The sequence below is a fragment of the Labeo rohita genome, chromosome 21, assembly GCF_022985175.1.
Source record: "Labeo rohita strain BAU-BD-2019 chromosome 21, IGBB_LRoh.1.0, whole genome shotgun sequence".
NCBI classification, from domain to species: Eukaryota; Metazoa; Chordata; class Actinopteri; order Cypriniformes; family Cyprinidae; genus Labeo; species Labeo rohita.
The window spans coordinates 29,078,728-29,143,554 of record NC_066889.1 but is presented as its reverse complement, the minus strand read 5'-3'; the positions used below and the strand labels follow the sequence as shown (position 1 = coordinate 29,143,554).

The 64,827-nt window shown below is 34.4% G+C and overlaps 3 protein-coding genes across 7 annotated transcripts; 1 reads left to right on the top strand and 2 right to left on the bottom strand.

Annotated features, from left to right (window-relative positions):
• Positions 1-11,774: 11,774 nt before the first annotated feature.
• LOC127152028 (GTPase IMAP family member 4) lies at positions 11,775-17,334 on the bottom strand. 4 transcript variants are annotated; one of them, XM_051092421.1, is made up of 10 exons: positions 17,175-17,334; positions 16,964-16,987; positions 16,506-16,526; positions 15,707-15,805; positions 14,358-15,221; positions 13,530-13,646; positions 13,122-13,253; positions 12,713-12,844; positions 12,477-12,524; positions 11,775-12,257 (listed from the first exon to the last, which is right to left on the bottom strand). In XM_051092421.1, the coding sequence occupies exons 1-9, from the start codon at positions 17,188-17,190 to the stop codon at positions 12,487-12,489; spliced, it is 1,443 nt and encodes a 480-aa protein (XP_050948378.1). In that variant the 5' UTR covers positions 17,191-17,334; the 3' UTR covers positions 11,775-12,257; positions 12,477-12,486. The 4 variants fall into 4 exon arrangements, with proteins under 4 accessions (XP_050948378.1, XP_050948380.1, XP_050948379.1 ...); XM_051092423.1 differs by lacking the exon at positions 12,713-12,844; XM_051092422.1 differs by lacking the exon at positions 13,122-13,253.
• A 354-nt stretch (positions 17,335-17,688) lies between these two features.
• hmgcrb (3-hydroxy-3-methylglutaryl-CoA reductase b) lies at positions 17,689-26,531 on the top strand. The gene is made up of 19 exons (XM_051093626.1): positions 17,689-17,772; positions 18,550-18,736; positions 18,939-19,050; positions 19,367-19,454; positions 19,538-19,622; positions 20,210-20,315; positions 20,507-20,613; positions 20,710-20,829; positions 21,107-21,231; positions 21,319-21,652; positions 21,926-22,120; positions 22,217-22,375; positions 22,507-22,664; positions 22,775-22,880; positions 24,018-24,188; positions 24,305-24,445; positions 24,560-24,718; positions 24,816-24,970; positions 25,588-26,531. The coding sequence occupies exons 2-19, from the start codon at positions 18,566-18,568 to the stop codon at positions 25,637-25,639; spliced, it is 2,544 nt and encodes an 847-aa protein (XP_050949583.1). The 5' UTR covers positions 17,689-17,772; positions 18,550-18,565; the 3' UTR covers positions 25,640-26,531.
• A 752-nt stretch (positions 26,532-27,283) lies between these two features.
• LOC127152402 (ceramide transfer protein) lies at positions 27,284-61,414 on the bottom strand. 2 transcript variants are annotated; one of them, XM_051093039.1, is made up of 18 exons: positions 60,794-61,414; positions 59,798-59,932; positions 46,974-47,090; positions 41,262-41,369; positions 41,038-41,176; positions 40,608-40,691; positions 38,975-39,132; positions 36,850-36,942; positions 36,671-36,757; positions 35,303-35,395; positions 35,077-35,157; positions 33,388-33,483; positions 33,154-33,286; positions 31,941-32,011; positions 31,722-31,850; positions 31,142-31,271; positions 30,878-31,012; positions 27,284-29,815 (listed from the first exon to the last, which is right to left on the bottom strand). In XM_051093039.1, the coding sequence occupies exons 1-17, from the start codon at positions 60,935-60,937 to the stop codon at positions 30,885-30,887; spliced, it is 1,926 nt and encodes a 641-aa protein (XP_050948996.1). In that variant the 5' UTR covers positions 60,938-61,414; the 3' UTR covers positions 27,284-29,815; positions 30,878-30,884. The 2 variants fall into 2 exon arrangements, with proteins under 2 accessions (XP_050948996.1, XP_050948997.1); XM_051093040.1 differs by lacking the exon at positions 35,077-35,157 and having other exon boundaries at positions 60,794-61,413.
• Positions 61,415-64,827: the final 3,413 nt, after the last annotated feature.

The following is a 64,827-nucleotide window of genomic DNA, read 5'->3' as shown; positions in this document are numbered from 1 at the left end:
ACATGTATGTATATATGTATTTGTGTGTGTGTGTGTGTGTGTGTGTGTGTGTGTACACACACCTATGTATATATACACACACACAGACGTACACACACATGTACAGTATACACACAGACAGACAGAGACACACACAGTGCACAGATTCTTACGTTCTTACAACGACATAAAATTAATGTTGAATGAACGTGCAGTTCCCCAAAACACAAACACACAACACTCATCTAACCCACGCACGCACACATATAACGTTAATATATATAAATATATATATATATATATATATATATATATATATATATATATATATGAAAATTTGTTGTTAGCTAAGTAATAAGGTGTCTGTGTGAAGTTTAAAACACATACTAAGCATGCCGAACTGTTGTTTATGCACATGAACACACGGACACATTCTTAAAAGCTGTCAATGTTTTTAAGTTATGGTAAAGACCAAAGATATGTTTTTTACTTACCCACACGGCAAACAACTACTTCTTTTTAGCGGTTAGCAAACAATACGAATTATCTTCTTATCGACGCTTCTTCCTGTTTCACAATAAATGAATGAATGTGACGTATTTGGACACGGGCGTGGTTTGTGACGTCGCACTTGGATGTGGGCGGGGTTGGATGTCCACCGCAGGCTGCAGCGAGGCGCTCCTCGATCCACACGCAGCTGAGCCTATAAGAAAATCAGCGACCACTAGATGGCGCTATAGCCACAGTCACACGTGCGCATTCCATTGTGTACGCTTTTATGAATGTTACAGTTTTATTTGTTTCTCTTTGGTTTGGCAATTCTCCTCTGCCCGTAGAAATATAGTAAACAAGTTTTACTGAACTTGTATAGCTTATATTATTTTTTGCCAGACAAGAACTTCGTCATGGTACCTTTTTTTTTCTGTACTTCAACAGCACGTAGTTATTCCTTATTATTATTATTATTGTTATTATTTTTTATACTATTAAAGTGCTATTATAGTCGCTTGTTTAAGCCGTTAGTAGGCTAGTCGCACGTTTGTATTAAAGTGTGATGCGATCAAGGAAAGCCCAACATATGGTGAAATTTAATCTTTTATTTGATACCATATGAAAGCTGGGTTCAAGCCCTTTTCAAAACTGTTTTTATTTCCAATTTTTTATCTATTTCCATAGCTTGAACGTAACAATATGGCTATCTTAAGTTGGCTGATATAGATATGATTTTCAGGAATGGAATTTTGAGAAAAACGGGTTTAAAGTGAGATGGCTTTCACTTTCACTTCACAGGTTTAACAAGGGCTGTCTATCAAATCAGGAGCGCTATACTGCATCATTACACAAATAGACTAACGTTTGTTTTCCGTTTTTTTTATCATGGCCATAGTCTCCAAACTTTTGATCATCCCCTGTATGTTTAGATAGCACGATGTAGCCTACCTTGATGTTTACATTTAGAAAAATGCGCGCAGCCCAACTGTTCACTGTGCATAAAAGTTCACTGGAGTCTTCCTCTTTAGTAACTTACTTCATCCTTCATTTCTGGATGTGAAATATTCAATTATAATAAGACAAGTAAGATTAAGTGAGCAGCTAAGTTACAGTACTTAAGACTGCGTTGTTGTGCTCCGCCATCTCACGATATGAAAAATAGATAAAAACCTTGCGCGCGACCTACTTTTCGAATTTCCTGAAATCGTCCCAGCACTTTCCCAGGTCGCATCACAATTGATTATATTAAACCAATCTATTGTTTATTATGTAAATCTATTATTTATTATGTAAACCAGGCTTTGTACTTAACGCGCTTTCCGACAAAAAAAAAAAAAAACGTGCGATTACTAATGGCTCAAACGAGTGACTACAATAGCACTTATAATAATAATAATTATTATAATAGGAAGGAATAACTAACAACGTGACTGTGGCTATAGCGCCATCTAGTGGTCGCTGATTTTCTTATAGGCTCAGCTGCGTGTGGATCGCGAGCTGTGTGTGTGTGGATTGGGCAAGACTAAAAGGGCGGAACGAAAGTCTCAAAATTCAAATGAATCAAATAGAATCGATTCAGAAGAGATGTGAATGAATGCACGCATGTCGTCTGATCCACAAATGAACATTTTAATCGCCACATGCACAAACCGTGATACTTTAATACAAACTATAACATTTGTATTCACAAATATGTCTCTGTTAGAACAAAATGCTGCACATTAATGTAATTCTTAACTTTGCAGACACCGGTGGAGATGCATTTGTTTCAGTGTAGTGACGCAAATTTGCGATTTTTTCGAATCGCATACACGTTAATGAATTGCACTGGGCCTTGTTCATTGATAGTTGTGTGTGTGGACGTCGTGAAATGATGTAAACTGCGAAAATGAAGTCTCAAAATCCAAATGAACTGAACAAGATTGACTCGAGCAAGACCTCAATAAATGCACGCGTGTCACCTGATCCACAAATGCACAAATCCACAGACTCCTTTTTGCATGAGCAATTTATGATATATTAATGCAGAACATTTTTATGTGCAAACATGTCTGTATTTGTACAAATTGTACAAATAAATCATTTAATCCCGAATTCCACAGACTCAAATTGAAAGGCATTTGTGTGTGGATTGTAAAATATATGGATAAAATTGATCCAGTACATGGATAATTGTGCGTGCATCTATTAATCGTTTTGAGTCTAATATCATCCCATACATTACAGGACTGCAGCGCAGCAAGTGTGTGTGTGTGTGTGTGAGGAATAACCCAGTGGGTTTGTGTTTATCAGTCACCACAGAGAATCTCATTATATAGATTATGTGTGTACTGGAGTGTGTTCATAGACCAGTGAGTGTACAGACACACACCAGCACAAGACGAGCGTCTCACACACACACACACACACACACACACACACACACACACACAGTGAATAACACACTAGCACCAGCTTCCATTACAAACTAATATAGATCAGCTAAACTAGTGCTTAACAACTGAACATGAACTTATAATGCTGGTTAAAAATATAAATATAAAATATTATTCTAATCTAACATAATCTGATAATGCATTAGTTTAGACAAATAAAATTTAAATAAAGTAATAAAAGAAAATATAAAATTAAATTAATTTAAAATAACCATAATAAGCAAACATAATAAAATAAAATAAACATTAATTAAAACATAAATTTTATACATCTAAAATATAAAATATTATTATAATTTATAACATAATCTGATAATGCATTATTAGTTTAAACAAATAAAATTCAAATAAAGTAATAAAATAAAATCACCATAGTAAACAACCATAATAAAATAAAACAGTTTCAGCAATTTTTTTTTCAGTTTCCACAGAAGAAATACAGAAATAAATATCTTAATATTTAATAAATCTAAATTAAAAATATAAATATTATACATCTGAAAATCTGAAAATATAAAATATTATTCTGATCTAACAATCTGATAATGCATTATTAGTTGAAACAAATAAAATTCAAATAAAGTAATAAAATAAAATAAAAATAAAAATAAGATAACCATAATAAACAACCATAATAAAATAAAACAGTTTAAGTAAATTTTTCATTTTTTTCAATTTCCTCAGAAGAAATACAGAAATAAATATCTTAATATTTAATAAACATAAATTAAAAATATAAATATTGTACATGTGAAAATCTGACAATAAAAAAAAATTCTAATCTAACAATCTGATAATGCATTATTAGTTTAAACAAATAAAATTCAAATACAGTAATAAAAAGAAACTAAAATAACCATAATAAACAAACAACCATAATAAAATCAAATCAAATCAAATATAAATATTTTACATGTGAAAATCTGAAAATATAAAATAGTATTCTAATCTATCTGATAATGCATTATTAGTTCAAACAAATAAAATAAAATAAAACATTTGCAAATATTTTTCAAGTCATAGAAAAAGAAATGTATAAATAAACACACTTTTAAAAATAAAGGTGCTTCTTATATGACATTGCTGTTCAATTATCATCTTAACCAGCTAACAAAATACTAAAATTGCCTGTATTAAACCAAATATAAGTTTGTCTAAACTGGTCTAAGCAGATGAAATTGTAATATTATGAAATATATTTTGACATAACCTGATAAGACACATCAGTTTGAACATTAATACTGAGGTCATGTTGTTGCAGTGAGTCTTCCAGCTAAAGCTTCCACACACTAGCTTGTAGTTACAACAGCCACTTTTTATCAAATCAAGACGTCCTGACAGCGTTCATTTCTACTTGAGAACAAAAGTTGGAGGCTGTGTCTGAAATTTTAACTAACTTTGTATTTGCCAAGTGCAGAACACACACACACACACACACACTCTTAAACGGTTTCACGGGCACTAAAGTCCTTCACCTGCCTCTCGCCGCGCTCCTGCAGTGATGGAGTCATTGCGGCAGAACCGTTTGGCCACACGCCGCTGCCTCCTGACCACAAAAAACGCTGCTAAAACAAGAGACGCTAATCAATTGACCTCAATTACAGCACAGTATCTCGCAGAAAAGCAGCAGCGTCGTTATTTCTGCTCCTGTTTACACTCTCTCACGGAAAATCACACATCACCCGCGTGTAATGAGACGACGAAGGACACAGAGGTTTCCCGTTAAACAGAAGAGCACGAAACGCCTCCCGCAGGGTCACTTATGTGAAATCAGCACAAACATTTGTCTCATTCTGCACAAACTGCATTTTGTTTGGTGTAAATGGGTAATATTATCTGCTAGCAGGATACCAGAATCTTGTGCATTATTAAAAATATATACAATATGTGACCTTACAAAAGTATATAAACTATATTATTTTTCTATGAAAATAACCAATCGTTTCGCTAGATAAGACCCTTCTTTCTCGGCTGCGATCGTCTGAAGCCGCATTTAAACTACATTTTGGACATTCAAACTCAGGGCACCATATCAGTCCATTATATGGAGAAAAATGCTGAAAGATTTTCTTCAAAAAACATAATTTCTTTACAACTGAAGAAAGAAAGACATGAACATCTTGGATGACAAGGGGGTGAGTACATTATATGTGAATCTTTGTTTTGGAAGTGGACTTCTCCTTTAATGTTTGTGATGTCCTTACATTTTCATTACATTGTATTTATTTTTTTGCATTCCTGTGTGGGTATATACAGCACAGTCAACTGAAGTCATACGACTTGAGAGTGAATGAATGATGACAGAATATTTACTATATTAATACATTACTACACAGCAATTGTTTTGCAATTAGACAAATATTAAAAAAAAAAAAAAGTTTTAGAATTCTTAAAGAACAAGATCAAAAAAGAAGACATTTTTATGTAAACAAGCTAACGAGCTAAATAAATGAAGAAATTAGAAAATATACATAAATATTTGTAATTCTTCGTTCCTTGTCATCTCAACACAATATTGCTATTCATTAATGCTGTTAAACATCTAAAATGCTTTAATCTAAAGAACAACATTATACATAAAAATAAATATCATACATTTGACAGAATCAACAGAATTCATGTGTTCAAAATATTTTGTTTCTAAAACTTTGATATTGATCTAAATACTCTTTCTTCCTTTTCACCCAGATGAAACTAGTTTTAACCAGTATAACCAGTAAGTGTTTATGAAAAACGTTGCCTACTGTCATGTACAAACACAGGCTGAAACGACCAGAAACAAGGTCAACTTACACAGGTTGGTTTATTAGATGTTTTAACAGGAACACATTTGATAAACAGGTAAATGACAAATATTGAAATCATAGATGTTGAGAATAAACATTTATGGATACATTTGAGTCTAACAGATCTGATTGAGCACACACACAAGGAAAACAAGCTAAGGCAGGGGATACTTAGAAGACAACTTGGAGTACTTGCAGGCTTTAAGACAACTGAGAAGAAGTAACTGAAGCAGCAAAATTTGAGATAACCAGGAACATCAAGGAGGAAAGTAGCACGTGAGAGGTCTGGCACATCAAACAAGGCCATACAATGACTGGGTTGCTGCACTTATAGCGCTGGTGTTGAAGTTTGATCAGCTTTAGCTGTGTGTTATTACGTGCCAGGGAGAATGATGGGAAATGTGGTCTGTGATCAGTCTGGTGAGCATAACCATCCGATGAGTCAGGAAGAGAATGGCGTCACAGCTACCCTAATTTTAGTTGATATAGTTTGGTGGCTACTTAGTTGTGAATTGATCATGGTAGTTGAATCATCTCTGTTGTGTGATGCAATTTGAATGAAGCAGCAACCGCAACCTGTCACACAACATTAAAGAGCATCAAAACAAAACTCATTGTTTGAACTGCATGATAAATTTGCATGATAAATTTGTGTTCAGGACATATGTTCTATTTTTTCACCTTTTAACACCGGGAAATTACAGTGCGTTATTTTAGAAATTGCCTAATTTCTGCTTGTTTTTTCTTTTTATTTATTTTAATGTAATTTGATCATTCTTAATTTACATTTTAATAAATTTATTTATTTTTCCCCACAAATATTAAGTGTGACACTATTGTTGTACAAAAAGTTAATTAGACTCTGGGTTGTTTGGGAATTGTTTGTCCTTTACGTTTCTTCATTTGTTTTATATGGAAATATCTGTCTATGATTCAGTTTGCTACTCTGCTAGCTATCTTATGAATGTATAATTATTTTATGACCCTCTGTCATCATATGCATCAATCAAAATGTGAATCAATAACATAATTCTTACAGTTAGGAGCTCTTGTCTGTTCCATCTGTCTTCTATCCAGTTCCATTGCTCTCCTGTCGAGTTCCATTGCTCTTCTATCCAGCTCCATCGCTCTCTGACTTGACTGTTTGATGTGAGATTGCATTAAACTTGGTTTCTCATGGACACTTTTACATTTACATTAATTCATTTAGAAAAGCATGCTTTTATCCCTGTATCACTTTGCATCAGATGATTAAGATAGCTTTGCTGAAACACTTTTGCCTTTATGTGTCATTGCATCAGTTTTCTAAGTAATTTGTCAGTGATCTCTTACATTCTTTAAAAACATTTTTTAACGTAGCATCTGCTAAATGAACAAATGTAAATGAATATATTAAAACAACAATGGAATGAATGTAAATTACTTATTAAGTTTATAAGTCGCATTAGCTGTGTTAAATGTGTAAATTAAAAAATATATATGACTTACACCTCCTCCCCCCATTTTCTGCTGGACGTTTTTCAGCCCAATCTGTAAATGTGCAGTCAAATTATCAATGACAATCATAAGCGTAGCTGTAAAACGCATTTGAAGAAACATTAACATGAACCTTCGAGAATCACAGTATAAGTCCTTTATGCTTTAGTGAAACACTTGTTTCTCTTGTTGTTACATAACTGGTCATATCATATTACATATTATATTACATATATATATATATATATATATATATATATATATATAAGCGATAGGGTTGTATCGGTTAAATACTGATTTTTAGTGATTTCATTTCTGCATTTCTTTATTGATTCTGATTCTTAACAAGTCGCTTCCATTAAGGTTTAAAAAAAAAGTTAAACATAAGTCTATCAAAAATATTTATTCTGTGACTTTCTGCAAAACATTTCAATACTGTGAACAAAAATCAGCAGCCTGTCTACGCAATGAACTTTTGCCTGCTGTCACTTTAGAATAAAATGTACTTTCTATCTCAGCTGTTTATGTTCACAAAAAAACCCCAAATAATTCAGCTTACCTGCTTAACTGTGTGTGTGAAGAACAAAAATGGTTATTTAAAAAAAAAAACAATCAAACGATCGACTGCCCTTGTGTACCTTCTTTTCGTTATGTGCCCCTCACAGACGTACCTAGGCAAAAAAAATAAATATCTAGATCTTAAATCTAGATCAGTACACATCCTCGCACGCACATTGTATTTGTTGTTACATTTATGGTTTGTTTTTGAACGGATGCCAAAGACATCCTGCGTGTTGTTGTATGAACCTGTGGTAGGACCCATCTTCTAATCAAATAAATATTAGTATAATATTTAACAGTATTATCAGAAACTTTCAAATAAATACTGTCACACATCTTGAATTGGACAGTCTAGAAAATATATTATTATATAATACATATTAGAGTGAATTATAATATACGTTTAAATTCTAAATACTTTATTTTGCATTATTTCACATAGCTGGATCCTTTAAAACTTTACATGCACAGAAATGTACTAAAATCACTTAAACATATTAAAAGTAATATTAAAATAAACTATGTAAACATTCAGAGTATTTTGAGGTTCAAATAATAATAAAAAAATAGATATTTTAAGCATAACTTAAATATGCCTCATAAACGTGATCATATCCTACATAAACAGTTGAATGTGGCATATATCTACAAGTTGATACTTGATACAGCAGGGGTGCCCAACCCTGTTCCTGGAGATCAACCTTCCTGCAAAGTTTAGTTTCAACCCTAATCAAACACACCTATCTGTAATTATCAAATGCTCCTTCAGATCCTAATTAGCCGGTTCAGGTGTGTTTGGTCAGGGTTGGAGGTGCACTCTGCAGGAAGGTAGACCTGCAGGACCAGGGTTGAGCTCCCCTGGTTTAGAGTATGAGTTGCTCTTGATTTACCATTAATGTAATTTATATTTGATATTTTGATATTATACTTAATGTTATATATAGGCAACTCTCATAAAAATAAATAAATAAATAAATAAACAATGCAAAGTTTCTTATCTCAAAGATAAAATATTAACTTTCAGTTTTCTGCTGTCCAATTCTAGGATGTGAGATATATTAAGCTATATCTAAGCACACTCTGTGCTGTTTTTATTACCTCTGTTTTTGGTTTAGGTTTATTATAAAATAATAGAAAATTTTAGATGCTATACAGATCAGATGACATTATATGAATACTCAAAATTTAAAACCCTCATGAGAATATTTGAGACAAGGCTTCCTACTTTACAAAGAGAAAAAAGCAACAGCACACACACACAAAAAAAACACACAAAGGCATTAGTCATGTGCACAGGGTCACATGATATGATTAATCACTAAGGTTTTTAAAATATTGCTTCTGCTTTGCTGGCCTTAGTTTTGTCTAGTCTCACTTTACATTGAATGTAAAAAGAGAAAAAAACAACATAAAACATAACATAACTTTATAATCCTTAATTCTCGGCTGATAAAGCACCGGTTTATCAGCTTAGAATTAAATACACTTTACAATCAGTCAACACTTAACTTAAGCGTAAGGTTCTGACAGTTACATAGCTCTATTCTTTCATCAGTAACATAATGCAGAGTAGAGCGTGCATGTGTTTGTAGGATGTTCTACACAGCATTCATCATGTCGACTAATCAGCAAGCTGCATATATTGTGACAACTGGGTGCTGATACTTGACATTTATTATTTTGGTTCTTACTGATTTATTTTTGTTCATAATGTACGCTTTCTTAAACTTGAAATGGAAACTTCATAGGGAACCTGAAAAATTCAAAACTTTTTTTTTGTTGTTGTTGTTGTTTTTTTTTTTAAATAATTATAATAATAATTATGATAGATTTCCTGCACACACACTTTTAAAACTCCAAGGAAATGTCCTATTGATTGATCACCTCTTGTGAAATGATGAGTAGCAATGCTTAAAAGTCTCACATTAAATTTATTCAAATTTAACTTTCTAGCTTCACCTTATGAACCCAAGAATTCTTACCATCAGGTGCATCTGTTCTTGCTGTATTGTCTCACAAGTTTCAGTCCTTCAAACGCAAGTGTCTTCTTGAGGTCTGAGTTTGTCTTCAGACACTACATTTAAAAAGAACATCATAATATAGCAATAATAACATTTAAAATAAACTCATTTAATCAGGAACGAGGGGAGGTTTGAGGATCAAGAAGAGGACGACAATAATAATTTGTCATCTTCCTCACCCTCCAACTACCCACTCATTTACAATGAATTGAGTTTATTATCATTATGGCTTCTACTATTTCTATTATGATTACTATCCACACCCTCCATTCTCCATTTTTTGTCACTATTAATACTATTGTTATCACCATTATTATTATTATTGTTTTCTATTTATTGTTATGTATGTTGTAATTTTCTACACATGTTCCTTTGTTTATATACTTACAACCTCGACACCCAGTTACACCACTTACACACACATACACACACCCACACAAATCATGTTGGCTGTCATGTATGCTTTGTTGACCTTTTGTATTTGATTTATCACCTAAAAATAAATAAATAAATAAATAAATAAAAAGAACATCATATTCAAACCCAAAAAACTTATTTTATGAGAACAGAAGCATTTTGACACTTGAGCCAGACTTAAAATGTCTGAATGTAATTATATTGGATACAGAATCTGAAAGCAAATGTCAGTTAGTGTAAAGAAGGATGCGCAAACACACTTTACAAGCAAAAAAGTTTTCTTGGGTTGAAATGACATTTACTAGAAGACACTAGAAGAGCAGTTCTAGAGTGGGAGCTCTCCATGTTGCTGAAGGCCTTGTCTCAACAGCCTTTTGAGCCACTTTTGAAAGCTTCTGTCTTTCAAGACAGATCTGCTCCTGGCCTTGGCGTCAGCCAAATGTGTCAGTAATTTGCACACACTCTCTGTTCATCCCTTGTGCACTAAATTCTCTCTCAGTGAAGATAAGGTGGTTTCCTTGCAGGACATTTGTGCCGCTGCAAGCTGGGCCTTTCCACATACATTTGTTTTTTTCCACGTACACAATAGGTTACTGACTGGTTTCTCTGAAACATCTACTGGAGAGATCCACCAAGTTTGCCGTTAAGAGACGGTCCCTTACCTGCCACTGGACACGCACACCTCTCTGTCAAGCCAGAACTTCTGCAGGGGTCAGTTACGGATGACCTTACCATAGGTGGATCTCTCCACTTAATGTTTCAGAGAACCATGGTTACGAACTGTAAACTGTTGGTTTAGTTGTTTAACTTGAAGCAGTGCTTTGCAGATGGATTGGTGTATGACATCAATACTTCATCAATACGCATATGCTTTTGAATCCTTCTTGCAGTACCTTTATCAGTTGAATGCATCCTTCATTAATAAAACTTTTTTTTTGTTTTTCTTACTTTAAAATGGTAGTGTTTCCACAAAAATATTGGGCAGCACAACTGTGTTCAACATTGCTAAAAATCAGAAATGTTTATTGAGCAGCAAGTCAGCATATTAGAATGATTTCTGCAGGATCATTTTAATTGTGTAATATTTCACAATTTTTACTGTAGTTTTAATCCAATAAATGCAGCCTTGGTAAACAGATATTTGATAACATAAAAAATCTTATCAATCCCAAACTTTCGATCTGTAGTATATTTGTGAGATTTTGCTTACATGGATTTCCCCAGAATGATTTACAGGTTGCAGCTACCAGTTAGAGATGGCCTATGGTGATAAAATGTCTATGAATCATAAACCCATCAACTTGGTTTAGGATTCAAAGACCTCCAGACTAATCCCTAATTCTAACCATTGCTCAGAAAAAGCATTGTTGTTTCAATTGTCTTAACAGAAAAATTTATTACTCTATCTAGTTTAAGTATAATGAGATTTTATTGTCAGAAATATATTTATAGTAAAACTAATACTGGCTCTGTGATTTGATTATTGGGGTTTCATCACAGGTAGCCTAACAGAAATCATTCAGAAAAAAAGATGAATAAAAATAGAAAATAAGGGAAGAGAGATAGATCAAACAAATGAATCTGACAACTGTTTAAAATCTGTTAAAATCAGTTAACTTGTTTATTTTTCAAATGTAAAAAGTTCATTTCTAACATGCTTTACTGTAAAGCACAATATCATAATCCACGTCATTGTTAACATGTCATATTCACATAAAACGTAAATAAAAAGTGTTGAGAAATTGTTATAAATAACAAGATACAAATAATACACAAACAGTTCATTTCTATGTATCTTAGCCAAGAAAATACTGAATTAACTTAGCTATACAAACATCATGGCTGACATTTAGTAGTTTAACTGTCACAATCCCTGTTCTCTGTCCTGTGTTTTGTAAGGACTCTTATGTTGAAATGTATTTCATTGTTTGGTGTTGTCAGTGCTCTTGTTTCGATCGAGGATCTCTGATATTCTTGTTCTTGTTCTTTTTGCTCTAGTGGATTTTTTTGCGTGGTCTATCTGGTCTAGACTTCTGACTGCTGCCTGTGTTGTTTAAGGCAGAGAATTTCATCATTTTTAAAGATGCAGCCTGAATAGGAGGGGAAAAAAATCACATTATTTTTCACTATCAAAAGGATAACAATGAAAATGGTAACTTCACTGTGGATGTTAACATGCATCATGTAACATAATAAATATTCACCATGGACAACAAAAGTGAAGTGTGTGTCTGAGAGCTGTGTGCAAAGCTGTTTCCAGCTAAGATATGATGAATTTAACAGAAACCTTTTTGATCCTCAAAACTCACCTCAGCCTGTTCAGAGAACAAATAGATGTCCAGGTTTACTTTCAGACACTAAAAACAAAAATGTGCATTTATGTGTCAGCTCTTTTCAAATATTTTATGTTTCTATTCAGGGAATTTCTGTTTGTTTAACTAGCTTTACTGATACGTAGTTTAAACAAGCATCTTTTTGAAACATTAAATTACTTACATTGACCTTTTTTTAATGACAAAAACATTGATAATGATAGAACTCTTACTGTTGGGTGGATCCATTTCCTTGCTGCCCCGTCTTAGTGTTTTCAATCCTTCTAACATCTTTGATCCACTAATTTGTGAGTTTTCCTTTCTGGTCTCAGTCTCTCCTTCTCTTTCATCTCTGCTTTCAGACACTTAAAAAAAGAAGATATTAACCATAGTTTTGAGTGGTGAGTGCATAAAATCAACAAGCATTTAGTGGTCCGTGTTCACAATTTTTCAGTAACAATTTGCTGCTGAAATTGTTTGCTTAATCAGCTTTATTTGTTAAATAAATTGTATGAACAAACTGCTAGCCTCTTGAAACATATTTAAGCTATGATACCATAATATATTACTATAATGATCTAAAATACTGCTAAAGCAGTACACACATTTACATTAAAGTTTTCTTTAAATGTTAATTCTAACTGTTGGGTGGATCCATTTCCTTGCTGCCCCGTCTTAGTGTTTTCAATCCTTCTAACGTCTTTGATCCACTAATTTGTGAGTCTTCCTTTCTTGTCTCAATCTCTCTTTCGCTTTCATCTCTGCTTTCAGACACTTAAAAAAGAAGAATTTAACCATAGTTTTGAGTGGTGAGTGCATAAAATCAACAAGCATTTAGTGGTCCGTGTTCACAATTTTTCAATAACAATTTGCTGCTGAAATTGTTTGCTTAATTACTTTTATTAGTGATATAAAGAGTTTGAACAAACTGCTAGCCTCTTAAAACATATTTAAGCTATCATACCATAATATATTACTATAATGATCTAAAATACTGCTAAAGCAGTACACACATTTACATTAAAGTTTTCTTTAAATGTTAATTCTTACTGTTGGGTGGATCCATTTCCTTGCTGCCCCTTCTCACTCTCACAAACATCTGTGATCCACTGGCTTGTGATTCTTCTTCTCTGGACTCAACCTCTTGTTCATCTTTGTGTTCAGGCACTTAAAAGATAAAAGATATGATAGTTTTCTTCTCTGTTTAAGTCATTTTTTCTGTTAATATCAAAGGTTGTGTGTCCAGTCAAAGTGCACAAATTTTTTTATCACAAATTAATTTGACACTTGGTAGAAGACGGGCAACATGTTCAGGTTGTGTGAGATGCCCTTATCCTCAGAAACCATCAACTAATGTGACCCAGTACAAGTTAACAATGGTGATTAATTTGTTTTGTGTGATAAATGCATAAAACCATTGAACTTCAACAGGGATTTAGAGGTTGATGTGCACGATTTTAGACACTAAGAATAGAACATTTTCAGCTGAAGTTGTTAAATTAGCTTTATGATAAAAAATATTCATAGTTTTGGACAAATATTCAAAACTCCTTAGTCTTACTCACTTACTTTATAGGTATAACATATTGCATAACACTGCACTTAAAGCAGAACTGACAGTTTTTTTCAGATATTCTTAAAGGTGTCATTGAATGGCCATATTCCACAAGTTGATATGATTCTTTAATGTCTGCAAGATACTTTGATTAAAATTCCTCAATAGTGGTGTAAAACAACACCCTTTTTTGCCTTGTTTAAAACAGTTATGTTAAATGATAATAAACTACTGCTAACCCCGCCCTCTCTTAAATGGTGTGTCAACATTTCATCCGATGTCCCCTTCAAATAGTATAAATGATTATGTTGAAACCCATTTACCTTCCAGTCTTTGTACTGTGCTTGGTTGTCCTCTTATTAGCAGGGCCTGTTCAAATCCTGATTTAGCCAGTTTCTGTTCTAGTGCTTTGCACTTCTGCCTCTCTTCAAGCAGCATTGCATTTTTTAGGTCAACTTCTGTTTTAAGGTCCTTTAATTCCTTCTGTAGATTTTGCACTGACTTATTCATCTCTGTTAATTTTCTCAATAGTTTACTCTCCTTTTCCTCATATTCAGTTTTGAATTCCATGTGAATAAGAGCTGAAACTTTTGTAAAGAACTCAAAATTATTTATAAAACATTTACTTTTTCTTCCCCGTGTCATTCTCTCCACTTCTACAAATAGATCTGCTACACTTTGGTTTGTGCTGTTTAATATATGGTACCTGTTTTGACATGCCTTAACACAATGATTAGCTTTCTGCTGATTTTGATGACATTGTTTGATGAACAGCACCATACTGTAGTCTAAAGCCTCCCGACCAAACACTTCTCTGATGGCATCTAAAAGGCGAAGCTCTTCATTACTCCTGTCATCAATGACTAAAAGAAAGGCATGCGGGCCAGGAAAGACCAGTGATTCACAAAACTCCATTTCATTTTTCAGTGATTTGACTGCATTTTTGAAAAACCAGAATGATTTCAAGCGTTCCAACCAGTTAGCTGGAGTTATCACTATGGACACGTGACGATCATGAACGTGACCCTCCATTAACTTGCATTTTCCAGGACGGGACCCTGACTGCCTTTCCCCTAATATGAATGCAGGAACGTCATTCATTAGACTATTATCACTTCCAAGCACTACAAATCTCATGTTTTCAACGGAGCCAGTGGAACGTCCTGCTGCCTGTGTGAATGTTCCATCTGTTAATAAGGATAAAAATGAGTAAGATCACAAATGGAAAAGTACACTTTTTAAAACAATTATAAAACTGAATATTGTAATCTTGGATGCTGATAAATTCACAATAAAATAGTGTTCCAGTTGTGGTAAAATACACAGTATAACAGCTATATGACACAAAATATCTATTTACCACATCACTGCTTATAACACAGATCTCTGGAATACTTAACTTAGATCAAATATTGTGATTGAACAAATATTTCGGTGACTAATATGCTAGTAATATGCATGCTAATAAGCAACTACAGTAGTTAATAGTGAGAACTAGACGTTAAAATAAAGTGTTACCAATATTTCTAAATAATGTCTGTTGTCCTGAGCAATGTTGTATTACTGACCATCTGGGCAATCTATGTTTTCTGCATAACTAATTCATTTGTGATTGGTTTCTTTTAAGTAATGCCACAAATTGTAGTTTATTATACAATAAATAAATACATACATTGTATTTCATTAGTTTTTGAAGGGTTTTCCTGGTTTTCCTCCACTGTCGAAGGCACTCTGTACCCTCTAGGTTGAAAATCTGCATCATCATTTTCTCCTGTGAGTGAAAATGCTTGAAGTTAAGACACATTCATGTTGGCCTGCCATTTCAAAAGTTTAGAATTTAAAGAAGTTATTCTTGGTGACTTGTCAGTGTGCTTAAAAGTGCTAAGGATGCTTCAAGCATGTCAGTCAATGCATCAAAACAAGATGGATAAATTAAAATAATACTTTAATGATTTGACCACATATAGGGATGAATCTAAAATTCATAATATGGCAGCTTATTCCAGTGTTTCCCAACCCTGTTCCTGGAGGCACACCAACAGTGCACATTTTGGATGTCTCCCTTATATTTCTGTTCCTCGAGTCTCTACTAACGAGATGATGAGTTGATTCAGGTGTGTTTGATCAGGAAAAGTTGGAAAATGTGTAGTGTTGGTGTGCCTCCAGGAACAGGGTTGGGAAACACTGGCTTATTCTATGTCTGAAGTGTCTTATTTACAGTGATTTAAATACAGGGGAGTGGACTGAAGTACTAGTAATGACGTAATACCAGTACTATACATTTTTTGGAAGTTGTACTGAAGTGCTGCCGAGACTTTTTACATTTACAAAATATCTTGGGGGATCTGGTTAGGGGGACCCCCCCAAGAGCTTTGACACAATTCGAACACTGGCCAATACTACTCTAAAATGCTACTTGGAAAAAAAAATGTATTTCTTAAACCAACTTTCAAAATGTACCTCCAACTTACCATCATCATTCAAGAGATGACCTGTAATAAGAAAAGAAGACAGTGTGTCAACATACGTGATTTTTACATTTATTCCTAAGATTAGTGAGTTTTCTCCTTAAAGTTTCACATTAAGTATCATTTAACATTTCAGGAATTCCTCAGTTAAGTTTGATCATGTGTAGGCTATACATTTTTACATTCAGCTGTTTTTTTTTAAAAAAAAAAAAAAAAACAAGCTGTTTATTCAGCTGTCTGACCTTTTTTGAATAGAATTTATGAAATGATACATATTAAATGACACATAAGTGTTCTTACAAATATGTCTTATTTGTATCTCCTTTCTTGTGCACATGCATGTCTTTTTTATGGCATTTTGTAAACACTAAAAATGTTCTAGATAAATAAATACATTACATACATGCAAAGGCTATGGTAAAGTAACTTTGTTTGCCATTATTATTTGAAGGATAACTTACGCATTTCAGTCTCCTCTCTGCGACCTGTCAAATACAAACAAGCAAGCTTTGTTATTTACTATCAAACTTGCATTTGTCGTTTTATAGGCCATAAACATCTCAGATTATTATGACTGACAAACGTTAATTCACTATCAGAATTCACTGCAGGACACATTTACTCATTCTCAAAGCAAGATCAAAAATAGTGTAGAAAGTTGATTTTACTGACCTCTTCTCCTCGCCATACTGCAGAGAATAAATGAAGTATTAAATAAAGTGACAAAACATCAACTGTTAGAAAAATAAACCCATTTTGGGCCTAAAACGATCTTCCGCAAACAAGCCTGTTTCGAAAGTGAAAGAGATTAAAGCTTGTTCTCTGTTACCGCACCTACTTGTCCCGCTACATAATAAAGGTTTTCTTAAGCTTTTGTTTTTAATTGTACTGTAGTACTGTAGTACTGTAGTATTGTACTGTACTTTAGAACTTTTCTTAGGTTACTATTTTTGCTCATAATGTTACGTTTAATTGCAGTTTAATTTCATCAATGAATTATATGTATTTTCCAGTGTTTCCCCCTATCCATTATTAACAACACTAGGTACACGAGGGAAAACAACTTTATGATCTTCTTAAGTTTTCAGTGCTCCATGTCAAACTCGATTAAATAAATTAAAATCACAATTATTAGTACTATTATTAGCACCACTGTAGCGGGCGGTGCGTGCTCGTTCCGGGCGTGTCATGCGCGAGCCCGTTGAAGGCGGATTACGTCAGTTACAGTCACCGTGTAACACAGACACAGATCGGGGGAGAACAGATGAGGGTATGTTAAAAATATTACCCAAATGATCAGTTATATTTTTAAAGACAATCTTAGAAATCTTACTTCAGTCGATATAATGAGTTATATTGCTATTAGTCGGTGTTGTTGTTGAATTTAAGACTCAATGACAGCTGTGACTCCTTTAGCTTATGCTAAATTAGCTTAGCATGTTGTCATCTCATCCCTATTTGACTTAATTTACTGAGGCACGATATTAAAAGCTTTTCGTTTTCATTTAATGTTTTACAATGGCATTATGATAATGTTGAAATGTTGATGGTCTTCCATCACTATTATAGCTCAAAGATTATAAATGTGGTCATGCTAATGCTAGTGAACCAGCCTCAGAGTTTGTCATTTCTCTTTTCAAAGATGTTTTATGTATTTCTTTTAATGGCAGTTAGCTTTTATTACTGAACTCATGTATGAAAAGTTTTAATTAGTTTAAGTAAAATCAAGATAAAACATTAACTGTTAAAAATAAGATGATGAGAAAAAGAGCATAATGATAAAAGAGCAATGAATGCATGTAAAAAAGTAGTTTTAAAAAAATGATTTACTGAACAATATTAGTTTTAATAATATTAAAAACTATCTATTATACTTTATATTAAAATTGTCATATCTTTTTCAGGATTTTTATTGGTTTCCACAAAAAAAAAAAAAAAAAAAGTAAATTTGCTAAATTTGATTCGAACTTTAATTCAAAACTCTTGTCAGTAACAAATGTGGATTAGCAGCTGAGTTTTTTGATCAGTTTGTGTGCTCTGTTAACAGGTGACCCACTGAAGCAATGATGATGCTGTCGCGTCTCTTCAGGCTCCACGGCCTGTTCGTTGCCTCCCATCCGTGGGAGGTGATTGTGGGAACAGTTGCTGTGACAATGTGTCTGATGTCCATGAACGCTTTTGCTACCAGTGACCAGATCTGTGGCTGGAACCATCAGTGTCCCAAAGTACAGGAGGTACAGAGATTAAATCAGAAAACAATTTTCAGACTGTTAAAATATTTAAAAAGTTTTATGGCTTCTCTTTGTTAATTTTTTACAAAAGGGTGAATGGCTCAGGTTGCAGTTTGTTTGAACTGTTTTATTATTTACTGAATTCCAGCTCAGGTTGCAGTAAGAACAAAAATTAACATGCACATATTGTGTTGCTCATTTTTAGAAAATTCCAAGTGGTGACATGATCATTTTAACCATCACAAGATGTGTAGCCATCATTTACATCTACGTTCAGTTCAAAAACCTTCGTCAGCTTGGCTCTAAATACATACTGGGTGAGTTTTTTTCTCTGAAACACATTTTCTTTTGTAATGTGATGTATTTCTAAATTAAACAGGATATTTAAGGAGAAAATAGTTTTAAGTTAAATTTGAGAACTTAATTAAATGGTGAAATGTTTTTATATGACAAATCTTTGAAAAATACAATACTTGATGAAATATGATAAACAAAACATTTAACAGATAAGGAACATAAATTTTGACGTTGTGTTTGAATTTAAATGTATAACTTTGTCTCTCATATTTATGATTGTTTATATTATAAATTATAACAGGTATTTATTGTTTAATTTGTGTGTCTTGTATCCAGGTATCGCTGGTTTGTTCACCGTCTTCTCCAGCTTTGTGTTCAGCACTGTGGTTGTTCACTTTCTGGGCAAAGAGCTCACAGGACTGAAGTATGAATTTCATCTGTGTCTTATATTTGTGTCCTCTGTGTCTTGAGTTTGTCTCTAAAGTTTGTTTTCTCATGTTCCTCCAGTGAGGCGCTGCCGTTCTTCCTGTTGTTGATCGATCTGTCTAAAGCTTGCACGCTGGCCAAGTTTGCTCTCAGCTCAAACTCACAGGTACAAAATATGGTTTTGCTTCAATATATATTAAACAGCATCATGAATATTGCATTTTGTTTTTCATGGGCTTTTATTTGAGTCCTACAATCCTTCTTGAGTGTTTAAATTTTGTTAAAAATAAAAAAATGATAATTTTAGTGAATTTAAATGATTTCTATGAATTTGTAATCATTTAAATGAGAGGTGGTCCATTTAAATAAATGATTTCAATATTTATCATGCAAATCATTGGTTTTTTTCCATCATCACTGAAGTGAATGTTATACAAAATGAATAAAAATACACATTTAAAAAAAGGATTCAAATGGATCATGTGTTGTGATCAGTGTTATTATAGTTTAAAACTAAAACAAAAAAATAAAAAAGAAGAAATCAGATATTAAAAAATATATATTTCCTAACTTTATTTAGTTTAACTTGATGTAATCAAATAATTAATTTTTTTATTATTAATATATGGACATAAATTTTTTTTTACAAAAAAACAGCAAAAAATATTAGTAAAAACACTAACAGTATACTGATACTAAAATAACACTGGTTGTAATATAAATGTAAATATTGATGGGTCATGTGACTTACAGGAGGAGGTCAGAGAGAATATTGCTAAAGGCATGGCCATCCTGGGACCCACATTCACCCTGGACGCAGTGGTGGAGTGTCTGGTCATCGGTGTGGGCACCATGTCCGGTAAGTTAAAGTCTCATTATCTCTTGATTTCTCTCTTTCCTTTATATTTTTTTCTCTAAAGTATTTGATAAACATAAGGAAGGTTATCAGAGTCTAGATACAAGGGGGATTTTGTGACTAAATTGTGATCCAAATCTTGCTTTAAATGTCAATTTAATCAACTCTCATAATAACTTCCTGTCTGATTGCAGGTGTGCGTCAGCTGGAGATCATGTGCTGTTTCGGATGCATGTCTGTTCTGGCCAATTACTTTGTGTTCATGACCTTCTTCCCTGCCTGTGTGTCGCTGGTGTTAGAGGTCAGTGTTTATTTGTTGTTTAAGATGTTCTGTATGACATATAAACCCAGATGTGAGTAAGCATTGACCTGAGTCACTGTCCCGTGTCTTGTCTAGCTGTCTCGTGAGAGTCGTGAGGGTCGGCCCATCTGGCAGCTCAGCCATTTCGCTCGTGTTCTGGAGGAAGAGGAGGGAAACAAACCAAACCCTGTCACTCAGAAAGTCAAAATGATCATGGTGAGTTTAGGAAACATCAGTTTGGCAACACAACTGTTTTTAACATTGCTAATAATCAGAAATGTTTGTTGAGCAGCAAATCAGCATATTAGAATGATTTCTGAAGGATCACTGGAGTAATGATTTAGCTTTGCATCACAGGAATAAATTGTATTTTAACAGATATTCACATAGAAAGCAGCTATTTTGCCAAAATGCCAAAACTATTCACAATGTATTTTTAGTAAAATAAATGCAGCCTTATGGACACCTTTTTGACTGTTCTGGTTTGCTTCAGTCTTTGGGTTTAGCACTGGTTCATGCTCACACTCGACTCGTGACCGAATCTCCAACACACAACATGAGCAGTTCAGACGTAGTTCTGCCCACACCAAACATGGAGTCCGACAGAACCATGTCCAGGTACAAACTAAAAAACATGGCACTTTTATGAATAAAAACTACTCTGTTTATTCAATCATTTATAATAATCTCCTTTGTTTCTCTCAGTGTGGATCTGGAGCAAGTCATCACCCTCTCTCTCGCTCTGTTACTGGCGGCCAAGTATGTGTTTTTCGAGCAGGCCGAAACTGAATCCTCCCTGTCAATCAAACCTCCAGTGGCCACACCCAACTGCTCCCTGACCAATAGGAGAGGAGAAGAGGAGTGCTGTCAGAGGGAATCAGCTCCGCCCAAAGCCCTGATGGGGGCCCATACGAATAAAAGTGAAGGAGAGCCACCTGATCCGTCAGGTGGAAACTGTGGAGAGGAAAAAAACGATGAGCTTCAGTCTCACCAGCGCCGCCCTGTGGACGAATGTCTGATGATATTGAAAGACCCAAAAGTAATCAATCAATCAGTCACATACATGTTAACAGATCTTAAAATAAAAAATCATTAGGATATTAAGTAAAGATCAATATTTAAATTTTTTTGCACCCTCAGATTCCAGATTTTCAAATAGTTGTATCTCAGACAAGATATTATCCTGTCATAACAAACCATACATCAATGGAAAGCTTATTTATTCATGACGTATAGACTGGTTTTGTTGTCCTGGGTCATATATGTTAACCAAACTTCACTTGATTTACATGATCTCTTTCTCTTCTTTTAGAGGGGAGCTCGTTGCCTGTCTAACACTGAGGTGATGGCATTAGTGGAGTGCAGGGGCATTCTGGGATACCGTTTGGAAGCAGTAATGGAGAGTCCAGAGAGAGGCGTGGCCATACGCAGAGAAATGCTCTCTGCCAAACTCCCGGATGCATCAGCGCTGGAGAACCTGCCCTACAGACACTACGACTACTCTAAGGTACATCTTACGATTGGCTGCTCTGGAAATCCAGGGTCACGTGTGTGACAACGTCATAGCTGATTGGATGTTTAAATATAATTTCATTGTTCTCAGGTGATTGGCACCAACTGTGAGAATGTGATTGGCTATGTTCCTGTGCCAGTGGGTGTGGCTGGACCACTCCTATTGGATGGGAAAGAATTCCATGTGCCCATGGCAACAACAGAGGGATGTTTAGTGGCCAGCACTAATCGAGGATGCCGAGCCGTCACGGTGAGTCATGTGGTTATTTTTTTTTATAAACAAAAGAAATAAATTGAAGCAAAATATTATAAAATATAAGAAAAATAATATATTAAAAATAATCATGTAAAAATATAATTTTTTTTCTCTCATGTCTGTAGTTGTCAGGTGGCGTGAACAGTCGTGTTCTGGCGGACGGAATGACTCGAGGGCCGGTGGTGCAGATGCCGTCGGCGTGTCGGGCAGCGGAGGTCAAAGGCTGGTTGGAGAGTCCAGAGGGGTTCAGTGCCATCAAACAGGCCTTCGATCACACCAGCAGGTCAGAGGGCAAACGTCACATATAGAACACACCTCAAATAGCACTGGAATATGATCGTTTCCAGCACTCGGGTTAAATTTGGCTCTGAAATAACAGTGTGTGTGTTTCAGGTTTGCTCGTCTGGACCGGCTGCAGGTCAGTTTGGCCGGGAGGAACCTGTACATCCGCTTCCAATCTCAGACTGGAGACGCCATGGGCATGAACATGCTTTCAAAGGTGTGTGAGAGCACGAATGTCTCTCATATTACAGCAGATTTATGGGTCAGAGTGCAGCTGACCTTCATGCCTGAACTCTTTACTTCAGTACTGACTTTAATAGATGTTCCTGCTCTATTTTAAATGCGTTTATATTAGCGCTGTCAAACAATTAATCACGATTAATTGCATCTAAAATAAGTTTTGGTTTACATAATATATGCATGTGTGCTGTGTATATTTATTATGCATACATAACTACAAACACATGCATGCAATTATTTAAAAAAAAATGTTATTTGTATATTAAATATATTTATATATAATATAAATTGTATGAATGTAAATATATACATGTAAATACATGTAAATATAAATACTGCATGTGCATACTGCATGTGTTTATATATACATAATACATATACATAGTGAACACATAAATAAACATATTTTGGATGCAATTAATCATGATTAATTGTTTGACAGCAGTAATTTATATTTAAATACATACCTTTAACTTATTTTATAAATGCAAATAATGACTTTAAATCAATTTTTATATTCTACCATCTACATTTCTTTCTTTTTATTTAATAATCAGTTTTTATTTGAAACAAGATGATAATATTCATAATACAGATATTATTAGCTAATCATAAGTGTTTATATATAGTATAGGTATTAATAATTGTATAAAATTATATTATTAAATAATTATATAAAATATATTTTTATTGGCAATTTCTTTTTTTTTTTTTTTTAATTTAATAAAATTAATAATTTTACAAATTATTCAATTGTTCATTTTATCATTCCATTATTATATTGAAACAAGATAATAATTAATAATAATAATTTTTAAATTCAATTTATTTAATAGTCAATCAAATTATTGTACATATTTAATATAAACAATATTTTAAAATATACAAAATATATATTGTTTAATTAATGGGGATCCAGCTCTACATGATTTCCCTCTGATTATTTTTAACATAAAATACAGTGAACAAAAATCCAAATCCAAATTGAATGTGATTTATTTATTTTTTTTTTTTTTTTTCCTTCTTGGGAATATTTTGAGATCTTTCATACTGTTTGATCGTGTGACAAAGGTTTACAGTTATAATGGTTGTATTTGTTGGTTTGTGTCTGTAGGGAACAGAACAGGCTCTCAGCAGACTCCAGGAGCGTTATCCTGACATGCGTTTGTTAGCAGTAAGTGGGAACTACTGCACAGATAAAAAACCCGCCGCTGTCAACTGGATCCACGGCAGAGGAAAATCCACCGTGTGTGAAGCTGTGATACCGGCACGAGTCGTCAAAGAGGTCAGACTGGTTTAAAAATCATAGTTTGCTAAGGGTCACATAAATGTTCTTCCTCTAGGGGGCGTCAGAAAGCCACATACTCAATCTCAGACTGGGTTTTTGCTTTATGTTTGCAGGTGTTGAAGAGCAGTACAGCGGCTCTGGTGGAGCTGAACATCAATAAGAATCTGGTCGGTTCAGCAATGGCTGGAAGCATCGGGGGTTTTAATGCTCATGCGGCAAACATCGTAACGGCTATTTACATCGCCTGCGGACAGGTGCGTGACATCTACACCCATCAAACACTGCTTTATTAACATGCAGATAACTGATCATATTGTGCAAGATTCAAAAGTGCATTAAAAATTGATTGATTATTCACTGGTGTGTAGGATCCAGCTCAGACGGTGGGCAGCAGTAACTGTATTACTCTAATGGAGTGTGTGGGGACGGATGGAGAGGATCTGTACGTGTCCTGCACCATGCCGTCATTAGAGCTGGGAACTGTGGGAGGAGGAACCGGTCTGCCCGCACAACATGCGTGTTTACAGGTAATGCACACACACACACACACACACACACACACACACATTTGAACAACATGAGGCCTCTAGATGTGCTAAACGCTGTGCTGTGTGTGTTGAGCAGATGTTGGGTGTTCACGGCGCCAGCGATCAGTGTCCCGGTGAGAACTCACGAACGCTGGCGCGGATTGTCTGTGCAACAGTTCTGGCCGGAGAGCTCTCTCTGATGGCCGCTCTCGCTGCTGGACACCTTGTCAAGAGTCACATGACTCACAACAGGTACGACACATATATACACATATTCTATATATTTTAAATGTTTTATTTTTAATTTGCAATTAGTCTTCTTGGAAATTAATTATTTTTAAATAATGTAAATATTATGTATTATTATATTATATTATATTATATTATCATTATATTATTTTAAAAAATTACATTATTTGTTTTGTCTAATATTACAAATATTACTTTGTAGTATTCATATATTTATATTACAATATGAATATATTAATATATATAATTTAAAAATTAAATTAAAATAATGTAAACATAATTTAAAAATGTAAATATATTTTTTAATAATCTTTGCATATTTAATACCATCATGAATATAAATCTTTTATTTTTAATTAGCAGTCACTCATTTCAAAAACTAATCATTCCCATCATTTTTAAATAACAAAAATATACATCAAATATTGCATGCGTGCACACACACACACACATTTTTTATATATATATATATATATATATATATATACTTAACATTGTTTCTTTCCAAATTGTGTAGTAATATTAAATAAATTGCATTTATAATTTAATATGTTTGTTCATATTTTTATTACAGTGTGATTTTAAAATTTATTTATTTTTTTTTTTTTATTCTCAAACAGGTCAAAAGTCAATCTTAGAGAAACTGAACCACAGCCAAATGAAGCTTCCTGAAGCACAAAGAACTCTGGGAAACGGAGTCTGTGTGGTTTCGCATATTTATTCTCAGGGGGCGTCTGAAAACACGGCCTGCAGGAACGACGGATGTCTGGAGTTGTTCTCTTCTGTGAAGCAGCTAGAAAATACTAATGCTTGACGTTTGCGTCATGCCTCGTTTTTGTAAGGCGGCTACATGAGTAAATGAGTGAGATGCTGCTGCGTTTGTGACTCGATCGCTGCTCATTTCACTCAGTCTGTGTGTGTTTAGTCTTGCACTAAAAGCCAAAACGTTACTTGCTCAAATCCTGATAGGAGTTGAATCCAAAAGAAGGCTACGTTTGTATTTTGTGATGGTGAAAATGCTGAAAACTCCAGAAAATAGGACGTGAAAAGACGTTTTTTGCACTTTAGCAAAAAGTTTCTAGACTTAATCATGATCTCCGATCAGAGTTTGTTGGATGATTTTGGATCTTCAGATGAATGAATGTGTTTAATATATGTATTTAATTACTCACGCCAAACTCACTGTGACAAACTCCACTGACGGACCTTATCAACGAGGTGCTCCTGTACTTTAACAATAATCATTTGAGTTTATGAATCTGAGTGTGAATGTGGACGTTTGCACTATTTGTATTATGTGTGTGTGACTAAGTAAATGTGTCTGATGTTTCTGTTGCCACTGTATGAATTCATGACTGTAAAGTGCTTCTTGACAAAAGCAAATCCTTTCACTTTCTCATAATAGAAAGTGCTGATGAAGCCATATCTTTTAAACTTGCCTTTTCTTGCTTATTTCCTGCTAAACCACTGATCAAGTGAGCATATTTTTAAAATTGTCACAGTATTTTTGTTAACTATTTTAAATGCATCAGATTGGACAAATAAACATGAACAGAGTATTATATTCGGTGTGCAATTTATTTATTTATATACAAGAATTGCCTTTAATATATTTAGTCTATTAAAAAAAACTATATAGGTTATTTGACAAAATTATTTTCAACGCTCATTCTGAAATAATCCGTTTTTATTGAGCGGCTCCTTTAAGGGTTGTAGGTAAACGCCCACTGTTATGATTGGTTAACATCATTGCATAAACAAAATATCAACGCCCCTCGCTGTTGCACATAAGTGTTTTAAAAGCATACAGAATCATATCAATTTACGGACAGAGCTTTGGTGTTTTGAGCGCTTCGAAACAGTGAATCGTTTTGCGAAGCAATTGGTTTAATTGATTTGAAGCTTCAAAAAGATTTGTTTCTCATAACTACCATGAACCATTGTCTGTTTTTTTAAAAACGAATCCCACTACATCCAAAGAGTTTTTTTTTTTTTTTTGGAATATGTCATGAAAATGTGATTTTTCATGTCATGACCCATTTAAAATCTGTAGTTTTATACACATACGTCTGGTTGCAGCCTATAGAACAGGGCGTGGCTACACGTGTCGCTCCGCCCTCAACACATCTCATTGGTTCGTGGTAGTCAATAATGAGACTCCATTTACATGTCAACAACAAATGTCACAAATAAGCAAAATGATAAATCAATAATGGACTTCAAAATCAAATGTGTCAAATATTGTAAGTTTATGTGACAAATTGTAAGTTTTTAAAATGGATCCAAACAAATGAAATGAAAGACAGGAGTCAGTGGTGCAGAAAGATGTCAATCATTTTATTCCTCTCTACACAGGGCCGTGGTGCCGCCCTCTATTCACAGTACATGTTCATCCTGACACCTTTAGTGTGACACGTTATTATGTACATGAAACATCTGAACCCCAATGACATTACATTCAGTGCAAATGCAACTACTAACACACTAGACTGTTTTAGACGGACGCGTGTCTCGGGCCAAACACACGAGCAGAACGCCTCTCCTGATTGGCTGTTTCCACCCCCTCCAATCAGCAAACAGTCACCTCGGTGGGGAAATCAGGTGTACGTTTGATAAAGTAACACATTCAGATTTATGGTTTCACCCCGGTGGATTCGTACATTCGGGTTCAGCGGGAGTCTGGAATGTTTAAGTTGTAACGTTTTATAAATCGTATCTGGTGGAAACGTTACCGTAAATACATACGTTGGCGTGCGCCTGCTCTACTCGTCGTCCTCGACAACATCTTTAACAGTCTATTATGGAAACAGTTTGACCAATGAACATTTAGCAAAAGATGAAAAAGCTCTTGTCGTTTTGCAAAAAAATTATTTTCCTGTTCAGTATTTTTTTTGTTTTCCAGTATAAACATAAAAAACATATTTAAATCAGGATACATTAATTGAAGATGCAAATTATCAAAATGAAGTGATTTTACAAGAAAAATATGTCAGGGAAAAAAAAAAAAAAATTATATATATATATATATATTTTTTTTTTTTTACTTCACTGACAGATTTTTTCTTGTTTTAAGCATAAGCTTAGTTTTTATCAAGTCATTTTATTTACTGCAGATACAAAATTAATGCAAATATTTTCCAAAAATGTTATTTTATAAATTTTATTATTTTTACAATTTTACCTATATATATTTTTAACCCATTAACAGACTTATTTATTCTTGTTTTAAGTACAAACTCAACTAATTTTTTCTTTTTCTTTTAGAAAACAAGACTTAATATCTTATGTCATTTTATTTATTTTATACTGTAGAAGCAAAATTACTGCAAACCTTTTCTGAAAAATAGATCAAAATTAAGGGAAATTATGCTTAAACAATATATATATATATATATGTGTGTGTGTGTGTGTGTGGGCTAAAAACATGTAATTCAAAGGGAAAACAAAATTATTTTTTACTCCACTGACAGATGTTTTTCTTTGTATTTTAAGCAAAAAATAATTTTTATCAGTCATTTTATGTACTCTAGAAACAAAAACGTATAGAAATTAAGTGAATTAATGCTTAAAAACAAGAAAATTGTATCTTTTTTAAAGAAAACAACACTTAATTTTGCGTCTCAAGTACATGTATCTTGATTTATGAATTTGTAGATATTTCTACTGGAAAACAAAGATACAAGAACTTCATATTTTACCAGTTTGTGCCTTGTAAGATTGTTTACGAATGCTTGAGATTTAGTTTTTTTACTTTGGATGAAAAATTCAATCAAGAAAAAATAAATAAATGCAACTAATTCTACCTGATCTACATCTACATATCATATACGCCCCAGATTTAAAACCGCAACTCCCCATTGGACAGTGAATTTGATTGGCGTCAGGGCTCCTCCAATAAGAGGATGTTCTTCTGACGACTCGGTCTGATTGCAAAATCACGTTTAAATAATAACTTGAGGTAAGAAATCAATATGAAATGCTCTTTGTATAAACACTAAAGGACGCCAGGTTGGTTTGTGGCTGTAGTTTGGATATATAACGGACGTGGGCGGTACGATCAGCGAGATCAATAATGAGGCACTTTTCTAGAAATGTTTAAGTCGGTACACACCTCTCAGTCACACACACTCTCGCACTCACACACTAAGGCATATGGAGTCGGATTAGTCGGGTAAAAGCATCGACTGACGATCTGAAGCAATAATGAAATTATATACAAATAATCTGCACGCAACGTGTTAAAAATTTCTGCCGGTTACGATCTGGAATTGTGCTACAGTATATCAGCTGCTGAGACACGGTTATAACTAAATCGCCAAAGAACTGAAACGTCTCCTCGTCAGCGGCAAATGCTGCGCATCATCAAAGAGACGGCAAACATCGAAAGGCAGGAGTTCATTTACAAACATGCCTTTGATTTCTCCCAATTACCATCATACGAGGACAATGAAAGCAAAGCTCAAAAGTTTGTTCAAAGCAGGAAAAAAAAAAAAAACAGGACTAAAACAGAGCCGGTCTCGTGTGTTCAGCTTCAAAACTCTCCGTTATATATAAACTTCCCATCTCGCTTACTTACATACATACATATATATTTATATCAATATAGATCTCTGCCAGAAAACACGGGACAGACACTGACGTTTGGCATCACTAGTCCTCTGCCTGTGTGAACTAGTGTGGCGCTACAGAACGGCATCAAGCGTCTACCGATGGGCCGCCGCAGCGGGATTCAGAACAGTCTGGAGAAGAAGGGACGCGATGAGTCTTGGTGTCGCTAGAGGGCGCTGTAGCTAGAGGAGTGTGCGGGAACTGGAGGCGCTCAGGCACACTGACGGCAGAACTGGGGAACTGCAAAACAACAAGAAATGACAGTGAATTTCATAATAATAATAATAGTAATAGTAATAGTAATAATAATAACAATAATAATAACAACAACAACAAATACATAAATAATAATAACACCGTTAAAATAAAATTTCTATTAACAAAATATATAATAAACTAGATAATAACAACAACTAATAATGATAATGTATTATTAAATATATAACGATAAAAAATATTTTTTATTATTACTACTACTAAAAATAATAACAATAACAATAGATAAGAAAATACAGACAATTAAATATAAATAACAATAGTAGCAGTATTATTAATTATAATGTATTGATAATAATTATAATATTATTAATTCATAGTAATACAGCTACAAATAATAATACAATGAGTTTAATAATAGTAAACATAACAATAGCATTAATAATATAATAATAAAAATTATTACATATTTAATAACAACAAAATACATAATTACAACAAAACAATATCAATAGTAATAATAATAATATATTATTATTAAAGTAAAATCCATAATAATACTAAATAATAACACCAATAACAAAGCATTTATAAATATTAATATTACATAATAAAATATTAAATATATAATAATGCATAGTAATTAATGATAATAATAATATTATTATAATTATTAATAAATAAAATGACTAATAATAAACAACACCTACACTAACAATAATATTTATATTATATATAATATAAATATTACAAATTATAAATAAATATTAATATTGCATAATAATAATAATAATAATAATATTTTTTAGTAATAAACAGTAAAAAAACAATACAATAAGATTAATAATAGTAAAATACCATTAATAATAATAATAATAATAATACATTATTAAATAATACCAACAGTAATAATATAAATATATATATATATATATATATATATATATATATATATATATATATATAACCCACAATAACAAGTGTGTTTTAAAAGACAAAATAAAGTTAAAAGTCTGACTCTAATATCTTTTTCACTATTCCTGTCACTGCTACCATATAAAGGTCACCTGATGTAGTTTGTTGTACCTGGTGCTCAGAAAAGAATGGGCTTTCCGGCAGTTTTCTCCTGGACGTAGGAAGTGAAGCGCTTGAGGAATTTGGGATATTCCCTCTTCGCGACGGCCCTCAGGACAGACGCAGGAGCCCAGCCGCCAGGATTCACTGCAACCACAATCAAACTTATTTATATATTCATAGATTATATATTTATTAAATACAGATACATTAATATCTTATTCAGGTACTTTAGTAGCTATTTTATGAAGATTATAAGTGAGAGGTTTCTCTAACCGTTGGCCACGTATGTGATTTTACACAGGATGTTGTCTCTGCTGATCTCTTTGTCTCCCTCTGGTGGACTGACCAGCGTCTGGCAGATCATCGCAATGTTGATTTTAGCACGAACGCATCTGTTGTTTGGCTACATGAGGACAAAAACAATGGAAGAGTGAGTCACCAATGAAAATATTATAACTTTGTATTTTTTTTTGGTCTTCAGAGATAATCCTGATGTTTGTTTACTGTATCACAGAATCTCTAAATTTAAACAAATACTCATAAGATGTATTTTTTTACACCTTTAAATAAAAAAATTCTATATTATAAGTTATAAAAAATATATATGTATGCATTTAAATATATTTAATATTTATATATTTATGTTTTATATATTTAATAGAGAATTCATAGTTTTTTTATGACAAAAAGTGGATGCACAAAATCTGAATCCATTTCAAACCTTTCTAGAAGTCAGAATTGATCCACAAAATCCTTAAATGCAACGGTGCACCAAACTCACTGAACTGCTGCTGGTTAAACAGAGGCGACACAAACCGACTGACTCAGCAGTTGCCATGGAGACCAGACTCACCTGGGCATTCTCGTGCTCGACGGAGAAGTTGCAGACGAGCCATGTGTCTGGATCGTTCTCATTATTGGCCATAATCTTACGAATGGCAGACAGGTACAAGACGTCTCTCTGGGATGCTGGCCACACTCTCTACATGGACAAAAACAAAAAATAATCTGTCAGAATCAATCGAATCACTATGAAGAAGTGCTTTATTTAGAAAGCATGCACTCTTCTCACCTTATGAGTCTGGTAGATGATGATGGCGTTATCGGACAATGTTTCCACGATGTTAAAGTTTTCAACAGTGGCTGGAGACAGAGACAAAAAAATAAGAGCTGATAAAGCTAAACTCAAGTGAGGGCTGAAACACAGAGGTACTAGACGACGAGTAATTCTATCCATGATGCATCACTATTGATTAGGAGGTACGGCTGAATTATCCGGCCATGTAAAAGCATGGTAAGAGTATATGCTGCTTACAAAGGACAAACTGTGCTTAGTCATCAAATGTGCTCCATTATTAATGATATTACACAGCAGAAGAGCTTTATTAGATTCTAAGACGTGTGCCGTCATACAAACCAGAAAAACAGGTTTTTCAGAATATTCTGAAGTATAATAAGAGATCGATATACTATTTAATCCACACCAGGGTTATTAACTAAAACATTTTTTTTTTTTGTTTTTTAATAACTGAAGTAATATAATAAAATAATATAAAATAAAATAAAAAGATTAAAAACCAACCTAATTCAGTTGTCATGGTAGCATTTAAAATGTTCAGTTAAGTTAAAAGTTTCATTTAAGTTTAATTTTTAGTGGAAGTTAACAAAAATTAAAACTGAAGTAAAACTAAAACTGAAATAAAACCACATTAATCTAAAAACGTAACAAAATAAAAAAAAAATTAAAATTAAAACTGAGAATAAAAAAAAAAAAAAAAAGCTAATTCAAAATATTAATGAAAACTATAATAGTATATAAATAATATTAAAATAACAGAAAATCCATCTTTGAGTTATAGGAATAAATTACATTTTAAAATATATTACAATAAAAAAAACAGTTATTTTGAATTGTAATAGTATTTCACTACATTACTGCTTCTACTGTATTTTTGATCAAATTAATATTAATATACAATGCTTGTATACATAGCTCAATATACATGATTAATATATGGTAAAATTATGAATATTAATATAATGTAGGGCTGGGCGATATTAAAAAAAATAAAATCTCAATTTTTTCTAAATATTTGACATTCTCAATTTTCATTTTCTTTATTAACCCTCTAGTTAGAGAAAAGTCTATTCCAAGTGCACCACACATCAAGTTGTCAACATGCAGAAAACAAGCACAAACCACTACCAAACATGAAATATTAGACATACAGTAGTAGTTCTTCACAGGTTTTTGGCAACTTTAAGCTATGTGTTTATATACTTACTCTCCCAATCGTTACGGACATCCGTGTCCCAGAAGTAGTGGCAGACCTCATGACCCGTGACCCCTTTGACAGAGTGTGTGGCCTTGAGAGGGTCCAGCACAATCCCGTTCTCCTCCACCTCCCGTCTGTACACCTGAAAGAGACAAAGACACACAGACGGTGAGCAATCATGTGGACTAAAGCACAGCCGTCAGATCAAACTAAAATATATCACAGACATTAGATCAAACTCACCTTCATCTCACCCTCTTCCACCACCAGCTGCCAGTTAGCGTCTCCACCGACGTCCTGGAGGGAGTAGGTCATGTGATTCTGAACCATCTCCTCCACCTGTCCAAAACACCAGCAGAACGATAAGGTCAGAGGTCGTGACCTCTCATTTAAGAGGATGTATGTGACACAACACTCGCTAAATATGACAGTCAACATGAGGGTTTCACAAACCATTTCACTTCTGTAATTTGAGTTACTTCTGTATTTCTGATTGAAACAAAAACTACTCCCCCATCAACATCAAACACCATCTGCACACACTTTTGTGGCTAAGACACTCATTAAAATGCAAAAAATGTAACTGCAAGTTTAAAACTTAAGACAGGTTTAATTTAATATGCATTGGAATTGATTCTAATGCTAACATAATATATAAATATATACATACTAATATATTTATGCGTAGGATTTTGCCGATATAGTCACATTAATTAAATACTAGTTTTAGAAAAGCTGCATTACAAATAAAAGTGGCCTAGAATAATGACTTTTTATTTAATTAACCCTTTGTTACATAATACAAACACACACAAATGAATCTTTAATAATAAGACCAGGAACATGAATTAAAGCTGCATTTTAATTTCAAGGTGACTTAATAGAATTCATAGAAGGTATTAGAAGTTATTGAACATGCAAATTATCATATTAAAAAGCAATAAAAGCATTATTAGCTAAAAGGCAAAGACAAAGTAGTGATACCAGGGCAGACTGTGTGGTTTTAATGTGCTGTTTAAACCTTATGTGTTTGCCCATCATGCAAACTTACCAATAAAATGACTGGCTGTGTTTGAAAACCTAATGGACTGCCTTACCTGACAGCAGTTTTGGGCATTAGCACAGCACTAAAATGATGGCCAAAAATGCTCACTAAGTAGACAGCTCATAAACAGGTGCATTGTTAATGAATTATGTTTTTTCTTATATTTTACTGAATGTATTTGCTTTAAATACAATCCTTCAATGAATTGTGTACAATAACATAACAAACGATCTATCTAGAATTATATACAATCAATCAAACTGATATTTGTGACCCTGGACCACAAAACCAGTCATATGTAGCACATTTACATTTGTAGCAAAAGCCAAAAACACATTGTATGGGTCAAAAATAATCGATTTTTCTTTTATTCCAAAAATCATTAGCATATTAAGTAAAGATCATGTTCCATGAAAATATATTGTAAATTTCCTACCATAAATATATCAAAACTTAATTTTTGTTTAGTAATATGCATTGCTAAGTTGGACAACTTCAAAGCTGATTTTTTTTTAATATTTAGATTTTTTTTTTTTGGCACAGTTGCATCTCTGCCAAATATTTTAGTATTAATCTCAATTTCATAAAATTGTCCCTTATGACTGGTTTTGTGATCCAGGGTCAAAAGTACTTTTATATTAAAAAACTTTTCCTGGAATGCACTAAATGGTCTCATTTAATGCAAGACACATTAAAAAGTAAAAAAAAAAAAAAAAAAAAAAAAAAAAATTCCCACTGACTAAGTAGGCAGGTCATTAGGGTTTAAAACAGCTATTATGTATGTATACAGGTGCAATGTTACGAATGCATTAGTGATGTAACACGTATCTCCTGCCATTAGAGCTTGTAGTGAGTGTTTGGATGAGTGTGCTAGAGGGCGCTGTTACCTCAGCACTGAATCTGTGCTCATGGAGAGAAGGAGCGAAGGCTACAGCAGAAGATGAGGGAGAGGAAGGACGAGAGGGGGGCTATATGGGTGAGGAAGAAGAGAGAGTGCAGCTTCATCAGGAGGAAAAAAAAAAAAAACCCAGAGACACCAAGACAGAAAAACAGCACCACAGGGATACACTACAGAGGATTACAATGGGATAATGATCAGAAGAAAGAGCTCACCTTCTCAGCGAATCGGTGAGAGCCCACAGTGGAGTAGACGTCTCCTGAAGGCACTGAACTGCTCCTCTGTATCCTGCTCTTCTCACACTGAGACTATAAAAACACACACACAAACATGATAAAAAAAATATAACTTCATACTTTAATAACAATGCATTTTAGAGTAAAACTGAACCAGTGGAGAATTATTTTAATTTCGTTAGAATAAACTGCACTAATGAATCCTGCTCAGTAAGACTGAGGACACATTAAGCCAATAAACAAACTTTAAACTTTTTTACATTTAAATTATATTTGCTTTTAAATTAAATTGCTTTGCTTAAAAAAAAAAAAAAAAAAAAACAACCTCAAAACAGACATTTTTTATTCATAGCGTCAAAACATGAGGTAATGCATCCCATTACCTACAAATTTTAAAAACCTTTTTTTAATACCTGCACAATTATAAAAAGAACTTAGAAAATACCTTTCTAAATACCCTAAAAACTTAGACTTGCATTAAAACGCAAAAAAAAGGGTGACGGTCAGTTTAATTTAATATATATACATATGCACTGAAATTGACTGTGATGCTAATATAATACAGAAATATACACAATGTCAATACAAACACATTCTAGGTCAGCCAATATTGGATTTTTCCGATACAAGTTCAAAGAAAGGCCATAAAATGACTATTGTGCAATACTTGCAAAATCTATCTATTGAATGTGTTAAATTTGTGCTTAATGCAGGACTTTTAATAACAAACAAGCTCAAAATAAACCTGTCGAACATGAAACAGTGCCATCTTTTGACTTTTAAACAGTCACATTAATTAAATAAATTAAATTTAAATAAATTAATAGCACTTCATCAGCATAAAATCTTGAACCTTTGAAAGTGAAAAAATTGCAGTGTAAAATTATATAATTAGGCCTATAATTCCTTTTTTTAATTTTACAACAGTAATATATTCATAGCTTACAATTAAGTTAAAAAGTTAATAATAATAATTTAAATTATTTAAATTAAATATAATAAATTATATTTAATTCAAAATTAAAACCTCAAATTGGAAAAACATTATTTGCATAATGTCATGTGACCATTAAAAACATCAGAAAATTATGAAAAAAAATTATGGTGTTAAATGTTATTAATTTAATTAAGAAAAATATAAAATATTAACTTAAAACCTTAAGTAGGTACTTAAATATTTTCCATTAAGGGGTTCAGATGACAAAAAAAACATAGCATTTTTAAATTTAATAATTTCATTAGATGCATCATGATTTGTTTTTCCACTCCCACATTAAAGTCCTCTTAAAATTATAATTAAGACATCTGTTATCCCATTTAAGTATTTGAATGTCTGTATTTACACACCTGTTCTTCTATTTTGTCCTGTCGGTCCAGAGCGGCCTCAACTGCATCAAAGAACTCGTCTTCATTAATCAGGCTATTTGGACCCTCCTAATGGACAGAACAAAAATCAACATCTCCATACAGTTTACAGCTACCCTGTAATATTTATCAGCGCAAACCGAAACCGAAACCGAACCCACCTCGTAATCGGGCCCTCCAAAATGAGACTTCTTCTTCAGCTCGGACAGGGCTGATTTATACGCCTCCTCCACCCTCCTCCTCTTCTCCATCTCCTGTAGAAAGCAAGAGAGGGGGGACGGCTTTAGCTGACTAAACACTCTGCTGCCGTGATGTTTAATGTCTTGGCGTGAGTAGATCTTGTCTCGGTGTGATCTGGGCAGAGTGAGATACTGTATCGGTGCAGGACTGTTCTGAAGCGCTCCATTGTTCAGACCGAAGCACAACGCCTGTGTTCTCCTTCTGATTGTATATGTCAGTATTGTGCTGAATGCTGCTGACTGCGACACATCGGCAGACGGATTCAGCTCCACCTCTGTATCACACGCTCGACATTCGCACACAAACCCATTAAAACGGCTGGGTGAACTTTTCTGGTTAAGATGCCGCAGCAGTTATTCACAGAAACAAAGCTTTCTATGTTTTAAGTATGGCGTCCATTTATAAACTATCAATAAAATGATGCTCAAACTCTGAGATTAATTACCAGCACTAGCAGAATTTGCAATAGCAGCAATGAAAATATAGGGATTTAATATAGTAGTATACTAACATAGTAGTAAATATTAGTTCACCATCTAACTATAGTTAAAACAAGCTAAACATGCCACATATTAGTGAAAAATTAATAATATTAATAAAATAATAATAGCCCTGTAGATTTTTGCACCCTGGATCTGGTATTTTAATATTTATTAATATTTTCAATAAACTTATTCTTGTATTTTGAGTTTTCATTTTATATATATATATATATATATATATATATATATATATATATATATATATATATATATATATATAATAAGTACATTAAAAAATGAACAAACACTATACATATATATATATATATATATAAAAAATGAATAAATATATATATATATATATATATATATATATGTATGTATGTATAGTGTTTGTTCATTTTTTAATCACATTTTGAATGTTTTTATTATTATAAATGAATTATATTATATTATTATATTTACTATAATTAATTCTAATTCTATTTTTATTATAAATTATTATTTTCAGTTTTCATTTTAATTTTAGTATTTTTGCTATGTATTTATATAGTATTAGTTTATTCATATTTTGAATTAGTTTTTATTTTTATATTTTCAGTTTTCATTTTAATTGTATTAATTGTATATGTATATATAATAACTACAGTCTATTATATTTTGAATGTTTTTATTATAAATTAATGATATTATATTATAATTAATTAGAATTATATTGTTCTAAATTATTATTTTCAGTTTTCATTTTAATTGTAGAATTAAAATGAATAAAATTTATAATTTATATTGTATTACAGAATTTATGAATATTTTGAATTTTTTTTTATTTTTATTTTTATATTTTCAGATTTCATTTTAAAATTACTAAAACTTAACTTCTTTTGTCATTTCTTTACATTTCTATAATTTATTTTCATTTCTGTACTTTAACTTTTTTGGGGCAGTCTAATTTTTGTTTGGATTTTTTTTTTTACATTTTCAACCAACATTTATATTTTTATTTTTATTTTTACAGCTTTATTACAGATACTAAAAACAAGTTTGCATAAACTAGTCGATTAGTTGCACCAGCATTTGATCCTTGTGTCGACTAGTCATGGGTCATGTGACTTCAGCTGCATTTATTCTGTTAATGGGTGACATTACTCTGTTTGAAAACCAAATACATTCCACACTACAAGAATGTGATACCGAATAGTTGACTTCTGCTTTGGATGATTAAAGGAGTAGTATAATTAAGTAGTCATGGAAATCCCACTTTTCTTGGCCCACTAATGTAGCAAATTTGTTTGCAGACATTTCTGCGAAAGTTACAACTACTTCAGCTGGTAAACTGCCAGAGCTGATGTGCCATAATTCTATCCACACATGACTTAACTTCGGGTGCTTTTTAGCTCCACCCTACGATAAATTTATATTATTTTCACAGCCAGGAAAGTATTTCTCTCTATCAGACACACAATCGCAACAGCAGCCTGCCAACATAGCCCTGAATTACAGAAACACCATCCCGCTTCTGATTTGATCATCTCAAGGACGAGCTCCAGACGCCCGTGTTTCGTACCTTATCCAGTCTCTTCTGCCAGCTGTCCTCTCTCTTCACCATCAGGTCGATGCAGTGAGAAAGCGTAGCCAAGATCCCTGCCGTGGTCGCCTTGAACGTGATGGCCTCTCCTTTAAAATCTATCCCATTAATGCCTTTATGACTCAAACACTGGAATACTGATGGGGAGAGAGAACAAATCCAGTCACACTCCTTGAAGGCACCTTAAAGGTATTCATTTGCCAAACAGTGTAACACAGACTCAAAATCAGGCACAATGCAATAAATCAAATCTCTTCAATGTGTTTTCTGAGTAGTTATTCCAACCAGAAAAATTATATTAAAGTTACATTTCTGAGTATTTAATATGTGACCCTGGACCACAAAACCAGTCGTAAGTAGCACAGGTATATTTGTAGCAATTGCCAGAAATACACCGTATGGGTCAAAATTATCGATTTTTCTTTTATGTCAGAAATCATAGGATATTAAGTTAAGATCATGTTCCATGAAGATATTTTTTAAATTTTCCATAATAAATACATCAAAACTTAATTTTAGATTAGTAATATGCATTGCTAAGAACTTCACTTGGACAACTTTAAAGGTAATTTTCTCAGTATTTTGATATTTTTGCTGAATACTGTCCAAATATTGTCCTATCCTAACAAACCATACATTAATAAAAAGCTTATAAAAAAGCTTAAAGCTTAAAAGTTTTGTGGTCCAAGGTCACATATTACATTTATTATTTTAAAACATACATTAACATTATATATGCATTATATTTCTTAAATATTTTCTATGCACATAAATAAACATTACGTATATGTAATATATTATATATTTGTATATAGGCTATTCTTATAAATAAATACATAATAGTTTTATCTATGAAATATAAAAAAAATGTATACAAATAATTCTGTATAAGTATATTTTAGTATATATTATATATATGAATAAATCATCTGTATAATAAAATATAATATTTTTGATTTTACATATAGGATTACAAAATATATAGCTTATTATAAAAGTTCAAAAAATATATAATTTTATTATTTAAGCTGCTTTTTACTTTATATGTATGTATATATATATATATGTGTATATATATGTATATATATATATATATATACACACACACATACATACATATACATATACATATACATACACATATATATATATATATATATATATATATATATATATATATATATATATGTATATGTATATGTATATGTATATGTATATATATATATATATATATATATATATATATATATTTCATTTTCTATAAAGACAAACAAACTTTTCTCTTGTCACGCTTGGTTTGGACACGGTGCAAAATATCTAACATTCTCTGTCATATTATACAAGAACAGAAACAGTTTGATGACCACAAACAATTCAGCCATACCATATATCCTCTAAAAAAAAATGCAGAAGTGCACAGCTCGACTGGCACCATGCTGACTTTATGTTATAGATTTCACACAGTTCATCACAGCGGGCTCAAATGACTGAATCACTGGAGTAAATTAAGTGGACAAACTGCTCATAAAGTCAGCGCCGCCCCAGTCCTGTCGTCTTGAGCTGAATCAGAGAGAATTCATTGAGCGTGAAAAACCTGAAGTTAGACACTCACATTTTTCCTTGCTGCCATTGTTGTTATGCAGGAATTCTCCATCGGAGCGAGTGGTAGGAAAACCATCTTCATCATCCTCCACGACTGAGCAGAGAAAACACACACAAGCACAGTTAGTATGAACTCATGGCCCTGTGGTTGGTGGTGCTCAGATCGGCCCACTCCTCGCATACTGAGAGTTGACACATACTGTAGTACACAATGCAGTGAGAGAGATTCAGGGGAAGGACTAGGACGAACAAAAGAGGCAGTTGATCATTTGTGTGAATCAACAGGCCCTTGTGCTGTAACAAAAGTGATGGCACCCATGCAGGGGAATCTGGACATTGCTGCAGTCTGAATAAGCTTCAGCGCTGCCTAAACACGTTGGTCAGCATATTCAGTATCCTGATCTCTCCCACATACACCAGACTATACTCCGTCTACTCACTCTTGTCTCTCTGGAGCTCGTCTTTGGTCACGGCGTCAGCGCAGCCGTCAAAGTATTTCTGCAGCGTGTCCACCTGCCTGCACAGGATGTCCCGAAACGTCTCCATCTCTGCCAGCTTCTCCCTCAGACTGTGACCTTTCTGTGGATCACAAACACAAGCTTATGAGTTCAGAGTAGGAAGGCAACATATTTGATCAATACTGGACATTTAAATTGGCTCTCACCTTAAAGGAGGAGGTCGAGGTGGCTGAATATCCACTGGTGGCTGATGTGAGCGACAGCATGGAGCCATGTCTCCTCAAACTGGACTCAGAACCATAACCAGACTCAACCTAAAACACAGAGAGAGTAAGAAATTGCTACTTTTATTCAGCAAGGATGCATCAAATTCAAAAAGTGACACATGTACCATGGCTTCCATAAAAAAGCAGCACGTGTTCAACATTGATGATAATCAGAAAGTTTCTTGAGCAACAAATCAGCATATTAGAATGATTTCTAAAGGATCATGTGACACTGAAGACTGGAGTAATGATGTTAAAAAAATTCAGCTTTGCATCAGGAATAAAATAATGTATTCACACAGAAAAGTTTTATTTGAAATCGTAATAATATTTTACAATCTTACAGTATTTTTGATGAAACAAATACAGCCTTGTATATACAGTTCATATTCACATTGATATTTACAGTCAAACACAAACATTACACTTTAAAAACAACATAAAACGGTGTGTATGCATGTGCGCGACCTAAACAGTTTCCACTTCATCTCAGGATACGTCACTCACATTCACACAGACAGTCCAGAGAGTCACTTTCCATGAACTCAGAGCTCTCCTGTGGCTCATTTCATGAGCAACAGCCTCTGAAAATAGTTTCTGAGTTTATTTAGAAGCATAAACACACACAATGGCTGCCTCCCCACGAGGCTCCTGAGCAGAGCATGACGGCACAAGCCCAGGTTACTGTATCTCTCCTCCAGATGAACAAATTTGACCTCTGTGCCACATTAATAACTCACCCAATCCAGTCAATTTGAAAGAGGGAATGAAATACAATCTGAAAATCAACTACTTCCCTTACGACGTTCCGCATGCTGAAACGAATCAAGTGAATCTCAGTTCAGTCCAAACACACACACAGACAGAAACACAAAGCCCACAGAGAAATAGGAATACACACATACACCTACACAAACAAACCTTTCCTGTAGATAAGAACTGGCTGTAAACACACACGACTTCAGTCAAAACAATCTATTATTAATAAAGATATGTACACCTGTCAGAGCAGATAAGAGTCAAAACAACTGAATGGGGGGAGGCGGGATCAATCTTGGTTTATCTATGACAAGATTTTACCCAAAAACACAGATGACTTCATCTGAGTATGTTCAATGTGAAATACTAGTATTCTATTTGCTGTGCGCTACATAGTATATACTATTTTTCAAAACCAGTATGTGAAACAATTAGTGATGCAACCAAATATTTTTTTCACCTGGATTAACAATTTTTGTTTTCCACTGAAATGGTTTTGAAGAAATGTCTAGATGCTAAATATATGCATATTAAAAAATCCTTATATTTTTACTTAAACCTGTTAGTGTTGTCTTCGCTATTTGATGTATGTTTAAATAAATGTATCAGGAATTTTATTTATTTTTTTTTATTTTCACTGTTTAAATATTCATATTACAACAAAACAATTTATTATTAAAAATTATATACAACTTAGTTTTTATTTAAATGTTGATTATTAAATCACTTTTAAATATAATGAATTTATTTTCAGTTTTCTAAATGTTTGTACAACTCATTTTATTTGAGTGTTGATTATTATTATTTTTTTTTTTTTATTGATTATTAAATAAACTTTATTTTTGGTTTTCTGCTAAATGAAAAACTGAATTTAAAATTAGAAACAATATGTAACATGCAACGACACGCACTTCAAACTACTGTGCAACATTGTTGTCACATGACCTTACATATATTGCATGTTATTTTGCATATTTTTAACATCCATTTTTAATATTTAACAATTTTAGTCAAACTGTGTGAAACTGTCATTTGCAGGCTAATGAAATAATGAGTTGAGAATAATCATGGTAAACATGGCATACTGTATAGCTCATTTTGGATATGCACATGAAAAAAACTCACATTTAGTGCACAGTATGTAGTATGAAGTATGCTATACTGTAAATACACACTGTCTTTAGTGAGGAATTAAACCTTGTTCAGCACTAGACGGCAACAGTGAGTTCACGTACGGTTGAGTGGGCAGAATCTGAGGTAACTATCGGATAGAACCAGAGAATAGCATTTAGTGTGTCAACCGAAGACAGGTCAGTCCCGCATTCACTCCAGCCAATCAAGCGCACTCTTACTGCGACTATGGCACTGATAACGCCTCCACTGACCAATCAGAAGTCAAAAATAACGTCTGTGTCTTTGTTACACAATCAATAGCCTCAGAGGCTGGAGCGTAGATGATAAACTTCAGGATGATAACATTCATTAATGCCGTATCACAGACACACACACACCAAATCAATAAACCTAATCAAGTGATTGCAAAAGACAGCAGGAGAGAGAGAAAATGAGAGGTCATTGTAATATGTTTAATTCAGCAGCAGTATCATTAAAGGATATTATTTTAGTATCATTTATACTATTATAGCTTTTGTTCATATTTTGAGCAGGGTTATAATAGTTGACTAAAATTAAAACTAAATAAATGACAACCAAAAAAAAATAAAATAAAAAAAGAATAAAAATAAAAACGGATTCAAAATATTAATAAAAACTAAAATAGTATCTCAGTTAGTTGCCAAAATTTCTCATTTTAATTTAGTTCAACTTGATAACTAAAATTAAAACATTTAAAATAAAAAAATAAAAATAAAAAAAGAATAAAAACAGAAACTGGTTTAAAAAGTTGCACTTTCAGTAATGTTTTTCCCCATATATATATATATATTTCAGTTTTAGTTATTTTAGTACTGACTGAAATTACATTTCATTTTTTTTCACAAATATTTTAATTTATTACTTAAAAAAAAAAAGAAAAAAAATATATTATAAAAACATTAATATAAAATATATTTAATTGAAATAATACATTAATACAAAAAAATATATATTTTATAATTTTTTTTTCTTTAAAAAAATTAATTTAATCACTTTTTAGATATATATAAAAATATATATATAAAAATTATTATTTGAATTTGCATTTATTTTATTTCAAGTGACAGCAGATGTTTTTAAATGTTTTTAGGTTTAATTAGGATAGTAACCCTAATAAGGAGCGAGTCAGGGCTGATGTTTTGAAGCGACGATATTAAGCACACCTTTTAGATACACAAGAGCACCTCTTTTCCAGTAGCTTTATTGGGAGTGTGTGGTGTTGACACAGTGAGACTGAATGGCTTAACACAATACAGCTCTGATTAGATGGACAGATTACACTCACAATCTGCAACAACAGGGCACATCTGAACAGCTCCACCCATACGGGTCCGTGTCATATCCTCATGTAACTCAAGCCACAGATTTGTAAATAAAGGTGCAAATGTACTATGTTATGCTGTTGTCATTTCTACAACCAGGATCCCACACAACAGGATTTTTAAAGACAATTCAACAGCAAAAAATCCACCTGTCATGTCATATAATGGCGTCTGAATTAATAACATTCAATGCTAAAGCTGCGCCTGTGGTTCTGGACTACTCCCTTTGTACCCTAATGAGCTGAGAGACAGAGGGAAAGGATTGGGAAATCCTTGGGAAGGATTTCAGCAGTGATTCAGACCGAGAGGCCTGTTCCAAGAAGAGTCGCGTGAGTGTGAGTCACTATCAGAGACGGGTCATCCTCGAGGCAAGAGAAGAATGAATGGACGGGGGAAATACGTATGTGCAAGAGTGAAACCCCCTCCTCCTGCCCTGGGCAGCAGAAATCAGAAGCATGTGTGGATCAGGGTGTGTCCTCATGACACAAACACTTGTGCAAACTCAGCAGACAGATGCTGAAAGAGGCAGAGCAATACACACACACACACAGGCTGGAATATGTAGCTAAAATTAAATATTTTTATGAAATTTCAAAATTAGTAATAATCACTTAATTAATTTATTTTAATTAATTCATTAATAATTCATTTTTGATTTTATTTATGAATTACTTTTATCAGGGCTCCTATATATTTTCCATTTCAAATGGAACACACTTTTCCAGACTCAAATTTCCAAACCTCTCATTAGATTTTCAGACCACATTTAACAAATAGCTCATAGAGCATTATTTTCAGCTTTACATTTGGTATATAGTAGAGGCATCTGTAAATATTTTTTAATGTTTTTTTTAAACTGATTTTCTCAAAGTGACAACATACAAAGCTCCTAAAATAACAATAAATAAATAAATAAATAAATAAATAAATAAATAAATAATACAGACTTTCACATGCACAAAAGAAACATTTTTTGTGCCCTTGAGAAACTATTTACATGTGCATGGGAATTTTTTGCACACTTATATATTTCTTTTGTGCACAGCGAAATGGGCAGATGGCACAATAGGTTGCTCAGTGTGCATCGTCCTAAATGCTAAGTTTAATGGTTTCTTACGCGCACATAAAAGCCTGTATATTTTTTATTTTTTTCAAAGGCCCTTGAATATAGCAAGAAGAAACCCAACATGAACGGTGAATTCATTCAGTCATATTTGAGAATCACTAAAGAATCACTAAACAGCTGCCATAAAACCTCACTTCTTGTACAATAATTAATTTTCATTAAATTCTTAATTTTCTATTATTTAAAAAAACCCAACAACTAAACAGGGGCAAAAGTCTGGAAACACAAATATTTTTCCATACTCTCTTTTTTTTCCATACTTTTCCAGACCTGGAAAATACTTGAATCAAATTCAATAATTTTTCTTGTTTTATTAATGAACTATGATTATTTAATTGTATATATTTTATTAATTTTATTTGTGAATTAATGAAAATAAATTAAAAATAAAATAATTAGGTTTATTTTAGAATATTAATCACTTATCTTACATATAATTATGTATTAGTTTATAATTATTTTATTTATAAACTACATTTATATATAATTTATCTTAATATCATATATAATTATTTTGTTTCTAATATCTATTATTATTTAATTAATTATAGATACAAAGATACTTTTTCATGTTTTTTGTCACTCGGTACCTCATATCATGACATCCCTCACCTTTTTCTTCTCCCCAGCCTTTGTTTTCGTTTTTTCTTCACTTCTTGAATTTGATTTCAACCACAGTGGTTTTCTGTCCCCACCCCCACCCCCACCCACTGCGCTGTCTGTACCTGCCCACATCCTTTCACTCTAAAGAGTATTTTACTACAGCTATGCGAGTTTTATGTTCACTCTTTTAGCGCACACATGTGTTTGTACATGCAAACTCCTGTATGACGTTTCACGTATGGTCGCCATCATTGTTTTTATTTGCGTTGCCATAGAATTGCGTGTTTGTGACCAAACCTGACTTCCTGTCTGTGTGCGTGTTTAAGTCACTTCAGTGCTCTGCCACTCGGATGATGTAAACAGACTGAATCACAATCATAATTCCACACACAGTCAGTCTTTTATATCAGATTTCTCATCTCAACACATTATTTAGTTCTGTGACTCAGCAAGCAGCCTCTGGAAGGGTAAATAACTTACTCTGAGTTTACTATTTTAGTAACAGGGTAAACAAGACAGCAATGTCTGACTGTTATGTCCAGATTAGATTAATCCACCCAAATAAGTCACATAAAAACAAACAAAAAAAGAAAAATTCTGTTCTCAGCCACAAACCAGACTTAATACTGCTAGTCAATAGTCTGGCTGTGTGAGCGAGAAGCATGCTGGGTAAAAACAGACACTCACCCTGTGTTGCTCGATGGATTCGATCCATTGGTTGCGATGCTCTGGGTCCTGAGCGCGTAGATACCACACGCTATCGTTGACACTGATGTCCAACCGGCACTCGTCAAACTCATGAGGCTACAGAGACAGAGAGAGAACACTTATTAGATTGATCTGATCATCAAACATCATTACTAATGACAGCAATATTTATACATTTGTAAACAAAGTGCTTTGAGTGAGGGAGAGACCCAAGAATCCAATCTGTTGTTGATAAATCAGGACTATTCAGGACTAGACAGAACAACCAAAGGAAAAGAGAGAGAGCCTTGACCCACAGAGCCAGCTGGGAAATGTGAGATATTTCCCTCTGAAAGAAAAAAAAAAAAAAAAAAAAAAAAAAAAAAAAAAAACACACACACACACAACACTAACAGCAGCCATGTCTGAGTGTGTGTGTGTGTTTGGTATTATTGCCAGATGTTGATCTCTGCAGACCTCACACTGCTCTATGAAAACCAGATGAAGAGTCAAACACTCCTCTCCTTCAGTCTGATATACTGCACTGCTCTAAGCCAATGTTTCTTTTCTTTTGCCTCCCCCTTTCTGTGAAAACACCAGTATGATTCATATAGAATTATTTATTTTTTATATATATTTTTTAATAATAGAATATTTTGAAAAAAAAAAAAAAAAAATAAATAATAATAATATATTACAGAATATTTAAAAAATGTGTGTGTGTGTGTGTGTGTGTGTAGAGCCTTTCTAATTTTTTTAATTTAAAAAGAAATGTGGGGCCCTATGAAATCCGTTTTATTTTTTTCCCAAATTCCATTTTATTTTTTTCCAAATTCCATTTTAACTTCCTGGCTTCTGTTTTTTCCATTTTAATTTTCTTTTCTTTAATGGTTAAATTACATTTAATTAATCAAAAAGCAAGTCTAATTAATTACAATCATGAAACTTATCCAATTTAACATCAATTTGTTAAAATTTTAACCAAAAAAAACACACGTTTAAAGCCCTATGAAATGTTTTATTTTTTCTCACATTCTGTTTTATTGTTAGCAAATTCTGTTTAAGCATGTCTAATTATCTGAATGCATAAAACAACTTAAAGTTTATTTTTACCATATTTATTACAATATTTCATTTTTTCTGGTTATCAAATGAAGGCATAAAATAATGTCATTTATCTTTTAATCAAATGAAAATTAAACTTTTTTTTTTGTCAAACAAAGTTACTATTATAATTAAAACATTACAAAAAATATTTTGTGATTAGTCCTTAATAAAATAAAGTTTTAGTAATAGTAGTAGTAATAGTAGTAGTATTATGTACATTTTACTAAACAATAGTAATAAGTTAAACCAAACTTTTTTGATGGGTTGCCATGAATAACTTTACATTTCTGTGTGTATATGATATGACGATAGTTTCCCTTAAAAGAAATGGTAAAATGCTCATGAAGAAACTTCAGAAATATTGTTCATGTATTTATGTCCTAATTTGGCGACACGGCAGACACTGAAATCACCATGAGCGTCACGTGCACTTCAGTCTGTGTGTAGTAAATGAAACCGTGAGGCTGCGCAATGAACTATTCATAATTAAATCAGTCTTTTGGCTTAATATTTAGAGATACTAGTCCATATTGTGATTTCATTTAAGTGTAATGATCTACTTTTGATTAATTCATCCAAACTTTGACAAATACAGTAAATTCTGTTTTTATGACTGGATTCCGCAATTTCGTCTGCCTTTTCTGCATCGCGGAAACCATAGGGCCCTAGAAATGACCTGAAGTTTAGTGAGTGAGTCATTTGAACTATTCAAAGAACTGATTCAGACTTGTGAGTTAAGAATGGATCTGACACAACCACTTCAGGGAAATCTCAATTTATGTTTGTTTTTCCATGTAACCACCTAGTGCAGTGCTATAAAAAAAGAAAACAGTCTATATATTTTGCTTTCATTCACAGGAAATGACACAAACTAAACATAATTAATAACCTGAGATGCATATCAGGCTACATCAACAGAGACAGAGCATTAGAAAACCCCACACCCAAGATGACAGGCACCTGGTCTTATGGGTGAAGCGTGGGGCTCCTGACACTAATCACAATATGAAGAGGCATGACAGGACAACACATGAGGACTGAAACAGGCTTTAATGAGACCGGAGACAAAGCCTCGCATCTGAGCGAGGATGATTAACACTTATCACACCACAAAACACGACCACGACAATAAAAACAGAGAGCCAGAGGCCTCAAACAGTCTTTACATAGAAACACAAACTCAGAGCTCTGTGAGAAAACTAAGCGACTTTTCATAACCCAGCAACATTTTGCTGCCTTATAAGATGCAATTTGCGATCCCAGAATGCACTGGAACGAGCTCAGTCGGTCAGATCTGTTATGCATTTACAACGACAGTGTTTGAAAAACGGCTGTTATGATGTTGAAAATGTCCGTTTAGATTTAGGAGTGCTTATATTTGTGCATGGAACCCAGAACAGACTGACACAGGAACATTCTACTGCCTGTATGGGAAAAGCACCGAGCGGGATTCTGGGAATGGAAAATCGAGACATGGTGGGCAATGCAGGGGACCCCAAGAGGGTCACAGCGGGTACTGAGAAAAGACACTAAAATAAACACAAGGGTTGTCACTATGGGACTGAGTTAACCTGCGAAACACCATCAATCTCTCGCCAATGTACACAAACACATATCACAACACTGACACACAGATGTTAAACAGGACAGGTATTTGTTGATTTGAGTGTTTCTATCTCAGATAGTGCTGCATTGTGGGTAAACATGCTTTAGTAGAACTGTAAAACAATTTCACCACACATCTTTGATCAGCTCATTAAAACACTAGTAAAATATATAATGACACAGATAAACGCGAAACTCATTAATATTAACAAAACATTAATATTAACCATGGTCAGTAATGGTTGACAATGATGGTTAATATTAACCATCATTGTGCAAATATTACAGTAGGAGTGAAAAATTGAAAATTGAAAAGCTCTTGCTTTCTCTCTGCATTTTGGAAATCTTCTGTCCTACACGTGAACTGAGCTTCAAACACTCTGGGTGGACGCATTCATTCCCTTTCCAAAGATCAGCTTCTCAGCATGCACGCACATACACACACGCAGGCCTACGTGTGCAAAGTCACAACGGCACAAGGAGACAGACAGTGAGGGAGCCTGTGAAATTTAGCATTGTGTCAACAACTAAATTAAATGTCACATATACAATATCCCAGTAATAGGACAATAATCAACACAACGTGTGCGGCAACATAAGAATGGTGCATTATGTACAGCATCCAGACAGTAAAACACAGCTGTATGGCTTTTGTAAAGCTAGAGCACTAATTTATCTTAAAGAAAACATACAGATGCATCCAGAGTAAATACTACATCTAAAGGCCATGAAATCTGATTATTCATTACAATTATACAAGCAAGACACACCTATGGTTTGTAATCCATTATAACTATCTGCATAATCAACTAAGTTTAATTATTTAAGATTGCGAAAAAGAAAACAGAAGTACAACCGATGGGAGAGTGCATTTATTTAGTCATTTGACGCCTAATTTTATTTGTAGCACAAAACAAATGGACTAAAAGCTCTCTGTTGCCTAATTAAATGTACTTTATAGGCCTTTGACAACAGTTTTACAATATATTTTAAATTATTCAATGTGCCACAGAGCAAAAGTGAAAACATCACAATGTGCCTAATGTTCGCAGAATAACGGTCTTCTTGGGAGTTTTAACATTTTGGCCAGAAGCGACAGTTTGAAGTTAAAACGTCTTAATGATGAATGTGTTTCTTACAAATATGCATCTTTTTGCTTCACAAGATGTTAATTGATGGACTGGAGTGGTGTGTTTTTATCAGCTGTTTGGACTCTCATTTTGACGGCACCCATTCACTACAGATGATCTATTGGTAAGCAAGCGATGGAATGCTACAGTTCTTCAAATCTGATGAAGAAACAAACTCATCTACATCTTGGATGGCCTGAGGTGAGGACATTTTTATTTTCTTTAACCAAAAAGACAATTAAATGATTAAATAACAATAATCTGTATGTCAATTACTTCCTAAAATCATATTCACAGTAGCCGCATCCTGACATTTCGAGGTCTACATTTAAAGAACAAATGTCTCAACCGAGGTGTGGTGTGTCGAATCACAAACAACCATGACGACAACATGTCCAGGGTGTGAGGTAAGCATAATAATGTAAGCAAGTAAGCAATAATGATATCAGGAGCTGGTTAGAGATGGATGTTAAGGCTCATAAATAATAGGTAAATTGCTGTTTACGGTGCAATTCAGTATTGCATCTGTGCTTTGGGCAATCAGAAACACAGGAAGGTAGGACTTCAGCTTGAACAAAGGAAACACACCATGCTGACCCACAGATTAGGACACAGGATGCAAAGGAAAAGAGCATGTCATATGACTAACTAACCCGCTGTTATTGACAGGTTAAAGTGCATCTATATGTCCAGACAGAGTTCTGGTTAGAGCAAATCTAGGAGGAAGGAAGTAGAAGACAGGAGAGATGAGCAGAGGGACTTTCTGATTCGACCCTAGGGTCACCAAACAGGAATTCATCAGCAGGAGGGCACAAGGGAGCAAACTTCCTGTTTCAGACAACAGGACAGTCGTACACCTCTCTTTCCATTCTATTTCAGATCCACACAGCCTCCTTTTTTCACTCGTTCCACCCTTTTAAAAATATCACAGATCATTCCCTCCCACATCCCTGTGTCTCCACGCCGCTCGCACCTCCACCTCATGTCAGCATCGGTTTTCTTTACAGGACGTTTCAGGGTTCACTGACCGTTTGATCCGTAATGGAGCCCGTTTGACACCTTTACACACAGATTCACTCGAACCCATTTTAACAAAAGCCCTCTGAAAGCCCGAGGCGCTCGATGGCTACAGCAGAATTGGGCTAATCGAACTTTCCAGCAGCTCTGCAGCAACTGTCTCAAGATTTAAAGTGACGAAGCACAACAAAACATCTCCAGTCGATCTTCACAACCACAATAAGTGTGTTCACCAACCATACTAATCTAATCGGTTTATGTGATGTTAAAGGAGAATTCCCCTTACAGAACAACAATTTACAAATAATTTACTCACCCCCTTGTCATCCAAGATGTTCATGTCTTTCTGTCTTCAGTCGTAAAGAAATTATGGTTTTTGAGGAAAGCATTTCAGGATTTTTCTTCATATAATGGACTTCAATTGTGCCCCTGATTTGAACTTCCAAAATGTAGTTTAAATGCAGCTTCAAAGGACTCTAAATGATCCCAGCCGAGGAAGAAGGGTCTTATCTAGCGGAACGATCTGTCATTTTTTGCGAAGACAGAAAGATATGAACATCTTGGATGACAAGGCGGGGAGTAAATTATTTGTAAATTGTTGTTTCTGGAAGTGGACTTCTCCTTTAAAGTTTCATTACATGAAATACTAAAAATGTTATGTATTTGATACAATGCCCTTATGAACAAGTGTATGTTGGGGAAACCTCTTGTTGTGAAATAGATCATATTACTGAACGTAGGAGTGCAATTAAAAGAGGTGATGCAACCAGTGCAGTGCTGAAACATTTTAAATGCCATCATCCTATGTCCTCTTTTTTGTTTACTGGCATTTAACACATAACATTCCCAATAAGAGGAGGTGATATTGACCAACATTTTTGAAAATGTTTTAAAAAAAAGTGGAAACTCATCTGTGTTTATATATGTTTAAAAATATGTATGTGTTTGTAGAAATTAATGCATATAGGAAAAAAAAAAATTTTTTTTTTTTTTTTGCTTTTTATAAAATAGGGCTTACAAACTTTGGTTCGGTGTCATGTAATTATATCATATCATCTGATTTGTTGGAATTTTTTTGCAAGTTGGAATTTTGTTTTTGTTTGTATAACAATACAATATAACAATATAACAATTGTATTTTGCTCTGTTGAAGGCTTGTGTGTTGAAACACGCTGACAAAATAAGGAATAGATTTCTTCCAGTTTTAAGATCCTCCACAAGTGCTTCTGGTTTTGTTTTTGTATTTTATGAAAATGTCAGGCTTCTCTTTTCCATACAATAAACGTGGACACTGACAGCAGTCAAGCTCCAGAACGGACCAAAATAATTGCACATTTCAAGTATTACAAAGCTATACAATGATGTAATTTACAAGATAGTGTGAAGTATTTGTGCCACTAGCATGGAATTGCATAAAAATAATGATCGTTTTCAAACCACTTTTCCAAAGACTGACTAATGAGAGGTTTCGACAAAGAAACCAATGCCGGTCAAGCTGTGGAAAGGAAGGCAGGACCCGCCATCTGTTTTAGACGTGGAGAGCTACTCCTATCGTCTGTGCAAATGCAAGAAAGTGCACTACTTTATGGTTTGTGGTTGTAGCCCAAAACAGGTCAAGGCACAGCCATGACTTCAGATGACGAGCCTAGAGTTTACCATGTGACAGAAGGTGAGGACACGCACACAATAGCTGTTAGAATGAGAACAAGCCGCTTGATAGCACTCCTCTGGGGTTTAGCACAGCACACTAATCGAAATGCAAACTCAACCACACACACACACACAAAAAGTCATTGACATTTTAAAATGCACATGACTCCCTTTCTCTCTGGCAGCTGTAACTACAAACACAGTTGCCTTTATCAAATATTCAGCAGGCCAATGTGTGTATATACGTGCTAAAAGTGATGGGCATTGCTGTTAAGTGATTTATTAATTTTAAGAATTAGCCTACTTCATAAAAAGAGGCAGGTGTCAGAAACAATGCATGCATGGATAGTTTTAGAAATGATTCAACTCAGTTATGAAGACATTGAAACCTTGACCTCAGTTTGACAAAAATGAACATTTTTAGGCTAAAGTAATGCATGCCTTCTTGCAGCGATGGTCTGCAATGACAAAAAGTACCAAAGCTGCCATTTTATTTTACCAGACAGCAGCTTCATTTAATGTCTGAAAGGCTTTCACACACCGTTTACTGAACCCTGGTGACCGCTGCTGACATAAAAGATGCGCCTCCATAAAAACAATCTCTGCTCTTCATTTCTTTCTTTCAGTGTAGCTGTTATAAACTGATGACAACTGACTCCTTTTCTGTGCTGAATAAACACGCAGTTGCTGCTTTATCGCATGTGCTCATTTGGTGAGACATTTATGTGTAAATGACTTCTAATTAAAAGCTGGCATGTAAATATGGCGAAGATCATAGAATAATTTTCCCGTTTTGAGGCGACAGAGCAGTTCAGCTACATGCGGATCAAGTCGGTTGTGTTTACAGAAGACTGATGGGTTGGCAACTCATCTGGTTGCAGTTTTGAACAGGTTTTCTTGTGGTTTAGATTTGGATAGATGAAGCCGGTTCAGGACTGAGAGCAATCCGAGCGATAATCAGTCCAAACCCACATAAATCATCTAAAAAAAAAAAAAAAAAAAAAAAAAACCCACAGGAGAATACACACAGGACCTGCAGGGTTTGAACACCAAAGAAAGCACACACATCATCAAGAAGAAGACCTCAACTTGATCCATTTTCTCTCTAATAAAACCAGTAAAAAGAAACAAAAAACCATCAGGTCAAAACACCAGAGTAACTTGACACACACTGTTTCCACATTCAAATCGCCTTTACAGTTTCTGCTTTTCCTCCCGTGTCTTTTACTTCTCTCCACTCATGCAACTACCTTCCAGGGCTCAACATTAAGGATTTTTCTGCTTGTTTCACTTGCTCTATTAATATTTCCACTGGGATCACAACAAAATACATGCTTTCATGCTTGGTGGTTCGAAAAGAAACACATTATTTTTAACATAATTTACATTATTACAATACATTTTTCCCAGCCTGGTACATTAGGCTCGATTAGTTCCAGGTTTAATGAGGAGAAACACCCGTCTATGCCATTCTAAAGCTTGGGAATGCCAGGCTAAATTTTAATATAACTCCGATTGCATTCGTGTGAAAGAAGGAAGTCATATACACCTAGGTTGCATGGAGGGTGAGTAAATAATACGCTAGTGTAGGGTCCTATCATCAGCCTGCAAGATCACCAATACATGATATTATCGTGCTAATGTATTTAATTATTTACATACTTAGTTTCATTGCCCGAAACCAGCTCCAGCATAAGGCTAAAAGCAGCCTAACATTATCAAAGAACATCATCGCTGATTAGCAATGCTTGTGTGTATCCCCGCTGTGCTGCGGCTTGTTAAAGCAGTTCTCCACGCTGCATCGCTAAAGTTAGGCTAATCCCCCACCTCATCCTTACCCTCCCTCTAACAATTTGAATTTCCATGGGCGGGATTTAATTTAATGATATTATAATGGACCGCATTGTGACATCATTGCATGCAGAAAACAAACGTTGTAGTCCAAAGGTTCGTTATAGTTCTTGAAAAGGGATTTTTTTAAAAACGAAATCTCTCCTTTTGGAGTGGACTTTGAGATTTGAGATCTTTTTTATTCCCAAAGATACACACCATACACTTACTAAAGTTCAAGAAGTGAAAAAGCATAATAGCACCTCTTTAAGCTTGCAAATGGTAAGAATGGTGCAATCCAAACACTGGCCTTTCCTCTACTGCATTTACCTGTAAACTCAGCTCTAGTAAGAACTTTGCCTGTCCTGACATGCGCCAAACTCTGCACTTTAGATCCCACGGCGGCCTTTGCAATGATCCGCCCTGCACCAGAACAACCTGTACCTGTGCGTACCTGTCCTTCCCCATATCCCTGACACACTGAGAGACAGAGAACTTCCCCTCTGCTCCTGTCAGATCATGACATAGTCCAGGTCCAGCGCAGCTCAAAGAAAAATTGCGTGTTTACGGGCCACGCTTTGGGAGAGCTTAGCAAGAGAGCAAAAGGGCGAGAGAAAACCCAGCTCACGTGAGCGTAAAACTTGGCAGGCGAAAGCACATAGTTCAAGTTCAATGCACTGTGAGCGCTGAAAGCTGTGTGGTGCGGTCGCTGTATTGATGTTTTTTTTTTCTTGGGCTGAATACGCCCGTTGATAGCAGGTCCAACTCAAAACGCTACGAAATGAAGCACAGAAAAGAACCTAAACTACCTGCTAACACAACTGTATATTGCTGCTTACTTACCAAAGACAAAATGTCTCAAGAATCTTTCTGTGTCAATTCAACTAGAGGTCCTTGGTTGAAAAGGCTATTACAATATCTTTAATACTTCTTAAGTAACAAGCAAAAAAAACTCTCTTTGCTTTTCTTAGAAAAGACAAGACATTAATAAAATCAAAAATTTAAGCTGGGGAAGAATCTGAAATTTAGTTGCACACTAAATTTAAAAATTAGCAGATGTTTGGGGCAAAGAAATGCCCCCCCAAATTCAACATAATGAGCAAAAAACTCAACTGGCATCATGAAAGCTGAATAAATAAGCTTCCCATTGATGTATGGTTTGTTAGGATAGGACAATATTTGGCTGAGATACAACTACTTGAAAATCTGAAATCTGACAGTGCAAAAAAAAATAAATAAATAAATAAATAATAATAATGAGAAAATCAGCTTTAAAGTTGTCCAAATTAAGTTCTCAGCAATGCATATTACTAACCGCAAAATTAAGTTTTGATATATTTATGGTAGGAAATTTACAAAATATCTTCATGGAACATGATCTTTACTTAACATCCTAATGATATGTGACATAAAAGAAAAATCAATCATTTTGACCCATACAATGTATTTTTGGCTATTGCTACAAATATACCTGTGCTACTTTAGACTGGTTTTGTGGTCCAGGGTCACAAATGTGAAAATGAATGTGTGTTGATTGCAGCATTGCATTTAGATCCACACAGGTTAAACTGGTTACTGACCTAAAAACTGACCTAAAAGACAACACAGATACATTAAATAAGGTAATTATAAAAATTTTAACTCTTGTAAAAATGTTGTCACTTTATGGAGTAAAGTTTATTCATCTCACTAACCCCATGCATAGGCAATAGGAAAGGTATTGTTTGAGTTTCAATGTGAAATCATGCAATAGTAAAACAGCACATTGAATTCATTAAGTGATGCTGACAGACAGATTGAATCAGACCGACTGCCTGTGAAATTGTTTTTGTCATCATACTGATTGATCTTTCACAACCCGTCTCCATCTCCTGAGGTCTGACATTCACAAATCTAATCAAGTCCAATTCAACAGCTCGAGTGTCTCACAAAAAGCACAATTAACACGAATTCCAGCATGTGTGCTGATCTGAGCGCTGAACCAGCTAGACCCAGTTTTACAGGGACACATAATGAGGCATTCTGGGTTTGAATTAGGTCTTCACATGGACAATGTAATCCTGTTGTGTCTGCAAGGGTTAAGCCGGTCTGATTTTAGGGTGGTCCCGTTTGTGTGTGTGGTTTAAGTATGTGTGAGTCATGTGAGGACAGCGTAATCGCAGGCAGGAAGAGCAGAATGACACAATAACCTGTTTTTTGTGAGGATTTACGAGGACAGATTGCTGCCGTGTGTGCTGAATCAATCGGAATAAAGCTGCTTCGTATTCCAGAGCGGCATTCTTAGAGAAAGATTTACTGAGAAAAAGAAATAGAAGGTTTAGAAGCACTCAGCAAATGTTTTTGTTTTTGTCCTCTTAAGATTACATGGAAAGGTGTACCCTTTAAACACAGTGGTAAATTTATAAGGAACTGCAATAATGCATGGTTGAAATCCAACGTCTGACTGTCAACTGAATAAAACATTCACCAAGGCCTGTGCATCATTTTCCAAAAACTATGTTTCTTGCATTAAGCCAAATACAATATTATAAACAAATTACAATATTGAAAGATTTTGGACAGATAGAGATGTGCATATAATATATAATGACCTGCAGTGTTTTACACTAATAAAATAAATAAATACACTGAATGCCAAACAGCCTTCAAGAAAGGCCAGTAGAGAATATTTGTAGCTTAAAAATTCATTCACCACTGGCTGGTGTCAAAGTTAATTTTGGACACTAAATGTCACACATTTCTAAACACACGCTTACGTTTAATACCAAAGTTAATATTTACGACTAACCATAATGGTTGAAATTCAACAAATACACAGCTGGAAAAGAGTCACTCTCAAGTTTTGAAACAAAGGAGCCATTTTTCTCTTGCTCACAGCCAAAATGCAAAGCATCAAATTAGAATGTCGAACAGCAGTGACCTGCAGCTTTAAACGTGAACTACCTGAGCGCAGGCTGTGCACACGGTCACAAACCTATAAAACCCTTCAATCGCCATTCACTTCCTGTATTTGCTGTGTTTAATACATTTCCTTACAGATAAAATGTATCAGAAAGTGCTTGTCTGTTCCTTTCCCTCTATCTTCAGTAAGAGTTTTCGTTTAATCATTGAAGGACTACTGGTAACAGGGTCAGCATAAGGACTTGTACCTCTCCAGCGGTCTCCATAACAACACAACCTTCGCCCTGTTTCCTCATTTTCAGTGGTGACGCAAGATAATACGGGCACAGCGTATGCATGGACTGCTGCTGCACATGTCGAAATCTGTGTGTGGTCATGAGTTAATCTTCAGCGCAATGCAGGGAATTCTCATTTCATTCTGTTTGTCCGGCCCAAATCAGATCATAAGCAATCAAAACTAAATCTGAGCATTATGCGTGCAATAGATACTAAATACATTCAGCAATAGTTGCCACTACTCGGTCTGAATCAATCATGACACATTAAAAGGCAACGTTCACAGTGGCTCGCAGCTTTCTCAGGTGCGTGTGCGTAAGTGTGATTTTAGCATGAATGGGGGGAAAATAGGCCACAGTCTGTCTGTGCCTGGCCGGCTGCCTGTGGCAAAGAATTGTGTCTGTCCTCCGTCAATCTCTTTTCTCCTCTCCACTGCCCTAAAAAGGGCTCTCAGCACATCTACTGCCTCAGCGATAATCATTTTAGATGAAGCACAATCATCATACCAAATCTAATTTCTAGAGATGCAGCAATACAGACCCAGTTAACAAACATACATTTGGCTAACGTTCCCGTTAAATGTTATTTATGAATGTTCTCTGAAGTTTTTTCTTGGTTATCTGAAAGTTAAAAAAAAATATAACAGAATGTTCCATTTTATCATTTTGCAAACATTACAGGAATGTTACTTTTGCACGTTCTCTGAACCATAAGTATTAACGTTTAAAAAAGGTTTGACAAACGTCCAACTAAAATGTTTTAGAAAAACAATGAACAACATTGTTTTAGAATGTTTCTAAATACCAGATAACATTACAATAGAATGAACATTCTATTAACGTTACTGGAAGAATGTTTGTTCATATCTTTGAGACAACCTTTAACAGCCAATAAACAATCAGTGAAGTTTCAATAATGCATTCAACTCACTGAATTATACAAAAACAGGGTTATTAGTGTGAAATCACATGCCTCAATTCTAATGAGGCATTAAAACATTATAATGTTTAAAAAGATGCTTAGTAATCCCAAAGCTGGCATGCAAAAATTAGAATTATGAAAATTTTGAAAAAAAAAAAAAAAAGGCCTTATATTATCTGTCTAATCAAGCTGATAATAAAAAATGTCTATATTGTCAATAAAACATCATGTATCTCTATGCAACTTCAGTTTAGAGCTCCCAGCATGACAATCTCCGATTTGATCCAATTCAAGCTTTCGTTTTGAATGCACACCATCATTCTAATTTTGGCTCGGCTCTGAAATTCCCACGGCTGTCTGGAAGGATCTTTCCCCCGGGATACTCACTGTGATGACAGCCTTGCTGAGGCACAGCGATCCGCGACAGCCGTACTCGCGCTCGTCCTGGGATTTGTAGTAACTCAAGGTGTTGTTCTTCAGCACGACCCAGCGGTCCTGCCATCCGTGAATGTAGTTAGTCCACTGTAGAGAAACACAACTGTTATAAGAAAACAAAAGCTGTATTTAAGAGTGCGCACACAGCCATACTGATGACTTATGACAGTAAACAGCTGATGCACAGTAAAACAATTGATTATATTTTAGATCTCATTCAAAAGAGAGAGGGATTAAGTCGTTGCATGTGGAATAACACACTAATCTCTAATGGAATATGCTCCTCTCATCACAAAAACAGATGATCAGCTGTCTGAGTCATGAGGAGAGGTTTTCTCCTTTAATCCCATCAGGAAGAAAAGAGGAGCAGATGAACTCTAGTAACCCTGACTAACTCTAGCTTCAGCCCAGAACCTGCTGCACCCCTTCTGAATTATACATGCATAAAGAAAGATATCCATGCATCACATATTAAGTATTAATCATAAAATATAAAAAAAACAGTCTTGGTTAATATAACCTTGGGGCTTGCTGTCTGAAGAGCAGCATATGGTCAGCATGCACCTTAGAAAACATAACCGTGATGCGAGGAAATAATGATATATTATTTAAGCATTGATAGCATTTGTTGCACAGCGTTTTGTGCTTAATTCAATTAAGAACATCCATGTGCCCGGGCAGTAATGAGGAACAGATCAGAAGTAAAACACTGGGAATATTACAGTGACGCAAAAGGTAAAATGGTTTAATTACTATGCAAATAATGTCACCATGCAACATATCCAAACTAAAATCGGCGTGAGTAACGTTACTGTTTGCGATTACGATTTAACAGGCTTCGTGATATTCATCCAACCGCCTGACGTTTGTTTACATCGGATCAGGTGGAAACACACACAAACATACGCTTTCCCGGTTCAGGAGGCATAATTCGGTATTTTAACTCACCTTACTGAGCACCCCGCCGAATTCCGCCACCCCTCCGTGCGGCCCGGGTCCCGGTTCGACGTCCAGATCCTCGTCGGAACCGGAGGAGTTCCAGCTCTGGCTGTCCGGCAGGAGTCTGCCGTTTGGAAGCGGGCTGGAATTCATAACGAATCCAACGAACGCACGAACGCTCCACCGAGGGGGAAAAACGAGAAAAACCGAAAAAACGCGAACGTAATATCAGCGGCGGATGTCCGTTAGAAGGTCTCGCATCGATTACGGTGTTGTTTATCCAGAAAACCCCGAAAATAAGCGATGAATGTGGAAGTAAACCGTCCGTGTGTTGATATCATGAACGTCTGTGAGGCTGCGCGAGGCGAGCGCGAGAGACACCCGCCCCCTCGCTCTCTCTTTCCCTCTCTCTCTCTCTCTCTCTCTCTCTCAAAAAAAAAAAAACGCCCTCTAAATCAACATCAGCTGCCGAAAGAGATTTTCTCTCACTCACAACAACAACAAAACGCGAATGACCCGAAAGAAATATGTGGAAAATAAAATTAATTCCACATTTATATTTTTCCCTCAATTTTTCAAGCCAACGTCATCCTCGCCCGCGGAGGCGCGCACTTGCAGCGCCGCTCTCCCTCAGCTCAAGGGGCGCTGGCTAGCGTATGACGTCACCGAAGCCTCGTTTTCCTTAAATGGAAACTTTAGCCACGCCTTTCTATAGAAAAGATTGATAGTTTGAGGGATTTTTAGATAAAGAAACGCCTTCAAAAAGCACTCAGCTTTTGGATTTGACAGCATTTGGCTGAATATCGATGACATTCTAAAAATAATTCATGTAAGATTAATTATTTATCAATATGTGTTTATACTGATGTGAGTACCGTTTGTTTTTAACAAATATTGATTGATTAAGTGCTAAATAAGTGCTCCCAGAAAGAATCAATGAAAACATCACGTGAATTCAGCCTATTCTCAGCTTAATTGTAGGTTCAAACTAGACGAGTAAAGTTTGAGAACAAACTTTAAGTTGGCTTGAGAAAGCCTAGCCTGAAAGTTTGAAGCAGTTGTAAAAGTATGAAAGCAGCTAGCATGATTTAACACATTGCTTACATGAGCTTGTTGCTTGTATTTTTATAGGCTGATTACAATGTTGTTAGCATAATTTGCAAGTTACTAGCATGTTTCTAGTCTGATTAGCATGTTGATAGCATGTTTCGTGCATGATTAGCATGTTAGTAACAAATTTCTAACATGATTAGCGTGTTACTAGCACGTTGCTAGCACGATTAACATGTTGTTAGCATGTTTCTAACATGATTAGCATGCTGTTAGCATGATTACCAAGTTACTAGCATGTTGTTGGCATGATTAGCATGTTACTAGTATGTTGTTAGCATGATCAGCATGTTACTACCAAGTTGCTAGCATGTTTCTATTATGATTAGCAAGTTGCTAGCATGTTGTTAGCATGATTAGCATGTTACTAACATGTTGCTAGCATGATTAGCAAGTTACTAGCATGTTGTTAGCATGATTAGCGTGTTACTAGCAAGTTGCTAGCATGTTTCTAGCATGATTAGCAAGTTACTAACATGTTGTTAGCATGATTAACATGCTACTAATGTTGTTAGCATGATTAGCAAGTTATTAGCATGTTGTTAGCATGATTAGCATGTTACTAACATGTTGTTAGCATGATTAGCAAGTTACTAGCATGATTAGCATGTTACTAGCAAGTTGCTAGCATGTTTCTATCATGATTAACAAGTTACTAGCATGTTGTTAGCATGATTAACATGTTACTAGCACGCTGCTAGCATGATTAGCATGTTACTAGCATGTTGTTAACATGATTAGCATGTTACTAACGTGTTGTTAGCATGATTAGCACGTTAATAGCATGTTGTTAGCATGATTAGCATGTTACTAGCAAGTTGCTAGCATGTTTCTATCATGATTAGCAAGTTATTAGCATGTTGTTAGCATGATTAACATGTTACTAGCAAGTTGCTAGCATGTTTCTAGCATGATTAGCATGTTATTAGCATGTTGTTAGTATGATTAGCATGTTACTAGCACGCTTCTAGCATGATTAGCATGTTACTAGCATTTTGTTAGCATGATTAGCATGTTACTAGCATGCTGCTAGCATGATTAGCATGTTACTAGCATGTTGTTAGCATGATTAGCATGTTTCTAATGTGTTGTTAGCATGATTAGCACGGTACTAGCATGTTGTTAGCATGATTAGCATGTTACTAGCAAGTTGCTAGCATGTTTCTATCATGATTAGCAAGTTATTAGCATGTTGTTAGCATGATTAGCATGTTACTAGCACGCTGCTAGCATGATTAGCATGTTACTAACATTTTGTTAGCATGATTAACATGTTACTAGCATGTTGTTAGCATGATTAGCATGTTACTAGCATGTTGTTAGCATGATTAGCATGTTACTAACGTGTTGTTAGCATGATTAGCACATTACTAGCATGTTGTTAGCATGATTAGCATGTTGCTAGCAAGTTGCTAGCATGTTTCTATCATGATTAGCAAGTTATTAGCATGTTGTTAGCATGATTAGCAAGTTGCTAGCATGATTTAGATAGCTCGATAGATTAGAAATATTAGAGTGGAAGCTTGAATTTAGTCTAAATGGATTAGAAATAGCACATAGAAGGGAAGCTTGATTGAGGGATTTTGGGAGTTTGAAGAGTGTTGCTTATTTGAACAATCCGTCAATGTAAGTTTATGGGATTTTTGGTGGCTTTGATAGTCTGGTTTATGAAAACCATAAGCTGGATCAGTTACCCTGGAGAAAAAAAACAGCATATGCTGGTAGGTATGTTTTGATGCTGGTTTAAGCTGGTCCTTTGCTGGTTTAAGCTGGTCATGTTGCTGGTGAAGGACCAGCATGAACCAGCAAAGGACCAGCTTAAACCAGCATCAGAACCTACCTAAGCAGCATTCCAGCATCAAAACATACCTACCAGCATATGCTGGTTTTTTCACCAGGGTAGAAAAGATACAGCATACTGAGTCAGACCAGTCTGAAGGTCTGGGCCGAGTTTGGTGGTTCTAGCTTGAAAGCTCTAGGAGGAGACAGATACCGAAATTTGGCTCAGAAGAAGAAGAATAATAATCTTAAATAGTAGATCAGTAAGTTGGCTTTCTCAAGCCAACTTAAATATATATTTTTACATTTCCACTCAGGAAAATGTGAGTTACACTTGTAAAACCTAAACTTTATGATGTTGTGGGTTGTTTTCGGGCCTTTGCTGTGGAGTTGCTAAGATGTTCTGAGGTTGTTAGCATATTTTAATGCGGTTAAGTGTTGTGTTTGGTTGCTACAATGCTCAAATCACTAACACGAACATGAGTAATAGTGAAAGTGATGCCTCACTTAGTAAACACTACTAATGTAGAAATCTAAATGTGGTTTGTGAAATTAGTTTTGCGTTGATGTTTTCATGTTTGTTTTGTGTTGAGATTATTTAAAAACCACCCATTCTGATTTTTGGTTTTGTTTTAGATTTCTACGAGGTTTGAAGAGTTTAAAAAAGTATGCCCATATGAATGCAGATTTATTTGTTATATTCACAGAGATTAGGGAAAAGGTATTATGTAAGTAGGAGAATCCTTAGTGCAGATTCATACAGAAAAGCGTGACCTGTTGACCTCTGGTGGAGCGTGTGTACTTGTGACTCACCACACATGACCATGAGCTCCAAATTGGCGGCACAAACACAACTGTGATTGAAAAAACTACAACCCTGCATTTTTTAAAAAACATAATATGTTGAAAATAATATAATAAATATACACTAGCATTGTGGTGGAGTGATCTGTGCATGCAAGAATTAGACAGTTTCTTCTGACAGTTGTTGATGTTATGTGATCATGATGTAATATTAAGTCATTAAACTAATTTTAAGATTTTTGAGTCGTTGACATTTTCATTGTGGCAGCTGATGTTGCTTATACTCACGTCCTATTTTTGTAAAGTTGCATTGATGCACGGATTCTAGTGTGCATCTTACAAATTGCTGA

Bases quoted from the DNA above. Each gene is read 5' to 3' on its own strand.
- LOC127152028 (XM_051092421.1), bottom strand. The intron at 13,647-14,357 runs GTAAATGGGTTT...TTATCTTTTAAG, and splicing joins CACAGTACAAAGACTGGAAG to TGCCTGAACACAAAGATGAA. The intron at 12,525-12,712 runs GTAAGAGTTCTA...TTTTGTTTTTAG, and splicing joins GGAAATGGATCCACCCAACA to TGTCTGAAAGTAAACCTGGA.
- LOC127152402 (XM_051093039.1), bottom strand. From the start codon at position 60,937: ATGAATTCCAGCCCGCTTCCAAACGGCAGACTCCTGCCGGACAGCCAG. The intron at 41,370-46,973 runs GTGAGTGTCTGT...TCTGTGTTTTAG, and splicing joins AATCCATCGAGCAACACAGG to GTTGAGTCTGGTTATGGTTC. The intron at 36,943-38,974 runs GTACGAAACACG...TGCTTTCTACAG, and splicing joins GGCAGAAGAGACTGGATAAG to GAGATGGAGAAGAGGAGGAG.
- hmgcrb (XM_051093626.1), top strand. From the start codon at position 18,566: ATGATGATGCTGTCGCGTCTCTTCAGGCTCCACGGCCTGTTCGTTGCC. The intron at 21,232-21,318 runs GTACAAACTAAA...TGTTTCTCTCAG, and splicing joins TCCGACAGAACCATGTCCAG to TGTGGATCTGGAGCAAGTCA. The intron at 24,446-24,559 runs GTGCGTGACATC...ACTGGTGTGTAG, and splicing joins TTTACATCGCCTGCGGACAG to GATCCAGCTCAGACGGTGGG.